This window comes from Squalius cephalus, assembly GCF_949319135.1.
Source record: "Squalius cephalus genome assembly, chromosome: 7".
Lineage (NCBI taxonomy): Eukaryota > Metazoa > Chordata > Actinopteri > Cypriniformes > Leuciscidae > Squalius > Squalius cephalus.
The window spans coordinates 18,289,620-18,361,708 of NC_137128.1; the positions used below are offsets into that span (position 1 = coordinate 18,289,620).

General features: G+C 38.8%; 1 protein-coding gene across 2 annotated transcripts; it reads left to right on the plus strand.

Moving 5' to 3' along the window:
* Positions 1 to 5,279: 5,279 nt before the first annotated feature.
* On the plus strand, positions 5,280 to 33,337 carry LOC307160900 (phospholipid scramblase 1). Of its 2 annotated transcripts, none has more exons than XM_079875229.1 (10): positions 5,280 to 5,407; positions 12,337 to 12,375; positions 12,496 to 12,579; positions 12,673 to 12,743; positions 13,011 to 13,053; positions 15,932 to 16,152; positions 29,508 to 29,669; positions 29,785 to 29,946; positions 32,913 to 32,964; positions 33,065 to 33,337. In XM_079875229.1, exons 2-9 carry the CDS (start codon positions 12,360 to 12,362, stop codon positions 32,940 to 32,942), a joined length of 789 nt encoding a protein of 262 aa, XP_079731355.1. In that variant the 5' UTR covers positions 5,280 to 5,407; positions 12,337 to 12,359; the 3' UTR covers positions 32,943 to 32,964; positions 33,065 to 33,337. The 2 variants fall into 2 exon arrangements, with proteins under 2 accessions (XP_079731355.1, XP_079731354.1); XM_079875228.1 differs by lacking the exon at positions 5,280 to 5,407 and adding an exon at positions 11,524 to 11,621.
* The last annotated feature ends 38,752 nt before the right edge of the window (positions 33,338 to 72,089 follow it).

Sequence of the window (72,089 nt, forward strand, 5' to 3'; positions counted from 1 at the left end):
ATCAGAGACCATTCCTCCATACAGAATTTCTCCAGATCCTTCAGATTCACAAGTTCATGTTGGTGCTTCTTCTCTTCAGTTCACCCCACTCATTTTCTATAGGGTTCAGGTCAGGGGACTGGGATGGTCATGGCAGAATCTTCATTTTGTGCTCAGTGACACATTTGTGTGTTGATTTTGATGTTTGTTTTGGATCATTGTCCTAATGGAAGATCCAGCCACGGCCCATTATAAGATTTCTATTAGAGGCCGTCAGATTTTGTTTTTTATCTGTTGATATTTGCTAAAATCCAATGATACCATGTATCTGAACAAGATGTTCAGGACCTCCAGCAAAAAATAGTCCCACAGCATTAAAGATCATGCAGTTTATTTAACCGTGAGCATGGCATACTTTTTATCCCCGTGTCCACTAAACTCATCTAGTGGGTTTTTTCAAAAAGCTATTTTTTTATTCAGAGCAGACTCTGCCAAGGGAAAGACACGGGCTCACCATAGGGAGCTGGTCGTGGAAGAATACGCATATGGGATCGCCACAGGGATCACCAAAAATGGAACCCAGCCTAGCAAGTTAAACAAGCAGACGAGCACTAGGCCTGGAGTCGGACGCTCTGCCACGTCCAACTGCCGAAGGGGTGCGGAGGAGCTCTACAGGGTTTGCCTAAGTGGGGAACTCGACTGGAGAAAAAAGCGCACATATCCGCTCCATGTGGATGGGAGTGGCGCAGCAAGCCGACACTAGAGCGGGAACTTTGGTGTTACCGGCTGGTTGAAGCGAGCACACAGGAAGAAACCGGGTCAACACGTAGACTATAAAATCTAGCGAACGTGTTAGGTGTCACCCAGCCTGCAGCTCTACAGATATCTGTCAGCGAGGCGCCGTGTGCTAGTGCCCAGGAAGAAGCGACACTTCTTCGAAGGCAGCGCTTGCAGGTTCACCACCTGGTCCCGGAAGGGTGTGGTAGGAACCTTGGGCACGTATCCGGGCCGGGGTCTCAGGATCACGTGAGAGTAAGCCGGGCCTAATTCTAGGCACGATTCATTGACCGAAATGCATGCAGGTCCCCTACCCTCTTGATGGAGGCCAATGCAACCAGGAGTACTGTCTTACAGAACAGGATTTTTAACTCCGCTGACAGCAAAGGCTCAAAGAGTGGTCTCTGAAGTGCCGAAAGGACCAGAGACATATCCCAAGAGGGTATAGAGAGCGGACAAGGCGGATTTAGTCTCCTCACCCCCCTCAGGAACCTGATGACCAGGTTGTGCTTTCCCAGTGACTTACCATAAACAGCATTGTGATGTGCGGCATTAGTGGCAACATACACTTTAAGGGTGGAGGGCGACAGCCTTTGCTCCAACCCATCTTGCAGGAAGGAAAGCACGGCTCTGATCGAGCAAGTTCGGGGGTTCTCCTCGTGAGAGGAGCACCACTCAACGAACAGGTTCCACTTCAACGCATAGAGGTGCCTCATAGAGGGGGCTCTAGCGGAAGTGATGGTGTCAAATACTGCCTGGGGTAGGTCACCTAGAACCTCCGCGTCCCATCCAGGGACCAGACATGGAGTTTCCAGAGGTCTGGACGTGGGTGCCATAGGGTGCCCTCAGAGCAGCAGGTCCTCTCTCAGAGGAATGGGCCAGGGAGGGGCTGTCGCGAGGAGCACTAGTTCCGGGAACCAGGTCCGGTTGGGCCAATACGGCACAACGAGCAAGACCTGCTCCTCGTCCTCCCTGACTTTGCACAGGGTCTGTGCAAGAAGGCTCACTGGGAGAAATGCATACTTGCGTAGGCCCCGGGGCCAGTTGTGTGCCAGTCCATCCGAGCCGAGGGTGCACTTGGTCAGGGAGAAAAACAACTAGCAGTGAGACGTGTCCGGGGGAGCAAACAGATCTACCTGTGCGGTCCCGATGCGCCTCCATATCAGCTAGACCACCTGGGTATGGAGTGGTATCCGAGCGGCATTACTGAGGCTGCAAATGCCATATGCCTCAGGAGCCTCTGAAAAAGTTTCAGTGGTGCCGCTGTTCTGCTGTCTTTCCCAGTTGAAGCCCTAGGTGGCTGAGGTGACTGAGCACCATGTCCCTGTGTTTGGACAACTGCTCTCTCGACTGAGCCAGAATGAGCCAGTCGTCAAGGTAGTTGAGAATGCGAACACCACGCTCGCACATGGGAGCAATAGCCGCCTCCGCGACTTTCGTGAAGACATGGGGCGACAGGGCCAGCCCGAAGGGTAAGACTTTGTACTGATATGCCCATCCCTTGAACGCAAAGCGAAGAAATGGTCTGTGTCAAGGGAGAATTGAGACATGAAAGTACGCGTTCTTCAGGTTGATCGCTTCAAACCAATCTTGGGGACGAATGCACTTGAAAAATGCATTTCTGCGTTAGCATCTTGAACGGCAGCCTGTGAAGGGACCGGTTCAAGACACGCAGGTCCAAGATTGGTCATAACCCACTGCCTTTCTTGGGTACAATGTAGTACGGGCTGTAGAAGCCAGTCTTCATATCGGCTGAAAGGACCGGCTCGATCACGTCCTTCGCCAGTAGGACTGCGATCTCTGCCCTGAGCACACCGTGGGGGCCGCCAGACGAACTGAATCGCATAGCCGAGTCTGATAGTAAGGATGAGCCAGCGAGATGGGCTGCGAAGTGCTAGCCAGGCTCCCAGACACTGTGCAAGCGGGACAAACGGCACCACAGACGTACCCGCGGTGGGGCAGCGTGGCAGAATGCAGGGACCCGACTCGGACGGCATAGCGGCCCGGAGTGAGGTCTGAATGTGAGGTGCAACACTTACCTGTTTCCGTTGAAGGGCAGAGTGAATGTGCGGAGGCCACTGCTGCTCACTGGCGATGAAAGAGGGGCCTGAGGGTGACAAGGCATAGCGTCATCGTCCGCCAAGCGCGCCCTCTTGGGACCCAGAGGTTTTAGAAACTGCTCTTTTATAGAAATTGTGGGTACAAACAGAACAAAAAGAAAAGGAAACCAAAGATTCTCCCACCAGGGGAAGGAGCGGCGCGTTCACCATCTCCTGAAGAGCAGTCTGATCCATCTCTGGGTCGCCCGCCTCTGGGTCGTTTGCACCTCCACTTGCCTCCTGATTTGGCAGCGGCCTGGACAGGCGGGGCCGACTTCCTGCGGCTTGCTCCACGCTGAGGCCTGGGTGATGGCTGCTGCGATGACTTAGCGGGAGTGGAGGACACCGCAGGAAGTTGACCTCGGCGACGAGCAGACGGACGGGTTGAGGCAGCACAAAGCATAGCCATTGTCTTCTGTGTGTCAGGTGCCATTTCGCTTAATGTTAAAAGCTCCTCTCTTTAATGCTCAATGATGAGGCAGAAATGCTTTTGTTTGTGAAAGATTTACCCCACACACACTTATTTGAAGGAAATCCTGATTAATTGTGAGCCGAACATGATGCTTTTCATATCCAGTTAATGTTAATATGAGTTAATATCATCAAAAATCAAAAACATTTAAATTATAAATTACCAGTTTGATGTTCCCCACACACTTATTTGAGGAAAATGCTTTGTGTTAGCAGAATATGATGCTTTATTATATGATGTTTTATTAACAAAATCGTGAAAAGCATGTTCAGATAATTAATCTAATTGTCATGGGAGGAGCTCATCCAGGCAACTCAATTAACATCAGGAGGTACCCAGCTAACAATTTTAGGTTATAAGTTATAAAGTTATATATTAAGTTATAAAAACATTATTTCTGAATGTTCTAGAAACGTTCAAAGCGTCCAGTTTTTTAGACGTTGTATTAACGTTATTTCTTAGTTATAAGAACGTTACAACAAGAACGTTTTTGATAACTTTTAGATAACTTTCAGAGAACGTTAGCCAATGTTCTGAGAACGTTCCCTGTTAGCTGGGTATATACAGCAGTAATATATAGCAGTATATTTTCCAGCATCCCTTCACCACTCCATCTCCTCACTTACTAGTCCTATCCCAAACCTGGGATGGGGGGAGTTATCTGGGTTCGGACAGCACGCCAAATTCGCATATCCTTTACTTTATCTAATTATATGTACTGTAAGTGTGAACTCGTGAAATCCTGTTAATGTTAATATGAGTTAATATCATCAAAAAAGTTTACATTATTATCAGTTTGATGTTCAATGCTTTTGTTTGTGGTGAGTGAATGTGAGTTTTTTTTTTTAATTCACTCAATGTTACTATGAATTAATAACATTCAATCTTAATTTAACTTCAGATTTTAGTTAGTGTTAATGTTAACTTGAGTAAAGTGTTTTCTGTTTATGAGACCAGTTACTGTGAAACAACTTGTTGAAATGGAGAGAATAAAGTTTTTATTTGAATTTCTTTCAGAATTGTGGAATTAATTACTATTAATTTAAAAGAAGGCATAAAAGGCAGAGTCACCAAACTATCAGTATCGGTATCGGCCGATATCACGGCTATCGGCTGAGAAATTTAGTATTGGTGCATCTCTACTAACTATTTTAAGATTTTCTTTGTTAACAAATTAAGATAAAAATTTCTTTAAAGGGATAGTTCAGCTCGAAATGAAATTTCTGTTGTCATTTACTCACTCTCAAGTTGTTCCAAACCTGTATGAGTTTCTTTCTTCTGTTGAACACAAAATAAGATATTTTAAAGAATGTTGGTAACCAGAAAGTTGACGGTGGCCGTTGATAACCTGTCTGGTTACCAACATTCTTCTCTCCATCATCTTTTGTGTTCAGCAGAAGAAAGAAATTCATACAGGTTTGAACAACTTGAGGGTGAATAAATAATGGCATAATTTTCATTTCAGGCTGAACTATCCCTTTGAAGCTGCATATTCACCTTACACTGTAAAAAATTTCTAACCCTCCCAAATCAAAAATTTCAATTGGCCCAAGTGAAATTATGTAAATTTCAATTGGCCCAAGTGAAAATCTGTAAATTTAATTTTATAATTTACAGAATTTCACTTGGGCCAATTGAAAAATTTAGATGTTATCGGTCACTTGAAATTTTTGATTTGGGAGGGTTAGAATTTTTTTACAGTGTATGTAGACCTTAATCTCTTTAAACATCACAAAATATCCATGTCAGTTACTTTCTTAATAAACACAACAACAACAACAACAAAACATTTAGTTCTTTCTTTTTACAATATACAATTTTGTGGACTGTGGACTGAGATTGCAAGTCACAAGGGAATGAAAAGTGAAGGAAACTGAGAGATTTGTCTAAAGGGGAATTTGACAGCATACACACCTTAAAACACCTGGAAAAAAAATGTAGTCTAGTATGTTTCGAAATCGTGTCGATAATTTCTATAAATAACTCTCTATATCCATGATCATACATCCACTTCCGTCAAAGCCAGACAAATAATTCGACGTAACATAAGAGGACCTGAGAAATGCAAAGAGTTGTCAAGGTAAAATGGTCAAGAAGAGTTTTTTTTTTTTTTTGTCAATCTGTTTCGTTTGTCTATAAGGGGTGTTCGCGATCAGAAACACTGTTTCCCGGAAAGGAAACTCATAGGAAGATTGCAAGATAAAGATCGGAGAGAAAAGAGTGGGATATTGTCGCTCATTAAAATACCATATATTCTACCTCTCTTAGAGTGGGTTTTCGGGGGGAAAAAAAATCAAGTTAAGGAACAAAACAAGAAATCTAAGGCATCAACATCCACAGTAGGAAGGCTACTTCTCTTTGAACAACAGGTGAGTTGGCATATGAAATTCACGCAGCATAGGCTACACTGTAAAAACGTATTTAAGACTGAATCAATCAGACTAGATTACTCAGTAGAATATAGTTTCCTTTCCTCTGGAAATATAGAATTGTCATGCCATTGTTATGTACGCAATTATGCCTTTTCTTCACTACAACTATATTCAGCCAGAATACTGAGGCTGCAGGCTATAGGCAGCACTGACTAGAAAAAAAGATAATAACATAAATGGTAATACTTTACAACCAAATTTTAATATTAGGCCTACAATTCATTGAGTAACATAAATGAACAATGAACAATTTATATTTTACAACATTTATTAACCTTTGTTAATGTTATTTAATAAAAATATTCATGTTGGTTCTCATTCATTAACTTGCTAACATACAATTTTGATCTTGAAAATTTATTTAACCCTCTATGGCATGGTGTTGCCCTCAGGCAACAAACCACATTTTTGGACCTCACACCGCCCCTTTAATTTTTTTATATATATTTTTTATATATATAATATCACCTGACATGTCTGTTCAATGAAATGAGGGGCTGAAGTGGGTGTGACCTTTTTTGGGGGGGGTGGAGCTGTGCTTTAATGAAGCAAAACCACATGCTACAGAGTGCCACCAATTAGTAAGATAAATATCACTTTTTAACATGTTTAAGTTAAAATATTGTTTTTTTAAAAAATATATGCATGTGCATCAGTATGTAAAGAAGTATGTTTGATTGTTTAAAGATTTATTTTGTTTTTATTTATATACTAAAACTGTGTTTTTTTGTTCGTTGCCTCAGGGCAACACTGTGCTACGAGGGTACTAAAACTCAAAGGTTTTCTACATAGGTGGAATAGGGAAAACAAGCAATATGTGCATTAGAAGGTTTATTTTATTTTGTTTATTTTGACAAACATCAATCACAAATGGTTTCAACCTATCACAGACATCAAATAATCAACAAAAATAACACCCCCCATAACACTTTATGTATAAATGTTCATATTCATATGAACATTTACACCAAACACTACACATACATATGGGGGGTGTTAGTTGTGATTGTATTTTTTTTCCTGTAATTTTAACTGTAAAAAACAAACAAAAAAAGCAACGGAAAAGACATTTTAATTGCTTAAGAGTCCCCCCCCCCCCCACCACCACCACCACCCCAAAGTATGCAGTGCGTCAGTCACGTTTGCCAGAAAAGGGAGTGAGAACACACAAACACAAAGTTTTATTAAATCATACGTCCACCAGACCACACTTTTTATTCAGACTGGGGTATGGTTCGGAAAGGGTGAGTTTTTCATCCAATCAAACCAAACTCTGATGTCAATCGAACCCAGGTGTGCACCAAAAATGCAAGTGTGAAAGCACCCTACATTACATAAACAGAAAAAACAATAAAAAAAAACAATCACAAACATCAAATAATCAACAAAAACAACTATTACTACTAATTACAACTAACACCCCCCATATGTATGTGTATGTGTAGTGTTTGGTGTAAATGTTCATATGAAAATGAAAATTTATACATAAAGTGTTATGGGGGGTGTTAGTTGTAATTAGTAGTAATAGTTGTTTTTGTTGATTATTTGATGTTTGTGATAGGTTAAAACCATTTGTGATTGATGTTTGTCAAAATAAATCATTTTCTAATGCACATATTGCTTGTTTTCCCTTATTCCACTTATGTAGAAAACCTTTGAGTTTTAGTACCCTCGTAGCACAGTGTTGCCCTGAGGCAACAAACCCATATCTGGTTCAGGGGTGGAGGGGGGGCACATTTTATGATGGATATGTTATCAAGGACCCCCAAGCTCCCAAAAAATGGGGTGAAAGATTTTTTTTCCCAAAAAACAAAAAGTCATGCCATAGAGGGTTAATTAATAATAATTTGTTACATTTATATAGCGCTTTTCAAGGTCCTCAAAGCACTTCACATATGGAAGGGGGAATCTCCTCAACCACCACCAATGCGCAACATCCACCTGGATGATGCGACGGCAGCCATATTGCGTCAGAACGCCCACAACACACCAGCTTACTGGTGGAGAGGAGACAGTCAATTTAAGTTGCGATTAACATTAACTAAGGTTAATAAATGCCTAAGATGAATTATTATTGTTCATTATTAGCTCATGTAGCCAACTAATGTCAAAAATGTAAAACGTATTATAAACCGCATAAATAATCATTACCTTTCTATTAATCACATAATGAAAATACTATTACATATGATTAAGATATTTTAAAACGGATTGTAGATGATTATTTAGATCATTTAGCAATCCAGTGATTAATTATGTAAATAACTGATTGATTATTTGGTAATATTTTGTGTCCTTAAATGTTAACTGTAATGAGGTTTGTTGATAAGGGAGGAGGGAACCACACTGTAAAAAATCCAACTTACGTTTTGTATGACAAATTCAGTTTTTAAAGTTTATTCAACTATTTAACATGAAAAAGTTGAGAAAAGTTGAGATAACTCAAACACGTAAGTTGAGAAAACTCAAAAATGTCCTGCAGCTGGTTGCCTTAAACTTTTAAGTTTTCACAACTTTTTTTTTTTTTTTTTACAGTGCAGCAAACGATCAACATACAGTCATTTAATATCAAAATTAACTCTGCTGATTTCCCACTGCAGCGAGGGCTCTTTGACAGCGCATTTCTCGTTCCTCTTGGATTTCAGTGTAACAAGAAGTTACAAGAAGTAACAAGTTTGTTGATAAGGGAAGAAGGCGGAAACTGGCGAACGATCAACATACTTTAGGGTTAGTTCACCCAAAAATGAAAATGACCTCATGATTTACTCACCCTCAAGCCATCTGTGGGATTACAAATTTAAGAATCTGTTTAAGATCTGCGGATCCTACATCTTTACATAAGTCAAGTCACCTTCATTTATATAGTGCTTTTAACAAAATTAATTGTTTCAAAGCAGCTTTACAGTGATAATAGGAAATTACAGTAACAGAGTTTGTTTTGGCATTACAGCAGCTCTAGGATAAAGTTATTGTCCAGCTAAAGTTAGTTTTGAATCACTGATTCACTTCCGTTGTGAAGATCATTAGTTATTAACTTAGGGGCCGCTAAAACAGCACAAAACAGTGCCTGGTGTCTTGAGAACGCACTCCCGGAAATTGGTTCCAAGGTGCAAACGATTATCAGTTATCTCTGCGCAAACCTACGCAACCTCTGCGCAAACACCGATGTCGCGCACATGCGCATCACGTGTTCAGTCCATAGGTATGCACGTTTAAATATGTATGTGTATGTGTAAATCAACCCTCAACAAACTACTCGTCTGGCCTTAAAAATGTATAATACATCATTATTTATCGCATCCGAGTAGCCACGTGGTGACTCTGTACAGATAAAACGACAATGTCTTATCTGTACAGAGGTAAAGGGAAGGTAAGGAGGCCTTCACAGGGGAGAGCCTTGTTGACACTTCAGGACTGTGTTGTCGCCGTGTCCAAGCGCAGGTCCTTCATCAGATCTGGAAACAGCCTGGATCCGGCGGACTGTGGTAAACCTCGGGATAAACAGAGAGACTGATATTAGCGTAGACGCCATCCTTCTAATGATGTAACAAGTACATCAGGATTTATGGGAAGTGTTCTCGGCTGACCTAAACTATGCAGCCTATCATTGAATTATAGAAGTCTATAATGTGCTATGTGTATACTAGGCCAAAGATATGTGTTTTTAGTCTAGATTTGAACTGAGTGTGTCTGCTTCCCGGACAATGTTAGTAAGACTGTTTAAAATTTTTGGTGCTAAATAGGAAATTTTGATATTCTAGGTATTATCAACTGGCCGGAATTTTGAGATCGCAATAGACGTGAAGGACTATTAAGAGTTAAGAGCTCGCTCAAGTACTGAGGAGCTAAACCATTTAGTTTTTTTTTTTGTAAGTAATCAGCAATATTTTAAAATTTATACAATGTTTAATAGGGAGCCAATGCAGTGTTGACAGAATCGGGCTAAAATGGTCATACTTCCTGGTTCTGGTAAGAACTCTAACTGCTGCATTTTGGACCAGCTGTAGTTTATTTATTAAGTGTGCAGGGCAACCACCCATAATAGCATTACAATAATCTAGCCTTGATGTCATGAACGCATGAACTAATTGTTCCGCATTTGTCCTTGAGTGCATACGTCATTTAGATATATATTTTAAGATGGAAAAATGTGGTTTTACAGATACTAGACACGTGACTTTCAAATGAAAGATTGGTATCAAAGAGCACACCCAGGTTCCTAACCGATGACAAAGACTTGACAGAGCAGCCATCAAGTGTTAGAAAGTATTGGTTAATTAGAACAATAATTAGAAGAGTTTTTCAGAATTAAGTAGTAGGAAATTACTAGTCATCCAGTTTTTTACATCAGCTATGCATTCTGTTAATTTTGTGAATTGGTAAGTTTCGTCAGGGCGTGAAGAAATTTAGAGCTGAGTATCATCAGTATAACAGTGAAAACTATGCCATGCTTCCTAATGATATCTCCTAAGGGTAGCGTGTACAGACGACGTACCACGGCGTTGGACTATTTCCTTTTATCTTCAAGCGCAAAGGAGCAACTATGTCTAAAGTGCTGGAAAAGAGAGAGTTAAAAGTTTCTGTCACAATATTGAGTTCTTCTAAGCTATCTGGGATGCTGAGATGATGAAACTGATCAGGAAGATTATTAATAAAGCAATCTTTAGTGGCAGAAGTGATATGTCTAACATATTTGGCTTTGCAACCTTGGCTGTATACACGAGACTAGATAATGATCTGAGATGTCATCGCTCTGCTGCTGAATTTCGCATGAAAAACTAAAGAGAAGTACATTGTATTTAGAATTTTAGGTAAAGATGATGACATCAGATGAATGATCCTATTAAGCAAAGATTTCAGAAAGAGGTTTCTGCCAGTCCTGTTCTCTTAATTGTAAGTAATGAGTCAGATGACTGATACTATCACCTTGGAGTGCCTCCTATTCTTTGAATAGTTATGTTGATTGGATTAGGAGTGGCAACACACTAGAGACTGGGGCTATGACCTGGATAGTTAATTTGAATGCTTTGTTTAAGTCACCCAGGTGCTTTGTCTCCATTTCTAAGGACTTCCCACTAACATCATAAAAGTTTGTGGAAGAAAAATATACATATATTTAAAACTTTTAAAAACTAAAATAACTAGCCGTGTCGATTACTTTTATGATGGATTTATGCACTTTTTTGGGCTTCAAAATCTCGCCCTCCGTTCACTGCCATTATAAAGCTTGGAAGAGCCAGGACATTTTTTAAATATGTGCACTGTGCACTGTTTTAATAAGGGGTTTCCTGTCAAATATTTTTCCCTATAGTGAAACGTGAAGGAAACTGAGAGATTTGTCTAAAAGGGAATTTGAAAAAAGCAGAAGCAGACACACCTTAAAACACCTGGAAAAAAAGGAAGTATGTTTCGAAATCGTGTATAGCCTAATGGTTGAAACGGTGTAATGCTGATCATTTCTATATCTCTCTATATCCATGGAGACGCTTCCGTCATTAAGCCAGACAAATAATTCGACGTAACATAAGAGGACCTGAGAAATGCCAAGAGTTGTCAAGGTAAAATGGTCATGAAGAGATTTTTTTTGTCAGTCTGTTTCGTTTGTTTATGAGGGGTGTTCGCTATCAGAAGCAATGTTTCACGGACAGGAAACTCATAGGAAGTGTGCAAGATAAAGATCGAAAAGAAAAGAGCGGGATTGTCGCTCATTAAAATACATATATTTAATATATATATATATATATATTTATTCTACCTCTCTTAGAGTGGGTCTTCGGGAAAAGAAATCAAGCTAAGGAACAAAACAAGAAATCGAAGGCATCAACATCCACAGTAGGAAGGCTACTTCTCTTTGAACAACAGGTGAGTTGGCATATGAAATTCACGCAGCATAGGCTACACTGTAAAAACGTATAAGACTGAATCAATCGGACTAGATTACACAGTAGCATATAGTTTCCTTTCCTCTGGAAATATAGAATTGTCATGCCATTGTTATGTACGCAATTATGCCTTTTCTTCACTACAACTATATTCAGCCAGAATACTGAAGGCTTAAAAGGTAGCACTGACTAGAAAAAAAGATAATAACATAAATGGTAATACTTTACAACAAGACTTTAACATTACAATTCATTTTTTAAGGCCTCATTTTATTTTATTTTGTTTTCCTCTTTTTTCATTTTTTTAAGGCACTTTTTTTGGGCTTCAAAATCTTTTCCTCCGTTCACTGCCATTATAAAGCTGGGAAGAGCCAGGACATTTTTTAAATATATCTCTGATTGTGTGAAATAATAAAGCCATATACACCTAGGATGGTTAGAGGGTGAGTGAATTATCACAAAATCTGACTACATGTAGTTTGGATTCTGCACCTGTCGTTCAACTTCTCGGGTAATTCCTGGTCAATTCCCAGGTTTCTCAGCCTAAATTATGCATATTAATGCCCTCCTGTTTTGCGGATTAATTGGCTATTAAAAACTCTGTTAGGCTTCCAAAATTCCATTCCTTACAATGCATGGAAAAAACATACAGGAAAATATTTGCTAAACTTGCTTTTCTGGTTTGTATGTTGCAGAGAGTAATTTGCAGCTGCCCGCCATGGCAACAAATAATGGTAAGTGTGTCAAAACCTAAACATAAGTAACCTGATCCTGACAGCATTGTGTTAAATTGCTGTTATACAGTACACAACTAAAAAAAAACCCACCCTGGTCTTTGATACTCTTTAAAATAGGTTACCCCATTGACCTCCAACCACAGAAAAATGCAACTGATTCCGCCCCTCCTTATAGCCAGGGACCAGCCATACCAGGCAATGGTAAGGGAATCTATGGAAAATGTGATTTTTCAAAATCGTATCTCACTTTTTCAGATCGTGATGTTTAAGAAGTCATGTTCTTTCTTTCGCAAGGTCAAGTGCCAATGATGCCAGTTCCACAGAGACCCGAAGGCTGTCCACCAGGACTGGAGTACCTGACCCAGGTAGAGCTTCACTGCTGCGAATGAACAGTATGACACTGAATACACTGATATTTTTTTGTTTTTTTTTCTTGCATGAGATGGTATCTTCTCTGGAAGTGGTGACTAAGCTTGCACTAGTTTTGTGGCTTTGAAATGATTATGTAAATGCTCCAATTCTTGGAAGAACTGTATATTACTAGAGAAACACTGGCATCCATGCCATCCAAAGTAAACCTAAAGATAATCCTGAAGATGGTTTTCAACATTTGTTCCCTTTTTACAACACAGATTGATCAACTTCTTGTAAAGCAGAAAGTTGAGCTAATTGAAGGTAATAATGTGATGTTTGTTGTAGTTTTTCCAGTGATATTACTTTAAAAAAAAAAAAAAAAAACTTTTTTAATTACTGAATATTTTGAATGTGTTTAAATGTAAGGCATATGACCTTTCTATAAGCCCCGCCCCCTTGGTTACTTCTGCTTGATCATATAAGCTTTACACAACATCCCATAGAAATGAACTGGAAATTTACATGAACAATATGATTTTCGGTTAAATGAATGTTTTCATAGAATATTGACTCGGCCTATCAAGCAGCCAAGAAGTAGTGACATGACAACTTTATAGCCATGCCCTAGCAACCAGTTACAGCACCCTAGCAACCACCTCATAGACTTCCACAAAAAAAAAAAAAAGATGAGAGGGATATCTTTGAATTAGAACATAATATAGATAACGGGGTGGGATGTTTGGAATCAGACTGGCAAGCATTTTTAAATATCCCAAGTAGTTTTTAAATATCTCAAGTAGTTTTTAAATGGTCCCATGGTCCCATGCAGGGGCGGTTCTAGAGGTGGGGCCACAGGGGCCCTGGCCCCTGCTGAAATCTGATTGGCCCCTGATTGGCCCCCGTTCCTATGGGGTGGGGGAAAAAAATCGATTCTTAGATGCATCGCGATGCGGACGTGGACGATGATTCTGAATCGATTCACAAATGTAAAAAAAATATATATTTTTTTTTTCCTAATAACGTAATATTGACGGAACGCAAAAGGCGGAACTCAAAGCGGACGTGCAGTCTGTGGCGCGCACATAACAGACGCATGATGGCTGAGCGCCAAATCCGAACGGCACCCTCTTCGTTAAAAGCTAACGTATGGAAAATTGGCAATTTCATTGTTACCTATTTAGTATTTTTTGTATGAGAGCTGATATTTATCAATATGCTGTAAACCGATCTGTTATAAGTACGTTATACTGCCCTGCAATATGCAATGCCAGTCACAAAAAGTTACATTTTGACTGTGCTCTCTGCAGATGTTCATTCACTTTTTTTGTATAAGCTGTTTTTGATTGTGGTATACAGCAAACATTTCAAGTCATAACTCTTTATTATTTAGTTGTGATTAAGAGTGGCTTTGTATGTTACTAATTATTCATTCAGAATATGCCTAAGTCCACAAGCATTAAATGAGAGCTGCTGGTACATAATTCTATATTTTTGAACGAAAACTGTTTGTGAATTTGCTCCAGCAAAATGTTTGTTTTTTTTTGTCTGAAGGATTATATTGCTCATTGGAAATAACAAGAGGATGTTGGTATTAAATGCTAGAGATTCAGAATATGCTGAAGTTTGTATTAATTTACTACAAGTACGCTGCTAGTACAGGCACACATTTATTTTCCTGTTGGTTCTTTGCAATGTTGGGACATATGCTGGCAAAACCTTACAGTTGACTTGCCAAATCACTTCCATTTGTTTTATTAATAAAATTAATATAGAAAGTATTGGAAGTAAGTTCGTTATGGGTCATCATAAATACTTTGCTTTAAAAGCACCAAGTAGTAAAAAAAAAAAATCGTTAATAATCGATAATTGTTACCCTCTGAATCGTAATCGAATCGAATCGTGAGGTGCCTAGAGATTCCCACCCATCAATCGTCGACGAGAAGAGCAACCGGAGAATTCTTCACAACGATCACAGATACAATTCCACCCCCAAACAATTAACAATAATTTACTGTTTATAAGCGACGACATGATTATGAAACTTAAAAGGTGGAATTCAGAAAGAAGTGCATTGTGTCCTTTATGCACAGTATAAATAAATGAAAAAAATCATTAAGAACTTTACTGGCTCATAATTTTTTATTAGAGCGTTTGAAAAAGGAATGACTGCCGAAATGTATTTGCACCGTACTGAATAAATTATTTTGTGTGCTTGAATGTACCCTGTATTTGGCCCCTGATTGTAACATGTGGCCCCTTAATGGCCCCTGTTACAGAAAAATCCTAGAACCGCCACTGGTCCCATGGTCATCAAGCTGCATGACTTAACTTTTTAGTTAACCCACTCAGAACTTTTCAGCACTTTTGGGTCGCGACCCATCAATTGAGAAACACTGATTTAGAGCACCCTTGCAACCATATAGTTAAATGAGCCAGCCATATCTCTGCACCAGAACATTGTAGAATCACAATGTTGGTTTGTTCATTTATTTGTTTGTTTTTAGATTCAGACTGGCAAATAGTCTTTAAAAATCTCCATGGAAACTATCCAGTCACACTCTAGCAACAATTTAAAGCACCCTAGCGACCGTATGGTTATATCTTTGCAACCACATTGCAGTTCCCTAGTAAATACTCAAAACACAACTACCAAGCAACACCCCGACAACAACCCGAACACCATAGCAATGCTTAGAAATGCCCTATCAACCACCTAGAACACCTTAGGAGCTGCCTAGCAACACCCTAGCTACGTCCTAGCAACCACAGTGCCGAGTATTGCCATATAAGCACCACTCTGATTTTTTTTTTTCAGAAAATGTACATATCTAGTTTGTATTTTATTTTATTTATTTATGATTTATATTTATTTATTCATTCTATTTTATAGAAAGTGAAAAAAGGCCCAGTCACAATGTTTTATATTATTTTTGCTTATAACACTTCTGTAATATGAATCTGTATTATTAATATTACAGCAATCTGTAATATTAAACTATCCAAACACACAGGACTTCCATAGAATTCTATTCGAAAAAAGCTTTTCTAATAATATGGCATATGGCAACAGTTGCCGAGGTAGTATTGGTAGTAACCTTTTTAAGGCAGGGCTTACATATAGGTCAGTTAATGCAGTGCACTCAACTTGATATACACAGGTATGTTTTGTTTTTTATTGTGTTATTGATTCATATCACAGTTATATTGGGCTGGGAGACCAATAACAAGTACATGGTGAAGAACAGCTTGGGGCAACAGGTGTTCTATGCGGCTGAGGAAAACGACTGCTGTAACAGACAGTTCTGTGGGCCATTGCGCTCATTCGTCATCCATGTTCAGGATAACTTGGGACAGGAAGTGATGACGCTCACACGCCCTTTGAAATGTGGATGCTGCTGCTGCCCCTGTTGCCTGCAAGAGGTAAAACACGTTTCTGTTCATTAAAGGGCCCCTATTATTGATTTTTGAAAATGACATTTCATTTAGTGTGTAAAATAGCTCTAAGTGAATGAAAACATTCGACTTCTTAAATCTCGGAGTTCAATGCAGGATTCACAAACCGCTTGCTCTTGAAAGATGGTGTCCAAAATATAGTTTTGAATTTTATATTGTGTCTCCTGCTAACTGGTTAACTTACATTATTACTGTCTTACTGAAATATTTCTGCTAATCAGTTGTGGGCCACTATTACCTAAAACTGTGTCTATTAATGCAGATTGTCTGTCGTTCTCACTACTTTGAGTAAAGATTTAAGCATGGAGCAAGATTTGTTTTACCAACGTTTATGTTACACCAGTCATTCACGCTAGAGCTTGGCTAATGTATGCACTGTTATTGAAACAGTTTCCACATGTTCACTGCAATAAATTAGAAAAATACTCGGTAAATAAATACGTATTTAGTATTTACACCTCATTCATTCTTTCAGTACATTTTTATTAATAAAATTAATCTTTTATTAATAAATAAAATATTGCTATTTTTACTGTTTTTTTTTTTTTAATAAGATGAAGTCTATATAACTCCTTAACTGGCAACTGAAAATACAGTAGTAGATTAGAGTTACATAATGTAGTTCTAAACAAATTCTACAGAATTAAATGTGGCATTTACTGAAAATCACTGAACTGTGTTCATCTGTGCAACAGAAGTTGATGGACCGACCTCTTGCTGTTCTTCCACACTCTGGGGGCGCAGGGAGAGATAAGAATACCAGTTTATACTTAGATTTAAACTTAGATACTATAGGCTACTCCACATAAAAATGTGAAAAAATCTGAATGTGTAGATTGTTTGATGTGTAGACACATAATGTTAACATTACCTCTGTAGGCCTCTCTGTGGCAGCAGAAACTCTTTATCCCCATCGTCCTGTGAAGATGAGCATTTGGTTGAGTACACTTTATAACACTATTTGTCATAATTTCTGGTGTATTGAGTATAGGCGACTTACAACTGCCTGGGGTTCTGTTGGGACAGGAGGCTCCAAAAGACAGATATTACCATCAGAATCTATTGGGACCAACACAAATCCTAACCCAAAGTAAAATAAATGGAAATATCAAAAATAGCCTATATAAAAAAATAACACATATGTAAACCTCTTACATTTTATGAAGGCCCTTGGATCTTCGGGAGTGACTGGCTCTGAAGTCCGTCCAGGAATTCCCTCAGCCAAAAATGCTGCTGCACTGCTAGACACTGGATGCTTTAGTTATTTAATATGTCACATGTTTGTAAAGTCAGCCTACACCCATGATATGCTCAAGCCTTACTTGACTGAATTATGTTTTTATATTTAATTTTCAGCAGCTGCCATGTTCTTCTAATCAGGGCCGTGCAGAGACCTCTGGAGGGGCAGGTGCTCAAAGTATAAAAGGGGGCACATGGAACAAGGCTTTAAATAGGGCTGTGATCAAAATACAGTAACAGGGTTTTTACAGCCTCAAAATGAGGCGGAGGTGGTAAAAATCCTAATAATGTATTTTAATAATAATTAAATGAGTATTTTTTTGTAGATCATCATATAGCCTAATGTGTTTCCCACATTATTTTTGTTGGTGGAGCTTGGTATCTGTAGGGGGGTCCGGGGGCATGCCCCCCCGTAAGAAAATTTTGTACGTTTTAAAGATAAATTCATTAATCTGGTGCACTTTGAGTCACCCGAATCCACTGTTAAAAATAAATAATCCACCCGCAAAACCGCCCATATTCTTTGATTTAGATATCTGCATCTGATCATCACATTACAATTATTCAAATTCTCAGTGTTAAGCATGAAAATATGGTAACATATCACACTGAAGTAGGCTGATTTAAAACGAACATTTATTTAAAATAAAAGTTCTTCTTTTGGCAAAATTACATTTCCTTAATAGCCTAAACAGAGGCTTTTCTCCCTTCAAACTTAAATTGTCAATGTTTCATTACATCACTTTGAAAACACTAATTTTTTGTACCTTTTAAAAAGGGCATTTTTCCACTAATTTTATTAAATGTATGCTCCATCTTTCATTTCAAATTCTCAAATTTGATCAATATATTCAATTAAAATAATAAGACACTCTCTGTTACCAATCAAATTAAATAATTAACATTGAAAAATTATAACTGTATTAATTTGGATTATTTTAAATATTTTTGAATATACAAATAAGGAATGTTGAAAAGAATGATACTTTATAAAACTAAACCGCCAGTAGGAGGCGGCAGGCGACCGTCTTAATGAGCGAGTCATTGAGTCATTCATTCAAACGATTCATTCAAACGGCTGATTTATTCAGAATGAGGCAGTTTATGAATGGGTAATTGAATCTTTGACTCAACCGATTCGTTCAAAATGCTGAATCATTCAGTAATGCAACAAGTGTTGCTCTGAGATGCGTTATGGTTCTGCAGTGATCTTTGTTTGGAACTATTTTCGCTGCTGAAACAGAACAAAAATAGTCATTGCGTCTAAAATGTAAGTGACTAAATTTTAACTATTTGTTTATTGACCTGCTATGAAATCAGTCTCGGTTTCAATCTTGATGGCATTCAGGAAAACAGTTACTTCTATAGCCTAACGTTACACACAGCAATATAAACAACATCTCTGCATGCTCTCTTCACGTCGTCCTTGTAAAATAATAATAAGTAAACGAACATCAAAATCACTTCGCTGAGAATGAAACGCCACTTACCAGCAGCCGCAGATTTGAAGACATCCTCTGGTAGTGCGCATAGCCGCGCGAAATAAAAAAAAAATGTGCGTGCAGCGTGAGGAATGAGGTGAAAGGTCATCATGTGGGTCATTTTATTTACGGCTAAATTATTATTAATTAATTCAATAAATATATTTGTTTGACAGGGAAGCTGTGCGCAAACAGGAATATATATTATTTTTCAAAAATAGAAAAAAAGCACCCCAGAAAAAAGGGCACTTTCTCTCCAGGAATAAAAAGGGCAGGTGCTCAAGCCCCCTTTGATGTCTATGTGTGCACGTGCCTGCTTCTAATACCTGCAGTATTGCACCTACATGAAAATTAAAATTAGGTTGAATAACATACTGTTCTTCCAGTTTCACCTTCAACAGTGTAATTAGATTCATGTAATAATGACTATCTATAGAATTTATTGGTCTACTTATTACTAATTACTAAATCCCATGTCAACCTTAAACACTTGAACAATACAAGGAGAGACCAGAAACAGCACTTTTAATGCTTTCAAATAAACAATACAATTGCATGAATTATTCTTGAATTGACCAAAGTGTGTAGAGGGAGAAGGTTACATTAAAAATATAACTTTTAAAAATGTATGTTAAATAGCCTATACAGAATTGTTCTATAGTCTAATACAATTACATCAGATTTAACTTTAAATTACAGAAGAATTAAGAGTAATCCCTTTAATTAAATTACAGTATTTAGATTACTTGGTAATTAATTACACCCATCACTGTATAACAGTAATTAAAATGTAAACTTATAAACGAAATAATGTTCGTACTCTCCATATGCTTGCAGAAGCTCATCCAGTTCTGCTGGTGAGAAATATGAAGACCTCTTTTTGTCTGGCGCTGTTGCCATAGTGACTCATAATATCTGTGCTCCATTGATAATGGCTTTTTATAGTTGTGGTGCACACGCTTAACTCAGAGTCAGTCAACTCAGAGTTGATTGAACTAACTAATTTCAGCTGTTCTGAAACCAAAAACTCAGAGTTTCCCATCTCAGGGTAAGTCAACTCAGAGTTCAAGTTTTAACTCAGAGTTGGTTGAACCTCCTTATTGAAACAGGCCCCAGGTGGCGAAACGATTTTAAGTTAATGTTTCTCTTTTTCTGCATTCTGTTCTGCAATATATAAAAGCATTTATCTAACTTGGTGACATTACACATTGAATGAAGTATCAGTAAAACTTAACTTTGTTTGTAGAGTACTCTAGTAGACGTCTACTTTGACTTTCCTTTATGTCGGAAGGGAGGGAAGGAGGGAGGAGGCGCCGGGATGAGGAGGAGGGAGCGTCTAGCTAGCCTCCGTTTTGTTTGACAACAATTCGAACGTCAACAAGAAGTTATGTCTCCCGGCATCGCTTAGAGCACCTTTAACAATACACAATACATCAATTCATACTTTGCACGTGACGTCACAAGTACTTGCTGGCGGGCAAGAACGTCGTTCTCCAGCAACGAAACCCAGTAAACTAATCAAGGATCTTGCCAGGACGTCGCCAGTTTTACTATACAAAAGTTGGTGTTTTGAGGTGTAAACGACATGCCAGATAGTTGTTGTGCGATTGGATGCACTAACCGCAGATGAGATGAGCAATCTTCACAGTAGGCTATAACGTACGTCTCTCGCCGGTGGCGGTGTGAACGCACAGTAACAGCTGTCGTCTTTTTCTAACAACAACAAAAGTGTGTGATAGGTTGTTTTGAGGTTTGTGATATCTATGGTTTTCAATGAGAACCAGAGATGACCCAACAGCAGAGCTAGATTATTTACGGAGGAATTATTACTGCTCGATTATCGTGAAAAAACTTGTCTGCTTTACACAATTTAGCTACCTTGGAGTTAATCCTAGTCCATAGTTATGCAGCTAGCTCGCTAACAGACTTGATAGCTACTAGAAAGACCTGGAACTACAGGACTCTACGTTGAAAATACCCGTTTGTTGCCCGCCAGGTATCCATGGTAGTCACGTGACTGCAAAGTATGAATATACAGAAAAACAGATTTCTAAAATAAGGGATAGGCCACAAATATGTGAGTATAGTTTGCAAAACTGAACTGGTGATGTTTTGTAATATTGAGTTACTATAAGAAACTGCTCCAGCAGGTGGAGTTTACTGGTAGGCTACTGAATATTTAACATTAGCAGTGTTCAATAACTGTCTTGTTATACATACAACTTAAAGAATTTACAAAACTTCAATATAAATCAAGATTTAGTTTAACCTTCTGTATGTAAAATTAACAATTGACTAGGTGTCACTGACCAATAAAACTGAATTGTATCATGAAATTAGAATTAGGATAACCCAAGAGAGAACTTCTTTAAGCAGTAAAAGTGCAAAAAAAAAAACACACCATCAAGTAGTGTCCTGTTGAAGTAATTTCAACACAAACAGCTTTGGGGTAATACACTGATTCTCAGACAATTTGTGATCCAGATCCAGCCTCCGACTTCACTGCCCTCGATGGCGTGGACATGCACGAGGGCAGTGCTGACCCGGGACTTCTGTCAGAGCAGGCCGCGGGAACTTGACCACGACCCCACGTCGGGACGCTATGCCTCCCAGCTCCAGGCTGGTTGTTCCGCTGCGGACTGTACCGACCTCACTCTACGGGTGACGTAAGTCACTGCATGATCCCTGGGCCAGGTGATGTCCACATGTGTGGTCCAGGATCACCATTAGGGCTCAACCAGGTTGATGTGATTCTCTCACCTCCCCCATGTCCCAGGCTGGGCTCTTCGGCGGTGTGGTTGAGGACTGTGCCCAACAGTTTTAAACCGCCCAGAAGCAGACTAACACCCTTCTGCTCCGGCGGTTATCCGTCCGTGCGATTTCCTTAGTCTGCTTCCGGGCGACATACTCTGACGTACTCCTCCCATCTCCGCCCCTAAGCCGGCCAAACGCCAGGCTAAGCAGCACTCCTGAGATGGGCAATTTGGAGTTAGGGCTCAGTTCTTTTCAGGAGCCAGTGGATGGCCAGTGGATGTTTTCAAAGAACTGATGCCCCTTCCTCCGAGCCCCAAGAGGCCGTGGATGGCAGTGTGCGATGCTCTGCCTCGCCAGTCGTCCCCCTCTGTCGCCAGACCCCTGTCAGAGCAGGCCCCCGTGGAACGCAGGTCCTTCCCGGGCCTATTCTGTCATGACGCAGCTTATGACCGTGCCCCCACACCGGGACGTTACGCCTCCCACGTCTAGGCTGGTCATTCTTCCTCGCTGCCCCATCGAGTGTACGTCTGTGGTTCCCATGACCCCGCTGGGTCGCGAGAACCATCAGGCCCGTCTATGTGATTCAGTTTGCACGGTCTCCTCCCCGCTTCTGTGGAGTCTGCTATACCATGATCGGTGGCCACCCTACTGGCTACTAATCAAGATTGTCCCTTCAGCCAAAATGTAGTCTGGCTTCTACAGCCCCTACTTCATTGTACCCAAGAAAACCGGTGGGTTCGGCCAATCCTGGACCTGCGCATCTTGAACTGATCCCTTCACAGGCTTCCGTTCAAGATGTTGACAGCGAAACGCATCTCCGAATGTGTTCGTCCGGTGGATTGGTTTGCAGCGATCGACCTGAAGGACGCCTACTTTCATGTCTCCATCCTTCCTCGACAGACTGTTTCTACGGTTTTCTACGGTCTGGACAGGACCCCAACGCCTTTGGCATGTCAATTGCCTCGAGTTGCTGGCGGTACGGTTGGCTCTGCATCGCATCCGTGCGTTGCTCAAGAACCAACACGTACTAGTCCACTCAAACAATACCGCGACAGTAGTGTACATCAACCGAAAAGGTGGTCTACGCTCCCGCCGTATGTCGCAATTCGCTCGCCACCTTCTCCTATGGAATCAGAAGCATCTGAGGTTGCTTCGAGCCATTTTTATCCCGAGAGACCTGAACCATGCAGCCGACGTGCTCTCACGGTTTCAGCCACTTCCTGGAGAATGGAGACTCCATCCCCAGACGGTTCAGCTGATTTGGGAACAGTTTGGCGATGCACAGGTAGATCTGTTTGCCTCCCACGACTCTTCCCATTGCAGCCTGTTTCACTCCCTGACGAGGGCACGCTCGGCATGGATCAGGGCTGGACTGGGACAAAAAATCGGCCCGGGCATTTTGGCCCAGACCGGCCCACTATATGATCATAAACACCACCCATCTTTGCACGGCCTTAATTATATGCATACCAACTCCTATTCCTTAAAACCACTAATGCCATGTAATGAGTGAGTATAGGAACGAGTGAAAATTTGACATTTATTAATACAGTTGAACTATACTCCACACAGTGATGAATCCAAAAACAAGCTATAAGCTGCAATGGCATAGTAATACCAGTGTTTCTCACAGGATTTTTGGTAAAACTGTGGTGGGTGGACCTTGGTTCTTCTCGGGGTCCCCCGTGAGAAAATTTTGTGCATTTTAATGTTAAATTCATCAATCTGGTGCACTTTAAGAGTTCAAAATTAAAAGCTCACCCATATTCAGTGTGCAAATTAAACGAAAAATTCAAACCTCTTTTAGTTACAGTGTCTATTTACATTACACCTACTACATAATAATAGTTAGAATATTAATCCAATGACAGTTGTAGGATTGAGTGCGAAACAAACACAAATGAATCTTCCAGGTGAATTGTTCAAACATAATTTCTCACAGAACTGAACATTCCAGACACCAAATCACCAACCCCAGAGCCATAAAAGAAGGCTCCAGCCAGCCAGTCTCCGTTGACCAACGAAAACCCCCAGCTAAGAACTTTATGGCCATGCAAGCTTCAAAGAAGATGAGCCCAACTAAAGAAAGAACTGGTCAATGTAAGATAGCTTGGAAAAGAATGATTGGCTCAGAGATAGCACAATTCAGCCCGATCAAGATAACAGCAGGAGCTGCTCGAGCCCACAACATTCCAGACCCCTCCTTAAGGACCTCTGATAGACCTCAGGGTGTAAAATAGTTTCAAACCACAGAGCTGAGATTTTACCTATAACATAAATAAAATCATTCAAGAACAATTTTCAATGGACTTATAGATCAAGCATCATGCAACGACATGATTCTATATTGTTCCTACAATAGATGGGTGTATCTGATATGCTTAGATGCCATACAATTCATGTAATTGTTATTATTGTTAGATGTTTGAATGAAAATGTGTTGTGTTTCATATCAATATTATCGTATGTTCTTAATTCAAAGGATGGCTTGATTGAAATCTGTGGAAAATGTTTCGGATTCTTATAATAGTAATAATGTCTTAGCTGTGGCCTCTGTACTCTTTGCTAGAGCTTAGAGAGTAAGGAGAGCACAGATAAGCTTGATTTATGATAAGAAGTGAAGAGAACGCCACCTCCTAAACAAAGACAGTGTCTAATTGGTTAGAACTGATCCAGGAGGCTGGGCGGACTTTTGAGTTTAAAATCTTAACACCAGAACAAAGTTGAGTTTTAGTGCAGAACCAAAAATGCAGCGGGAGATGAAGATCTAAGACCGACTAGGAACCATGTAAACGCGCAGACGAAACAACCCAAATCAAGATCTGGAGAACATGGGTTAAACAGCTTCATTCAAGCCATCATCTACTCCTCTCAATTTCCTTTCTTTTCTTAGTTTCCTTTCTTTTCCGTTGTGAGTCTCGGTTCTAAGTTAAGTTTTGCGACAAGATTTCGAGCCACGTTTCTTCTGCAAAGCCAGCTTCAAACAAAGACTTTCATTCCGCCAGCACGCCACGTGACTGACCACGTGACCCAGACATCAGGCACGCGGAGACCAGCCAACGAACGGACCGGGAAAACCCCTTTCACGCAACAAAAAGGGAATCCCCAAAAGCAAAGACAAGCAAGTACTGCCTCCAGACTCTTAAGCTGAACTGGTGTATTTGATACTGATTTAATAACCTAGGAAACGATAAAAGGGTTAAACTAATGATTGATGGTTCATTCAGGTTGTGTTTTATAAGTGCATAGAAACTTGGGATTACATCATCTCACTCTTAAACTCACTCTTAAAACTTAATCTTTCCTTACTCTCTTTCTTTCTGCAACGCGTATGAATGTGTGTGTGTCTGTGTTAGATATTAGTTATGTGTTAGAATAATCAATAAAGTCTTGTTTGTATTTTAAAGAGAAATATTACTTGTGTTATTGTGCTTACAAATTTAATGTCTTAAACTTCTGATCTAAGTTACCTTGCTAACTATATAGTGTTTCACTATAGTTCGGATATTTATATCCGTTGCAGAGTTGATAGTTACAGCCAGTTCAAATGAACCGCGAACGAGTCATTTGCTCGGTTGTAATAAGTGACTCTTTTGAATTCCCTATAAATTAATTAATAAATCCTTTGAGCTAAATTGTAATCACTACAAATTACAAATATCCTACACAGTAATAGCCATATTTTGTAAAACAAATGCACTAAAAAATAAAGGAAACTTTCATAATTAGTTTTGTACCAATTTCTATACTTGAAAGAGATAAGCACATGATCTTTTATTTTGACGCAAACTGCATCAAGCTTTTATTTTGGCGGAAAACATGGTTTACAAACGCCTCTCATTAAATTTCTAGTGAATTGCGGTAATCGTCAACTATGCAATGTGGAAATAATCTGTAACTGGGTAATGGGTTCCTACACTCGATCATGACATAGCTTAAGTGTTTTGAAAGTAGTTCTGCTTACCGCGGACTCTACACTTTCTCATCTCTCTCCTGATCCTCCTCACCAGAGCCATAGAGAGAGAAGAAGTTTTCAACGGCTCTGCTCCTCACTATCATCATCTGCCACAGGAGCTGATGAAGGTCAGAAAACATATATTTTGACACAGTTTACAGTGTCTGCTTTAAGGGCCTGGTTCTATTTTTTCACGCTATTTCTCTGCACATCCCTTGCGTTTCTTCTCCATCTCACAGACTATTTTGACAGATACACACTAGGCACTGCTGCACGCTCGCTCACTCGTTTAAATTTGTGATTGGGCCAGCCCAGTGTCAATCAAGAAAAGAACCAATGGGCCGCTGATCTACGTGTTTCATGGGCTGGTCTGTCAGAAAAAAAAAACTAACGCTGACTTTTTTTGACCACTGCATTACACCGGCACAAACCCAGCGCCGCCAATTAAGCAAAACAAAACGAATGGGCCGCCGATATACAAATTTTATGGGCCGTTAAAAAAAAAAAAAAAAAAAAAAAGATAAAAGTTATGTATGAGTATGAGATGTATCGGCCCAAAAAGCACGTCGGCCCACCGGGCAAATGCCCGTTATGCCCGATGGCCAGTCCAGCCCTGGCATGGATGCACTGGTGCATAGCTGGCCACGGGGCCTCCGCAGGTATGTTTTTCCCCCAGTGAGCCTTCTTGACTTTGTGCAAGATCAGGGAGGACGAGGAGCAGGTCATATTGGTTGCGCCTCATTGGCCCACCCGGACCTGGTTCTCTGAACTAGAACTCCTCACGACAGCACCTCCCTGGCCAATTCCTCTGAGGAAGGACCTCCTTTCTCAGAGATGGGGCACCCTCTGGCACCCTCGTCCCGATCTATGGAACCTACATGTGTGGCTTCTGGACGGAACGAGGCAGGTTTGAGTACCCTACCACCATAGGTGGTGGCTACCATCACTTCCACTAGGGCTGTGTCTACTCGACACGCCTATGCGTTGAAGTGGAACCTCTTCGTCACCTGGTGCTCTTCTTGCCGAGAAGACGCCAGAAAATGCCTGATCAGTGTCGTGCTTTCCTTCCTGCAAGATGGGTTGGAGCGAAGGCTGTCTCCCTTCACCCTCAAAGTGTATGTTGCCGCTATCGCCGCACATCACGACACATTTGAAGGTAAGTCTCTGGGGAAGCATGACCTGGTCATCAGGTTCCTTAGAGGAACAAGGAGACTAAATCCTCCTTGCTCTCCTCTCTTACCCTCTTGGGACCTCGCAGTGGTTCTATCTGCCCTGCAGAGAGCTCCCTTTGAGCCTTTACAATCATTTGAGCTTAAGTTCCTGTAAACACTTTTACAATCTACAGTTCAAATTTTTTAAAGTCTTTTATGCTCACCAAGGCTATATTAATTTAAAAAAGATATTGTAAACAGCAATAGTGTCAAATATTATTATAATTGAAAATAACTTTCTATTTTAATATATTGTAAAATGTAATTTATTCCTGTGATGTCAAAAGCATAATTTCAGCATCATTACTCCAGTCTTCAGTGTCACATGATCCTTCAGAAATCATTCTAATATGCTGATTTGCTGCTCAATAAACATTTATTATTAATTATTTATTATCAATGTCAAATTAAAAACTGCTTACTTTTTGTGGAAACTGTGATACAAAGACTATTTTTTCAGATATTTTTTTTCTGTAATATTATAAATGTATTTACTGTCACTATATATCAATTGAATGATTAAATGCATCCTTGCTGAATGAAATTAATTTCTTTCAAAATTGATTTGAAAAATAAAATAAAATAAAATCAGGGCAGAGCAGAGCAGAGCTAGCTCCAGTGGAGCACTGAAGAGGGGGCATCTGAAGTAACAAAAGGGGTTGATGTAATATGAAGTATCTCCAGCTAAAACAAAAACATATGTGGCCCATTCAAGTATTTGTTGGACCGTAAACAAACCTGTCGCTACTACAGCTATTAAACTAAAAGCTACTGAGCGAATATGGCAGAGCATTGAAAAATATTACATAAAACAAAAAGGAAAATTGCCTAGGCCAAAATATTCAAAATAAAAGTAATTAATTGCATCTAATACATCTATACTACAGTTACCACACCTCGAAACATTGTTCAGATTACGTATTTCAAGACGTTTGTAAAGTTGTTGTCATTAAAACGCTCTTGTATGTAGGACTAATTTCTTACGCATCTAAACCATTGCCTCCGTTGCTAATTCCAAAACGTCATTTTAGAGTTAGTAACGGAGGTTTGAGCCACTGATAGCAGACTAATGCTGGGGACACACGACTAGCTGACACATTCTCTGACTGTTTTCATCGACTGCAGCAGATTTTAAACACCGACTTTGAACACAGACTGAACGCGCTGAACACGCGTTTGGACATTGTCAGTCATACGTATCAAATTACATTCATAACCGGCCTTAAAGTGTGTCCCCATTTATTAATGCAGTTATTAGAGAGAGATGTTGCAATAATGAGACAGAAAATGTGCGTCAATATTATTATTTATTTATTAATTCAATTCCTTTTAATAAATTCAAATTCATTCTTTTTTTTCTATTATTGACAGATGACAGACTAGCCAAATAAATGAAACACAAAGCCCTTTTAACAAGGCCTATCAATAATTATTTATTTGTTATATTATCTGCAATAATAATCCGTGCTGCAGGACTATCCATTTATTTAGCCTATATTCAGTTTAATTTTCTATTGATTATAGATAGGACTATATACTTTATTTATTCAAATTAAACTGCATGTTTCCATTGATTGTGAAGCTAGACATTGAAAATTGCAGCTACAAAAATTACAGTTGACTACGCGAAGTGATATGGAACTGTAATGCGGTCAAGACCTGCCTGGAACTACTTTAGCTGTGCGTTTCCCTGAAAATAATGCACACCTTAGAACGTTCCTCAACCAATCAGATTCAAGCATTCAAAAGGCCCTGTAGTATAAAGTGAAATAATCAACTAACTATGACCAATTATCTGGCCCTCTTAATATATTATCATACCTAAAAATATTTTATCATACCTTTAGCCTACTCAGTAGAGCTGCATCCTTCGGGCACGGGAAGCTTGTGTGTCAAAATGTGCCAATCACAATGTGACTTTGTGTCTCAGACTGTCCTTACCTAAAATGTTGCTATAGTAGCTTAAGATTAAAGCAAGAAAACCTATGCACTTGGTAATTGTGATTTTTATTTATTTTTTATTCATTTTTAAATATTTTTTTTTAAATAGTCTATTGAATTTCATCATTAACATCTATTTTCCCTGTATAAATGTGATGCAACTGAAGAAGAAGAAAAAAAGCCTCATTAAAATAATTAAATGATTGAAATATTGAAAACAGTGTCCAACAAATCAAAGTTATGTGGTGAGACCAATGTGCAGAAAAAAAAGAAAAAAAAAGAAAAGAAAAAAAATCAGATAATTCAACCTTTTTATGAAAAGGCAAGGTTAGTTCAGGTTGAGTTGTAAAATATCATGTGGGACTTACCAAAAAAATTAATATCATGATTTTATGATATTAATGATTTATTATATGTGTAAAATATATTTCTCACTTAAGATTTTTGAACACTCATGGACACTTAAAATGTTATTACAACATTGCTGAATCAACAGCCAGCCTGTGCATGTCATGTTTAACTGTGAGGAAGTTAAATGTTTAAATCACCTTGACTATTGCAGGACTGATGTGTTGCATGATGGGTACACAGCAATGCCACCATCAATTGTCATGTCTGTGATTGAATTAACAGCTTAAACGCCACCTATTAGTTGTGAATAATAAGATCTACTATATTTTAAGTATAATTATGCCTAAACTGCTCCAATTGCTGCTGATGTGTCTTTTGTCTGCCTCATAGCTTGAAATCCAATCTCCACCAGGCAACCCGATTGGATACGTGATCCAGAATTGGCATCCTTTTATTCCCAAGTTTACCGTACAGAATGAGAAAAGAGAAGCAGTTCTGAAGATCGTGGGGCCATTCTGCGTCGTCAAATGCTGCTCTGATGTGAACTTTGAGGTATGAAGTGAACTATATAAGACTGAAATATTGATAATAGTTTGATCATTTGACTTAACATTCTCTTGCACCATTTTGCATGATTATAAATAGTTATTTATTTGCATCTAAACAGGTTTTGTCAATGGATGAGTCAGCAACGGTGGGCAGAATCTCTAAACAGTGGACCGGTATGGTGAGAGAAGCTTTCACTGACGCAGACAATTTTGGAATCTCCTTTCCTGTGGATCTGGATGTGAAGATTAAAGCTGTTCTTTTTGGAGCATGTTTTCTCATAGTAAGCAAAAATAAGGCATTATCGCATATCACCATGTTTCTTGTTAGACCAGTTCGCTTTTGAGGGAACTCGAACTGTGTCGACTACGACACTTTGGGGAACGCCCTTAGCGTAATGCATCTTAAGTATGAATGAAACTAATCTAATCCTGATTGGTGCTGCGTCATGATGTAACATGTGACGGCATACACGGAAACTACAAAGGGACACCGGCACACAACAGTTAGCTTTTTGTTCTTCAGCAAGCACTCTGTGTCAAACTGTCTGTCCTATTTGGTGTTGTTTGTCCCATAAGGTCTGCATTGCAATATAGAATCTAGTGGCTCGGATCTCGCGTTTGCCGAGGCAGCGTGTAGATGATGGGTCTGCATTGCAATACAGAATCTTGTGGCCCGGATCTTGCGTTTGCAGAGGCAGCGCGTAGATTATGGGTCTACTCTGCAATAAAGATTCTGTGGCTCGGATCTCGCGTTTACCGAGGCAGTGCGTAGTTTACGAGTATACTCTGCAATAAAGATTATCTGTGGGTGTGAGGCATGCACAGTCAGCTCCTGAGTGTGCTGGCTGTGTTCATTGAGAAATATCTCGACGCACACACCCGTGCGTTGTCGGGTGTTTCAGCCTTGCGCCCATTGACTTTCTTCTCGAGAGATGAAAGCCAAATATATTGTTAATGACTAGAAACTCGTGTTTGCCGAGGCAGTGCGTAGATTACGGGTCTGCAATAAAAGGGACACACACGATCTGTGAAATAAAACTGTTTGGGTGCGATTATTCCCTGCCGGTCCTCTGCTTCAGGGTGTCGAGAATGAAACCGAAAGAAGAAATCGATGTCTGTATCCCGCCGTTAAGTGCGCTTCGGGACACATCGGTTTCCAGCAAACGTACGCTGCTCTGTCTGCCACACAGGCTTGCGGCCAGGCAGCGCTCGCATCCGCACATCGAGAATCGTTTCGACCAAACCCTGTCAGAGAGCCGCTTCAGGGGATCGAGAATGAATCTCGAATAATGCCCGAAATCAGTCTCGAGAGGCTGGTTCCCTTAGTAGAATATTTCAAAGCATGACAAGTTCGATTCCGCCCACCGAAATTCAACGGGTTGGTGTGGACTGCAGTCGACCCAGTGCAGGGTTGGGTATTGGAGCAGGAAGTAAACTCCCTGCTGGTAAATAGAGTGTGTTCCTCCGCCAGACAGGGAGTCCGGGTTCTACAGCCGCTACTTCATAGTTCCCTGGAAGGATGGAGGGTTGCGTCACTCTGAGGAGATTCAGGTTCAAGATGCTCACTATTCCCATCATTGGTTTGTCACGATAGACCTAAAGGACGCATACTTCCACATATCCATCCTTCCATCTCACAAGAAGTTCCTGAGGTTCGCTTTCGGGGGCGAAGCGTTCCAATATTGCGCTCTTCCGTTTGGCCTAGCTCTCTCCCCTCTCACGTTTACCAAATGCATGGATGCATCTCTAGCTCCGCTGAGGCTTCAGGGTATCAGGGTGCTAAATTATATTGACGACTGGCTTATTTGGCCCAGTCACAAGAGCTGGCAGTTTGGCATCGAGATGTCGTCCTTGCCCACATCCAGAGCCTGGGGTTGAGACTCAACACGAAAAAAAGCGTGTTGGCACCAGCCCAGAGAACCACGTTCCTGGAAGTGGTGTAGGACTCGGTCACAATGCGGGCACAATTCTCTCCTGCACGGATCGAGTCCATCCTGGCCATGGTGACCAGTATAAAGCTAGGCCAAGGCATCACTGTAAAATATTTTCAGAGATTGTTAGGGCTCATGGCAGCGTCCAATGTCATTCCATTCGGCATGCTGCACATGAGGGCCCTGCAATGGTGGTTGAAAACCAAGGGGTTTTCCCCGAGGGGGATCCCATTCCGCATGATCAGGGTTGCACCAATCTCCTACTTGATTCATCGGGGGTTCTGAGATTGCACCCTCTATCCAGATTGGCGCATCAGATCCTCCCGTGGTCCCAGGGGAAATTGTTATCTCTCAGAGCAAATCACGTCCCAGGGGACCAAAATCAGAGAGCAGACATCCTGTCGAGGCAGGGGCTGAGGCCCTGGGAATGGAGACTTCACACTGAGGTGGTGAAGTCGATATGCGAGAGGTTCGGCCCAGTGGAAGTGGATTTGTTTGTGTCTTGAGGGACGTCCCACTGTCCACTGTGGTTTTCTCTCATCCATCCAGCTCCATTGGGTTTGGATGCCATGGTACAGACGTGGTCGAGGCTACGCCTGTATGCTTTTTCCCCAATTGCTCTGCTCCCGGGAGTTCTGGAGAGGGTCAGTAGAGACGGGATCAGCCTACTTCTAGTTGCCCCGTACTGGCCGGCCCAGGTATGGTTTTCAGACATCATAGCACTCCTGGCAGGTCAGCCTGGGCAGATCCCTCTGAGGAGGGACCTGTTTCCACTGGCCGGGGGCTCAATATTCACCCTCGACCACAGATCACAGAGTGAAGTTAAAAGATTTTTCTTTGGTACATATACCAAATAATTGTGTCTGATTTGTCTCAGTCGTTACAAGCCATTACTTCTCTGAGGAGAGTAGGAGACCTTCAGGTGCTCTCTATATCTCATGGGTGCCTGGAGTTTGCTCCAGGCGACATTAAGACTATCTTGCATCCTAGGCCAGGCTGTGTGCCTAAAGTGCCATCTAATGTGGCACGGCCTATGGTTCTGCAGGCTTTTCATCCTCCACTTCACGTGACGGCGGATGAAGAAAGACTTCATTTGCTCTGCTCTGTCAGAGCTCTCAAGATTTATGTCCAATCAGGATTGGATTAGTTTCATTCACACATCAGATGCGTTACACTAAGGGTGTTCCCCAAAGTGTCATAGTCGACGCAGTGTCTCGTTCCCTTCTCAGGGAACAAGGGTTACAGTCGTAAACTTCCTCTATCGGCTCTGTGTGTTTTAGCATAGTGAATAATCTGATATTGTTCTTCTCTTGTAGGACTTCATGTTCTTTGAACACAGTAAATAAATGATAGTTTTCTGGATGTCATGTAAGTACACTTATATTGCATATGGGAGTATTTTAAAAATGTCCAAAGCATGATTTGTCAACACGTGATTCTAACTATTGTCTTTCAATTAATATTTCAGGTTGAAATTTGAACTCCTTATTCTGAACATGGATGCAAATGTGGATCACTTAGCTTACAATTATATTTTACACATTACTATGCACATTAAATTATATAGTATTTTATTAATGTTCTTGAGTCACCACTAGGTGACAGCAATTCCCTGTTCTATAATGTTAAGATGTTTTCAGCATCAAGTACCTGCTCTATGGAAGGTTTTGCTCAACAGTTAACTTCCTTTAAAACTTTAAGGCATGAACTTTAAGCAATAAAAATGAATGATAATTTTTGCTCTCGGTATTTGTTTTTTAATCAGTTCTTTGGCCATTACTCTTTTTTTTTTTTAAGACAAAATGTAATCTATTCTACAGTGGAAAAGGGGTAATATCTAAATTAACTAATCATGTCAAAATAATATTTAACATCACTTAATCAGGTAGAAATAGCTATTTAAGGTAATTGCAGACCACCACTTTTTACAGTCTATGCATAACTGATCACTGGTAGTGCATTTTATATTCAAACATTTTATATTGTATAAAGCAGTTGAAATAAGCATATAATAAATATAACTGTAATTATTCTCATTATTCTAAATAACATCCACAGTTTCGTTTTGCACCTACTGCCTTTTCCCCAAAGTGCTCTTCAATTCCTCATTATGCCTTCTTGGAAGTAAAGGAGGCATTAGATAATGAATACCACTTTCACTTTTTTACCTTTGCTTTCCTGTTTTTCAAGTTTTAACATTGCTCAGCAACAACACCTCATTTACACTCCACGAGGAAGCAAATGATCCTTACAAAAGTATTATCCTGGAAAATAGAGTTTTAAATAGACTTTTCACTAAAATAAATAATTTTCAGAATTGCAACTAAGGACAGCTTTAGAAATAAAAAATGAGAAGGACCCCTCGAAATTCACCTTTTAGTTTTAGAAAAAGTACTATGTTCATAATAGTATGGTACCTTTTAATTGTACTGTTTGTGCAGTGTATATGCTGTTCACGGTATGCAAATTTGCTGCATGCATAGAATACCCAAAATGTGCCAAAATGTGAGTATACAACCAGAGTACACTGTGTGGGAAACCGTATCCCATAATGCAATGTACGTGACTTTCTATTTACAGTGAGGCGAATGAACCTGAAACCTGTTTTTTACTCATATTTATTTCTGAAATAATAATTGGATACCACAACATAGCATTTTGCTGTGTGTAATGTATGTCATTGCATAATGTGTTCTATATCACATATTATTATAAGATCCAAAACAGACACACTGAGAGGACTGAAATTCGTTGACAATAAAATAAGTTAAATGCATTATTCCTGTCTGCCTGCATTACTCTAAACATTTTGAAGACCGGAGCATGTCATCCTAAACTTTCCCCTCTACACTATTGCAAATATCATCACTGACAGTGCATACTGTGCTGTATGCAGTAAACAGTAAAATATTATTCTGTTCTTTAGACGTGTAAATAGCCAAGATAAAAAGTGACTATTTCTTGTATTTGCAACTTTATATCTCAGAATGCGTGATTTCATTTCTAAAAATGTGATTGTATCTTGTATTTGCAATTACAGTTGTGGTCAGAATTATTGGCACCCCTGGTAAATATGATGAAAGATGGCTGTAAAAATAAATCTGTGTTGTTTATCTCTTTGATCTTTCAAAAAAAAAAAAAAAAAAAAAAAAAAAGAAGCAAAAATAGAACCTTTCTTTGAAGTAAAGGAATTGAAAGTGGGGGAAAATCACATTATGAAATAAAAGCTTTTCTCCAAAACACATGGGCAATAATTATTGGCATCCTTTTATTAAATACTTTTTGCAACCTCCTTTTGCCAAGATAACAGCTCTGAGTTTTCTCCTTTAATGCCTGATGAGTTTGGAGAACACCTGACAAGAGATCAGAGACCATTCCTCCATACAGAATCTCTCCAGATCCTTTAGATTCACAAGTTCATGTTGGTGCTTCTTCTCTTCAGTTCACCCCACTCATTTTCTATAGGGTTCAGGTCAGGGGACTGGGATGGCCATGGCAGAATCTTCATTTTGCGCTCAGTGACACATATTTGTGTTGATTTTGATGTTTGTTTTGGATCGTTGTCCTAATGGAGGATCCAACCACGGCCCATTATAAGATTTCTAGCAGAAGCCGTCAAATTTTTTTTTTTTTTTTTTTTTTTATCTGTTGGTATTTGCCAGAATCCATGATACCATGTATCTGAACAAGATGTCCAGGACCTCCAGCAAAAAAAAAAAACAAGGTCCACAACATTAAAGATCCAGCAGTATATTTAACGGTGGGCATGGCTTACTTTCTATCCACTAAACTCATCTAGTGGGTTTTCTGCCAAAAAGCTCTTTTTTTTTTTTTTTTTTCTTTTTTTTTTTTCATCTGACCAAAGAATCTAGTTCCTTTTGAAGTTCCACTCTGAACTGAACTGAACTCTAACTTAATATGCTGGAGTTTGTTTTTGGATGAGCAAGGAGGATTTTTCTTGAAACCCTCCCAAACAACATGTGGTGATGATGAGGCTTTCTGACCCCAAGACTCAACTAATCTCTGCAATTCTCCATCTGTGATCCTTGGAGAGTCTTTGGCCACTCAAACTTTTCTACTCATTCATTAAGACAATATAGACTTGTATCCTCTTCCAGGCAGATTTGTAACATCTTTAGTTGATTGGAACTTCTGAATTATTGCCCTGATGTTGGAAATGGGAATTTCCAATGCTTTAGCTATTTTCTTACAGCCACTTTCTATTTTGTGAAGCTCAACAATCTCATGCTGCACATCAGAACTATATTCTTTGGTTTTACTCATTGTGATGGATGATTAAGGGAATTTGGCCTTTGTGTTTCCTCATATTTATACTCAACATAGTCATAGCTGTCATAGCTGGACAATTTCATGTTCCTAGTCACCCTGGTGTGCTAAAAAATTTATATATTAATTGGAATATACTTCAGAGATATTTCCCTATATATTTTGCCAATAATTAATGTGCCAATAAATGTGTTTTGGAGAATAACATTTATTTAATTATGTGATTTTCCCCCCAATTTCAAGTCTTTTACTTTAATGAAAGGTTTGATTTTTCGGATTTTTAAAAAAGAAAGATCAAAAGGATAAACAATGCAGATTTTACAGCCATCTCTGATCATATTTTCCATGGGTGTCAATAATTCTGTCCACAGCTGCATATCTTACAGTGCTACTTTATTTCTTGTATTTGTGAATTTATATCACAATGTGACTATATCTAGCGATGTGACGGTTTCTTGTATATTGAACATTATTTCTCACAATGTGACTATTTCTCACAGTGTGACTTTGTTGTATTTGCGACTGTCTTTATATCAAATTACAAAATCGTACAGTGTGACTTTATTTCTTGATGATATTTTTGTGAACGATATTTAATTTCTGATGTCTCTGAAATTCTATCAGTTAACACATTCAATAATTATGACTCATCCCTCAGTTTGTAAAAACAAATGAAATATTCATTTGCACCGATGCACTTGAAATGCAAGTCAGTTTCAACAGTATATTCAAAGGTATTTTCAACCCTATATATATATATATATATATATTTATTTTATTTTATTTTGCCTATTTTAGCTGATTCTTTTGTAAATAATTCATCTATTTTTAGTCCAGTGTACACCAATGTAAGTCAATTCTGCGTCTTTGAGGAAGAAAACCAAACCTCTTGCTCTGGAGAAGGCTTGTAAACTTCCAAGCTGGGAGAAATAGTGGTAGCTGGGCTGTTGGATGTATTTGGTTTGATCAATAATGGAGGACTCATCTGCTGATGGAGGCGCAGAGAGACCTAGACAGCCTCTAATGAAAGGGCTTGATTGATGTTGTGCTCTGATGTGTCTGTGACAGCAGCCAAAGGCCTCACCTCATGCAGCTCCACCCACAACTCACCACCGTTCACGTACAGCCACAATCCACTGTTGTTCAGTCGCGTTAAACACTTACTCAACCTCTGTACACTGAGAGCATTTAGTCCCTTGAAGCTAATTAATAAAGCACTGAGTTGGTGCAATCATTTAATATGCTGGGTCTCATCATTAGGATCTTCAATTTGTATCCTTTAGTGCTCACAGACCGAGGTGGGCGAATCAGTTGCATCTTCTAGGCATATTACTGACAGTGGTGTAACCAAAAAGTTTTCATCCCTGAACTATGCTTTCTTGATTCTAAGTAAACTTAAGAAATATTCTAGGTTTAATACAAGTTATGCTCAATCAACAGCTCTTGCAGCACGTTGATTACCACAAAAATGAGTTTCGAGTAGTCTCTTATTTCAAAAACAGTAAGGCACTTACAGTGGAAGTGAATGAGGCCAATCCATAAACATTAATGGTGCTCTAAGTGATGTTGGGTGACGTCACTTCTTGTTGACGTTCTAAGTATTGTCAAACAAAAGTCCCCGTCCCCTCCCCCTCCCTCCCGTGCTTCTTGAGACAGTCATGAACCATTTAGAAAAAACAAACTGGATTTACCCACCTGTCCAGAAAAAACAGAGTCACCTGAATGTCGGATCGGAAGCCCTTCTGTCGGCGGAGTTCTCGCCACCTTTTGAACACTTTTCCGATGTAAATTCGGGACTTCGTGCATTCCTTCTCCTTTTCCGTATTCTTTGTTATTTGTTCATCGGACGTCGTTTCGTCCGATGAACAAATCATCGAAACGTTGTTTCTTTGGTCGTGTGTCGGCCATATCAAAATTCTCAAGAATATTTTTTTTTTTACTTTAGTCGTTGTCGTTGTCTAGGACATCTCTCCTCTAGCTAACTTCCCTCTTCATGCTTCTCTCTCCTCCACTCCCCACACCCCCCTTCATGTGCACAACCCCCACCCCCAAATCATCCTTGTCGGTTATTGGCTGGAACACTGTTTGTTATGTTTCATGGTCCAGGCTGGGCTGTCTACAGAGACTGCGTTTTTTTACAGTGTGTTCAGGGGACAGGCAGCTAGCGGATGGTGAGGAGATGTTTGCTGTATGTGACAAAAAATGCTTCGGCCTAAAAAACATGTGACATCGCTTAGAGCACCTTTAAATAGTATAGCCATCAGATATAAACAATATGTGTTTTAAAAAAATGAAAACCAAAAATACAGTTTTATCTAAGGTTTGAGCCTTTATTAATTATTATTGCAGAGATGGGGTTTGGGGCTGGGTCCATGAGACTGTTTCTGGGGGACGAGTCTGAGGGAAGAACAGGAGACAATGGTATGGAGAATGCAGAAGACAAAAGGTAAGTCAAATAAAAAGTGAACCCCCAGAAATAGTCCCATGGACCCAGCTCCAAACCCCATCTCTGCAATAATTAATAAAGGCTGGTTTAAAGTACTTCTTCCTGCCTCTATGTATTAATGCTCCTGGGTAGCCGAAATGGGTTCCATTCAGACCTTAATATGAAGTATTTTACTGTTATATGTCAACAAGATTCAACAAGACATTTTCACCTGGCTATACCCAATGTTTAGATCTGTTGTGGTATGTATGCTAATTAGCATGTAATTAGATTATGCACCATTTGTCCATGTTATCAAACAATTTCAAAAACCCTGTAATACATTTTTTGTTTGTCTTGATGCAAGTAATCAACTCAGTAATTTTCATGGTTACATTTAAAGGTTAAAGTTTTTACCGTATTCACGTGAGAAAAAGAATGAATAGGCGTATGAATAGGCTATATTTGGGTCTTTTTCGAAACTTTCCCCATATGGGATTCTTCGGGGCGTTTTTTTCCTTACTCAGGACATATTGAGGATACAAAATTAGTTGAGTTTGCTTCTGTTGCAATTTGCCCAAGGTTGACCCCCATTTTGGCTTAAAATGACTGGACTATAAGTCTACTATTAGACTATTTACATGGCTACTTTAATTCCACACGCTATATATATATATATATTTTTTTTTTTTTTTTACAAACATATTGTCAGTTTGTGGCACATCTGTATTTCAGTGGCATTTGAATGCTTTGTAATTCCAGAGGTTATTTATTCATGTCAGTAAAGCTGCTCAACTCATCTGTCAGTCACTACTGGAGGTGTCACAACATACGGTGACATGTTCCGCAACTCAATGTCAGTGTCAGTGTTTCACGACAATGTCAGTGACACTATTCCCTGGCACATGCCAATGAAGACCGGCTGTGCCACAAAGCATAGCGACGTGTGCCACTGGCTTCTGTGCGTCAGGTGCCATGTCACTTAATGTTAAAAGCGCATATCCAGTTAATGTTAATATGAGTTAATATCATCAAAAACATTTATATTAAAAATGACCAGTTTGATGTTCAAAGATAAAGCAGAAATGCTTGTTTGTGAAGAAAGATTTTCCCCACACACTTATTTGAGGAAAAGGCTTTGTGTTAGCAGAACATGATGCTTTTTTATATTATGTTTTATTAACAAAGTTCGGGAAAAGCATGTTCAGATAATTAATCTAATTGTCATGGGAGGAGCTCATCCGGGCAACTCAATTAACATCAGGAGGTATATATACAGCAGTTTTTACTGCTGTTCTATGACAGTTTTCCAGCATCCCTTCACCACTCCATCTCCACTTACTAGTCCTATCCCAAACCTGGGATGGGGGGAGTTATCTGGGTTCGGACAGCACGCCAAATACGCATATCCTTTGCTTTATCTAATTATATGTAAGTGTAAACTCGTGAAATCCTGTTAATGTTATTATGAGTTAATATCATCAAAAAAGTTTACATTATTATCAGTTTGATGTTCAATGCTTTTGTTTGTGGTGAGTGAATGTGAGCCTAACAGGTGGTTGTTGTTTTTTTTAATTCACTCAATGTTAATATGAATTAATAACATTCAATCTTAATTTAACTTCAGATTTTAGTGTTAATGTTAATTTGAGTAAAGTGTTTTCTCTTTATGAGACCAGTAACTGTGAAACAACTTGTTGAAATGGAGAGATTACGTAAATGTACGAATTAAAAAAAAAAAAAAAAAAAAAACGAAGCGGTCGGGCGTAAACAGATTGTCCAAAAACTTACAAATTAGATTGTACAAACTTGTACGAATTAGCCATCAATTCACCAAAACTTTAAATAGTTAAGAACTGCCATAAGAATGTGTTGAGTTACTTTTTTCATTCCTGAATGAATTGCCATTTTGAATAAATTGTTTGAATAAATGATTCAATAACTTACTCATAAATATAGCCACTTATCACCACCTACTGGCAAAACGATGTAACCTCCAGAAAGAGTCCCTGAAAAATCCCTACTATGGAGTCTGTCTGAAATGGTCAAATACAGACAAGCGGAGTGATACTCAGACACACACCTATTACTAGTCACAGGTGAGTGACATACATGTCATCCTAACACAACAGCATTTTATAGAGAGTGGGTGTGCAGCTTCCACCTGGATGACGCAATGGCAGTGATAATGCAGCACACACCAACTGCCAGTAGAGAGGGACATAATGATGCAGCCAGTTCATAGAAGGGGGCTTGTTAAGAGGCCATGAGTGATAGAGGCCTACTCGTTTAATGACCACAGAGTGAGCAGCAACCTTATAGTTTTCCCAATAACCAGGTACTGGATATGTTCAGCTCTGCTAAGCTTCATTGGGTAAACACAGAAGAGAGCTGCAGGCTAATGGCTGCTAGCCAAACATTGCATATAATATACTGCCTTTGGTCAATGAGTGAAAACAGAAGCTTATGGAAACCCATACCAATTTTTGACTTCCCATGCAAGTTAATGAATTATAGCTACATCTGTACATGTTTTTCATCAGTTCTGGCTAACTCTAGCATTTCACTTTTCAGACAGTCTGCTGATTTGACATGTATTCGTCCAAATTGTCCTTGTGAAAAAAAAAGTGCTCTTAATTGTATTAAATGTGCACTTACAGTGTAGCCTACTTCAAATCTTAAAATTATAGTTTATAAAAAAATGTAAGCTAAAGCCTATCTGCAGTATACTGCAGATAATATAATTTGCAATTTAAAAAAAAAGCAACTCAAGTCCCAAAGTATACTTTGGCGGCATTTTTCGTCAGGAGGGTCCACAGACATCCGCACTTGTGCATCCCAATTTTTTGTGTCCATGCGGATGGTATGCGTACAACAGCGCACCTATGAGTGACTTGATCGCTTGAAAACAAAGTCCACTAGATAGTTTGCACACGCCAAACACGTCTTGTCAGGTTCACGTCTTTGAAAGGCTCACGCACACTGTGTGTGAGAAGGAATGAAACACACAGAGCCTTAATTGCACTTGAAGAGAGGATACGTCCATGACAAGTTTTAAGTACACTTTTAAAAAGAGCACTTTGCAATACAGAACCATGTCAGAGTATTCTTATATTTTCATACAAATAAAATCGTACAAACTGTCAGATTAATCATATATATATATATATATATATATATACACAACCCCAAATCAGAAAAAGTTGGGACATTGTACAAATTGTGAATAAAAAGAATGCAATGATGTGGAAGTTTCAAATTTCAATATTTTATTCAAAATACAACATAGATGACATATCAAATGTTTAAACTGAGAAAATGTATCATTTTAAGGGAAAAATAAGTTGATTTTAAATTTCATGGCATCAACACATCTCAAAAAAGTTGGGACAAGGCCATGTTTACCACTGTGTGGCATCCCCTCTTCTTTTTATAACAGTCTGCAAACGCCTGGGGACTGAGGAGACAAGTTGCTCAAGTTTAGGAATAGGAATGTTGTCCCATTCTTGTCTAATACATGCTTCTAGTTGCTCCACTGTCTTAGGTCTTCTTTGTTGCATCTTCCTCTTTATGATGCACCAAATGTTTTCTATGGGTGAAAGATCTGGACTGCAGGCTGGCCATTTCAGTACCCGGATCCTTCTTCTACGCAGCCATGATATTGTAATTGATGCAGTATATGGTCTGGCATTGTCATGTTGGAAAATGCAAGGTCTTCCCTGAAAGAGACGACATCTGGATGGGAGCATATGTTGTTCTAGAACTTGGATATAACTTTCAGCATTGATGGTGCCTTTCCAGATGTGTAAGCTGCCCATGCCACACGCACTCATGCAACCCCATACCATCAGAGATGCAGGCTTCTGAACTGAGCGCTGATAACAACTTGGGTTGTCCTTGTCCTCTTTAGTCTGGATGACATGGCGTTCCAGTTTTCCAAAAAGAACTTCAAATTTTGATTCGTCTGACCACAGAACAGTTTTCCACTTTGTGCACAGTCCATTTTTAATGAGCCTTGGCCCAGAGAAAACGCCTGCACTTCTGGATCCTGTTTAGATATGGCTTCTTTTTTGACCTATAGAGTTTTAGCTGGCAACGGCAAATGGCACGGTGGATTGTGTTCACCGACAATGTTTTCTGGAAGTATTCCTGAGCCCATGTTGTGATTTCCATTTCAGTAGCATTCCTGTATGTGATGCAGTGCCGTCTAAGGGCCCGAAGATCACGGGCATCCAGTATGGTTTTCCGGCCTTGACCCTTACGCACAAAGATTGTTCCAGATTCTCTGAATCTTTGGATGATATTATGCACTGTAGATGATAACTTCAAACTCTTTGCGATTTTTCTCTGAGAAACTCCTTTCTGATATTGCTCCACTATTTTTCGCCGCAGCATTGGGGGAATTGGTGATCCTCTGCCCATCTTGACTTCTGAGAGACACTGCCACTCCGAGAGGCTCTTTTTATACCCAATCATGTTGCCAATTGACCTAATAAGTTGAAAATTGGTCCTCCAGCTGTTCCTTATATGTACATTTAACTTTTCCGGCCTCTTATTGCTACCTGTCCCAACTTTTTTTGGAATGTGTAGCTCTCATGAAATCCAAAATGAGCCAATAATTTGGCATGACATTTCAAAATGTCTCACTTTCAATATTTGATATGTTATCTATATTCTATTGTGAATAAAATATAAGTTTATGAGATTTGTAAATTATTCCATTCCTTTTTTACTCACAATTTGTACAGTGTCCCAACTTTTTCTGATTTGGGGTTGTATATATATATATATATATATATTTTTTTTTTTTTTTTTACAAATCAAATTGTATCAGCTCATATGAAACCACCAACTTTTCAAAGTAGTTACTGCACGGTTTCTCATGAGACCGGTTTGGAACCATGTCAGATTAATAGTACATTTTCATAGAAATCAAATTGTACAAATTCATAGGAAATCGCTAACCGTTAATAGTAGTTGTGTTGTCTCATTATATAGGGCTGGAACCATGTCAGATTAATACTTACATAAAAACTTTGTTAAGAACTATCCACTAAAGAGGATTCCAAATGATTCACTTTAAGTGCTCTTCTCAGCACTGGGTTAGCATTTTGGGTTTGTGCTAAAGAGTGTTTCATTAATGCACGATGAGTGACATTTTATTTAAAATTCATACAGTTTGAGCATAAATATTTGAGAGTGAGAGTGTGTTTGAGCACACTATGTCAGGATAACTGCACTCAGGACGTGCAGAATTCCGTTTGAGCTGGTCGTTCCACAGTCTGTACCCAAGACCCCTTTAGGTTCTGCAGGACACATTCAGTAACCAGTGTTGAATGATACGTGTATTAGTTTCTTTTTAAAGGTTTTTTTCAGTGTCTTGAAATTTTGCTCTAAAACATTACAGCATACTAGACAAAAACACCAACGCAATCGGGTCAGTTGCGGCTGTGTGTCGGCGCACTCGGTCGTGTTCTAGCAGAAAGTGCTAAAATTGAGTCAGCTCTGGCCCAGAAATGGTTGCCAGATTTGGCTAGGCTTTGGATGTGCGGATTTGGCCTGATTTGTGCTGAGACACGGCACATTTAGCCACATTACGGATCAAAAGGGCAGATCTGATTTTGAGTGAGATATGGCTATACAGACCCGGGTCAGTTTAGGTTGAGTGCTGTGGGTGGGTCTCCTTTTAAAATGTGGTAAATTGAATGTAGCAGTTACCCTCAAACTTAAACGTAATATCCTTTCCCTGTCAATGTTGTTATTTATGTGAGCCTTTTTTTTTAAATTCCAATTAAAATTGTTCCTTTTTCCCCCCCCCCATTCTCTTTTTTCTTAACTAACTAAATTTGTTAATTAATGATATAATGAAATAAGCTGCGACATCTGGTGACAACACCTGGCGGGCTTTTTGGTGGTGAGTAAACCTTTGATAATCTAACATATAATATAATTTGAATAAACCATTCTACACATTGAAGTAATGTTTATATATAATCAAGCTAGCATCAGTTGGCTGACATAGTGCTAGAATTTAGTCCAACCCTAATTAAACACCTGAATCAGCTAATCAAAGTCTCCAGGATTTCTAAAAACGTCCAGGCAGGTGGTTTGGAGCTGGTTGGAGCTACACTCTGCAGGACACCAGCTACTAAACTAACCAATGTGAAGTCTTAATTTTATAAACGGTTCTTATTGCTTCGTCTGTAGCCAGAATATGACATGATGTTTTTTCCACCACTGAAGCAATCTATTAATCGACAGTAATGATGTGTATGGGAAGGAGCACATATGGATGTTATGGGGTAATTCATGGGGTAGTAGGTGGGGATACCATGAAAAAAAAAAAAAAAAAAAAAAAAAACGGGTGTAAGGGTCAAACCCTTAATCTACGTAAAGTTGACATATTTAGGTGACATGCATTAAGTACATGTAGGCTTAACAAGGACACTATTCTTTTTTTTTTTTGGAAGTAGATGCCTTCTTAAAGGAGTCATCGGATGCAAAATTCACTTTTATATGGTGTTTGCATATAAATGTGTCTTTGCAGTGTGTGGACACAACCACCATACAATGAAAATGGAAAAAGCCTCAACACTCAAAAAGCCTAAACACTCTCAATAATCAAGCCGTTTGGATTTTCTGAGCAATATGAAAAATACGAATTTTCCGGAAACACAAATGATTTAAAGCTCTGTTTTATATATGAAAACTGGGAGAAATCTTTAATACACATTTTAGAAGTTGTACTGAGTTCAGTACCCAGTCTCGGACAAGTGTACCATTTTTGTTGGTGTGATTGTGGCCCATTGCCAGCACTGTCGGCACAGTTTTAGTACCCATACTCGGGCCATTACCAAGTAAGTGTTCAATTCTTGTCTGCGTGATTGTGGCCCAATGATGGCAGTTTTGGCAGCCAGACACGGGCCAGTGTATTTGGGCCGATTCTAGGGCGTCATTCATCGAGTCCATCCCGAGTCTGGCAACCGGGCCAAGTTATTTCTTCCGGCCTTCTGGATCTGGGCCTTTATTGTGCTGAACTGTTTTGGTTACCTGGGCAATTGATCTCCTTTAGAAACAGACACATACTTTCATCAGACTGTGTTCAGCTGATGTGACAATGAGGAGCAAATGTGACTTCAAGGACATGCGCATATTAGAGGCACAGACTGGGCCATCCAGGACATGTGTCTGGTGTGAAAGAAATGTTGTTTTATTAACAAAGTTTGAGAGGAGTGCTCTGGTTTCGGGCTAAATTCTGAGCTCGGAGCCCTTTTCTTTGGACAGCAATTTAAATATTCATATTTTATACTATATCTGATTAAATGTGTGAACTTGTGAAAATCGCCTATGTAAATGAGATGTTCTGTCTTCAGGGTTTGAAATGTATCAATGTATCTTGGTTCATCAAGCTTGAGATCCTTGAGAAATTTTTACATATCGTAAAAAAAAATGCACTGACAAGTATTTTTTCCACACAAAAAGTTCCTTCAACCATAGACACTTTTTTGTGTGTTTTTCTCGTTTCTTTTTTTATATGAAGTATATTTTGTGTTCTGGACATCCACGGCATATCAGTGGATTATTTAACAAGGAAAGCTCACAGAAAAGTAAAAAAGGCTATCAAATAGTACTTTTAAAATAAACTTTTAAAAATTAAGTGTAAGTATTATGACGTAGCCCTGGGCCCGCAATTACATAATGAATTAAAGTATAAAAGTGTACGTGTGTAGCTGAGAATGGCTGAGGACTGTAAGGTGCTTTTTGTCACAGAGGGGGTTGAGTTGATCTAGGTGTGTCGGTTAGAACCGCAAGGCCGGAGAAGGAATCAATTTAAACAGATAATATCAGATAATATCAGTCTTTAAATGCAAGATATTTAAAGTGTACCTAAAGTATACTTGCAATAGTTCTACTTTAGCACAATCAAATATACTTAAGTATGTTTAGTTGGACCTCAGCACTATTTCCGGATAACTACAGTGCATTAATTAGAAAATAATTTGTTCCAATTTAGCAGACTTAATTTAGCATATTAATCACTATATTATTGTAGCATACCAACAGTACAATTGTAGGGTATTTATATTAAGTACACACATATGTAAATGTATTTGTAGGATACTTAGCATAAAATAAATGTATTTCAAATACATTTCAGTATTTATTTATTTTTTTTACTAGGGTAACACTGGTTCCTAGTGAGGAAACGAGACGGTGCGTCATAACGTTGATGCTTTGGGAACGCCCCCAGGCGTCACACATGTGACCGGTGTCTGAAGCATGTGTGGGAAAATGCCAAATGGTTGGCAGTGAGTATAAAAGGGTGCCTGCCTTAGACGTCATCAGCTTATTGTCTTAAGGAGATGCGCAGGTATGCCTGAAGCATGGCAATGAGACGCAGCATCTCATTCCCTCTCAGGGAACCAGGGTTACATTCATAACCCAGATGTTCCCTTTCGAGGGGACTCAGCGCTGTGCCATCATAACTTTGACGCTTTGGGAACGTCAATATCCACTTTGCAATGCTGAGCAATTGCCTGATACACTAAGTTGTGAAGATATGCACAATCATTGTGAGTTAGCACTTATCACTCAAGGGACTTACACCGGAATTAAATGTCAAAGTCTATTCAGGTGCACCACAGCTTTAGTGAAGATGACAGAGAGTGAGGTGCCGCAGCGCAACCTTTATACTCTGTCTTCATACTCCTCACAACCCTTTAGGAAACGTGTTACATAGATCCACTATGACCCCATCACCTCCAAGCCAAACTGGAGGGGAGACATATGAGGAGTGGGGGTATTTTCCCAGTCTTCCTAGTCTTTACAAGCCTAAGGTATATAAATGCTTCCCTTTTTATCACCCTGCAGGCCCAAACTGGAGGGGCGACAGATGAGGCAGTGGGACACCAGTGGTGGTATTGCCCAGTCAGCCCTAAAGACAGCTTACCAAGGAGGCTCAGAGAAAGCCATACAACTCTGTATCTCTGTAGACCAAGATCTGGGGAGCGGAGGCCTCAGCATGATGACCCCTAGAGCGAGAGGAGGCCTGTCTACACTCTACTCTAAATACAGCTTATCAAGGAGGCTAACAGAGAGCCACTTACACTTGATTTCACTGTCTAGACAGAGCTCTGGGGAGCGGAGGCCTCAGCATGATGGCCCAGTGTGAGGAGACATATCTATGCTCTATCCCAAAGCCACATTGGGGAGACAACAACTGATGAAGTGGGATTCTAGAAGAGGAATTGCCCATCTTCTTTTAGATATGTCTGGCAACCCTTCTTATGCAAATATTAGAGGAGCATACACTTCTATCTCAGAATTATCAAGGAGAAGCGGCATTTGAGAAAGTGGGAAGCGGAACTGCCCATTTTTCCTCGTCGATTCCAGCCAATGCACAACTATAAACACAGAAAGAGCATTTTGCTACTACTTTCAAATTCACAACCCTGGGGAGACAATAGCTGATGAAGTGGGACGCGATAATCTAAATAGCCCATCTTCCTTCGGCTATGTCTAAAAACCCTCCATATGCGAATATGAAATGAGCATACACTTCTATATACGCATCTATTAAGGAGAAGCGACATGTAAGGACATGAGATGTGCAAAGTCCTCACCTATGCAAGCCAGCGCACAACTATAAACACAGAAAGAGTATAGCTACTTCCAAATTCGCCTGCAGGGGAGACAACAGCTGATGAAGTAGGGATGGCGAGAAGCTAAATTTCAGCTGGCAACCTTTCCTATGCAAATATGAATGGAGCATCCAATTTTATCTCCATATTTATAAAGGAGAAATGGCAAGTGAGAAAGTGGGACGTGAGAAGCGGAATAGCCCATCTTTCTTCAACAATGCCAACCAGTGCACACTATAAACATGGAAAGAGCATGTTACCTTTGGGGCGTTCGCACCGGGTAGTTCTAGGAACTTAGTTCTAGGAACTAGCCACCAGGGTGGTTCCCCGAGAACTAACTGTTCATTTTCCTGTTTGCATTTGCACGGCCAGTAAGAACTTTAAAGTGGCGTAAGTTGCACTTGTTGTTGTGACTTTAATTTTGACGGTGCGGCAGACCTTTATTTTGACGGCGCTGAGAAGATCCATTCTCCTTGTTCAGTAGTTTATGATCTGTCTAACAGTCCTGTCTAAAGTCCTGGCTTGGTCCCCTCAAAGTTGCGTTGGATTTTCTCCTTAGTGTAAAGGTTAAGAGGTCCATCTATCACTGTTTTCCATGTTCTTAGAGTTAGTTTCTGGAGTAAATATATAGGCTATAATCTGTGTGTTTACATAGCTTTTTTTTTTTTTAAATGGCGGGTGATGGTGTTTCGCATGCGTTCAGCCAATCAACGTACTCTAACATCACTGGTAGTTCCTATAGTGCTGGTTTAGACCCTACTCTGAAGTAGGAGCTAATTTAGTTCCTCCAAAAGAAGTTCCTAGAACTAAAATCGTTCCTAATTCCGGCATTGTAATCACGCCAAAATCCGGGTACTTCCGCCAATAGTTCTAGGAACTATGAAAAGGTTCCTCTGATGCAAAAAACCCATATTTCTTCCGAATTCGCAACACTGGGGAGACAATAGCTGATGAAGTGGGACGAGAGAAGCGGAATAACCCATCTTTCTTCAGCTATGTCTAACCAACCCTTCACATGCGAATATTAAAGGAACATACACTCATATCTCCATATATATATTAATCCAGAAAACAGCATATAAGTGTTAATCAAGGTTCTCCTAGAGAAACGAGTGAACAGAACCTTGCTCTAATGAGAAGACTGAAAAGGTCAACAGAGCTGAGAAAAGCTTTATCTGCTCCTAAACAGAGGTACAGAGGTAAGTCTGCTGTAAATATACCTCTTGTCTCGTTAATTTAGTTGATTAACTGGATGTGCTCCTCCTGTTTTGATTAGGTTAATTATCTGAACGTGCTCCTCCCACTTAGAAAGAGCTCCCAAAAGAGCTGATGAGGTCAATTCACACTGCTCCGACAGTCACCAGATTAAAGCACGTCACTTTTCAGACATTCTAAATACGATTCAACGTGTTCAATCTGCGAAAACAAGCTCCGTCAGATGCCAACAGACTCTAACAGGGGTAACACACTGATCTGACAAAACCAGATGAAGTGTCTGTTGCCGTCTGTCGATGCAGTGTGAATTAGCCTTTATACTCAAGGGTGCTCCATGTGATGCCATAGGGATGCCCATCTGCCAATCAATTGGCATGTTTCCACACATGCTTCAGACACAGGTCATGCCTGGGGGCGTTCCCAAAGCATCAGCGCAGCATTGAGTTCCCTCAAAAGGCAAACACACGTAGCGGCTAAAAGCATTTACACAACGCTGTGGAGCGCTCTGGATAAATGCTCTGCATTCCACCAAAATAAAGTCCCAGAGATCGGGAGGAAATCGCTAGTGTGCATCCGCGTCATACATTTTTTATTGTCTATTATTAATGGGTCTTTCGTGAATGTGTGTTAAGAGAGTCAGTTTAAATTGTAAACAGTCAAAAGTACACAGATCTCTTTATATTAACTAACAGACTCTAAATATGTAGAGATATCTCATGATAAATGTAAATGGGTCACCATTTAAAAATAGGCCTAAATAATGAAAGGATTTCAGACTTTGCAAAAAAAAATTTCTTCAGTACACAAGGATAAATTAGCTTCTATTATGCTTTTTCGAAAAGAACATTTCATGAGTAGCTGTTTGTGAATGTAAAAGGTCTGTGTATCAAGTGCTGAGTCTCCAGAGTAGAAATTCAGATATGATAATAGGCTTTTTGTATCCGACACGTTCTGTAAGCGGTAGACCAACAATAACAGACTTGGCCGTCTGACCAATCAGAGTAGAGCAGGCTCTCTGAAAGGATGGGTTTAGAGAGACTGAATCTTCGAACAAACCATTTTTAGACTCTCTAAGAAATTTAAAAATGAAAGTGTTTTTTACCTTGGATGCATGTAAACCTAGGAAACCCCCAAAACAAAACAGGAACCTTTAAAATAGCATAATAAGGGTCCTTTAATAGTCATTCATTGCCAAAGCAAAGGGACTGAAGAGCCATGAGAGCAGTAAAACTATTTTTAGCAAGGTCTGACTGAGGAAACATCAATATTTAAAGGATTACACCGTGGCAAAAAAATAACACAACAGGAATTGCCATGTCTTTGAACTGAAGAATTCTAAACATATGAAAATAAACATATGTACTCTGTTCCAGAGGTGTACAAAGGTGCTCTGAGTGGTTTGACTGCAAAAATAAATAAAAGGATTTCATTATTTAGTATTTTTGTCTTGTTTTCCAGAAAAAAAAAAAAAAAAATTCTTAAATTAAGATACATGTACATTTACTTGAGAACCAAAATAACAATTTATTAAGTCTTGATTTGTGTCAAAATAGTTTATGCATAAAAAACAAAAAAAAATATTATCTTCCAATGGGGTTGAAAAAAATATATACTTATAGAAGAAATAGAAATCGCACAGGTGCAATCATACAAGTACTTAGAAGTACATATCTATACAAATCTCTTACGTGGGATAAGCATGTTAATTGGGTGTGTGAAAGACTTCGCAGAGATTGTACTTTTTACGAAGATTGTGGTTTTATGGAGTTGATAGGAAAATGATGTTCCTTTTTTATCAGTGTGAGCTAGAAAGTGTGATTAGATATGGTCTGTCCACTTGGTACAGTGATCTTTCTCTAAAATCAAAATCAAAGTTACTGTATATTGTTCGAACTTCAATGAAAATGATTGGACTGAAAGACTATCCTAGTATTCAGACTCTGTATGAGCAATGCACACTAAATGAGGAAAAAAATGATTTTAAGCGACCCATCTCACGTACTCTACCGCTCTTATGAACTTTTACCATTTGGAAGAAGGTACAGAACTCTCCGCTATAACCGGAACCGGTTCAAAAACTGTTTTGTACCGGCTTCAATTAGACTGCTGAACATGAATTAGTGAAATGTATTTATTTTTTATGTGTATGATGTGTATATTTTGTGTAAGGTTTTAATGTAGGCTATCAGGTTTTGTCGAAATGCTGGTTATGGAGTCCATCACAAATTTCCCTACCAGGGACAATAAATTATATTTCAATTCAAGATTTTTTTCTGACCCCATTTGCAGATATTTCTTTCTTATTTTAAGCAAAACCTCAATATGATATATATACAGACCCTTTCCAAAAAATTAGAATATCATGGAAAAGTTTATTTATTTCCATAATTCCATTCAAAACGTTAAACTTCCATAGATTATAGATTCAGGGCCCACAACTTAAACGATTTCAAGTATTTAGTTGTTTATTTGTACATAATTTAGGCTTCCAGCTCATAAAACCCACGAAAACAGGATTTCAAAAAATTAATGTGCACTGTAAAAAAATTCTAACCCTCCCAAATCAAAAATTTCAAGAGACTGATAACATCTAAATTTTTCAATTGGCCCAAGTGAAATTCTGTAAATTATACAATTAAATTTACAGATTTTCACTTGGGCCAATTGAAATTTACAGAATTTCACTTGGGCCAATTGAAAAATTTAGATGTTATCGGTCACTTGAAATTTTTGATTTGGGAGGGTTAGAAATTTTTTACAGTGTGGGCAGGTGCAAATCCTGCTGGAAAATGAAGGAAGCATGAAGTGCTCTGAAAATGTCCTGGTAGACGGCTGCGTTGACTCTGGATTTAATAAAGCACAGTGGACCAAAGTCCTCTTTTCTGATGAGAGCAAATTTTGCATCTCATTTGGAAACCAAGGTCCCAGAGTCTGGAGGAAGAATGGAGAGGCACACAATCCAAGATGCTTGAAGTCCAGTGTGAAGTTTCCACAGTCTGTGTTGGTTTAGGGAGCCATGTCATCGGCTGGTGTTGGTCCACTGTGCTGTCCACTCAACGCAGCCGTCTACCAGGACATTTCCAGAGCACTTCATGCTTCCTTCATTTTCCAGCAGGATTTGCACCTGCCCACACTGCCAAAAGAACCAAAACCTGGTTCAATGACCATTGTATCGCGTAATTACTGTGTGATTTCATGTAATATTCTAATTTTTTGAAATCCTGTTTTCGTGGGTTTTATGAGCTGGAAACCCAAATTATGTACAAATAAACAACTAAATACTTGAAATCGTTTAAGTTGTGGGCCCTGAATCTATAATCTATGGAAGTTTAACGTTTTGAATGGAATTATGGAAATAAATAAACTTTTCCATGATATTCTAATTTTTGGGAAAGGGTCTGTATATATATATATATGTAGGATGTGTGGTAGGATGTTCTGGGCTGCGTTTCCCAAAAGCATTGTAAGCCTAAATTGATCATATACAATTGCCACCAATGGTCTCAACGATCAACTTAGGCTTACAGTGCTTGCTTTTGGGAAACCCTGGATTGTTGCTTACAGGCCCTAGTCAAAAGAGCCCAACCTCAAGTCTCTATGATTTTCTGGTGCCAAGATCTGATTAAAAAAATCATGGAAAATACTACATTTATACACCTAGGATAAATATCTTATTTTTTTCTTCAGCCTGCGCTAAAATGCCTAAAGTGTTTGTAATACCTTCTCTCTAGCTCTTGCTGTAATTTCCAATCAGTCAAGATAACTTTTGTTCTTTTGCTCTCAGTACTCAAAAACTCTCATCCTATGCTGTCCACGTAACCACGGAGTAAATGTGAAGTGCGAGAGAGGGGAAAGTTGCTTGCCGTTTATTTATTAATCGCACTGTGCAAATACAAAGCAGCCAGGCATCCGTTCACTGTCCAATGTAGACATGCCAATGGTTGGATCTGAGCAATATAAAATATGCATAAGCAGTGAAAGTGCCAGTCTACCAACAAGCTCTGGGTCTATCTCCACAAACCAACCACCCACACGCAGATGTCCGTCAAAACAGCCGAGCGGGTCAGTAGCTCTGTGGACTCATAATCCCCATCAATATGCAGAGCGAGGGATGACCAATAAGAACGAAGGATGTGTGAATTTATTTAGCGGCCTGTCTAATGGAGAGGTAAATAAGAGGACGTTACCCATGGCTCACACTATCCTCTGAACTTGAAGAAATGCTGGGGGGCATATGGACAGGGTCACAGCTTCAGCTTATGTAAACTGCAGAAGAGCCAATTAAAACAGCTTTTTTGCTGTTGCTTTTATTTATGCATTCATGGATTTGCGTGTTCATGTATGAATATTATTCAGCTCCATTATTCCTTGACAAGCTCATAACATCTGCGGGAAATGTTGAACACAGCGAATGCATTTTCAACAGAGCTCATTACTGCAACACAGTAGGTATATGTTTACATCCAAGTGTGACGTCAGAAGACACGCCCATGTGCAAATACATCACATTCTCATGGGCGTGATTTTTTTTTTACCCAAACCAGTTCAGCGGAAACTCCGCCCTGCAGCCAATTCTTAAGATTTTATTGGGTCATGTCAATCACAGTACTGATTGCCTGCACCAAACACTGATCCCTAAAACAGTCACTGTAACCTTAAAGGCCCACTGAAGTGCCTTAGAACGTGCAGCTTTGTATGATGCGTTGACGTAATTTCCACTGAAACAGGAAGCTATTGGCTACTTGACAGCACCATGGAAGCGAATCTGAGCTCTGATGATACATTGGATTTTATAGTAGAGATGTAAATAAATTCTAGCCATTTCATTCTTGACCAATGTACAGTTGGAAAACACATTTGCTCCGTGACGTGTCAGCGCATGTCGCTTTGGCCAGGTGGTATTAATAGCATAGGGGGCGGGAGTCGTGGGACGCTTTAGATTCTAGAGAGCATTTGATTGGACAGAAGATGTGATGAGAAGCTGAAGTCCGCGGTGATTTCATAAAAATCCGTGATCCATTTTAGCGGAAGTGAGAGACTACATTTTGAAAGTTTATATCTTCTAAATGCAAATTTTGTCATTGTTTTCGAACACACCAGCTTACTCATAACCATAAGGCTAACATTTTCATACTAAAAGCTAAAAAACTAACATTTTGATTTCAGGGGGCCTTTAACAAATGGAATTAGCTGTAGGGTTGGATTTCTGGTGAAGTGGTTTGGGAAAAAATAGTGCTTCCTCATTAACTTTGAAACTGGAAGAAGCATTGAGAAGACTTAACCCTCACACCTAATTCTTTTTCATTTACATCTTATATTTCTCTTTTTATGACGGACTGCACTGAAACCCACTCAAAACCTACCCTTACGCCTAAAAAAAAAAACAGGGTTTTTTTTTAATTTTTTTAAACAGGTTATGTTGTGGGTAAGAGATATCAAACCTAATTTGGACCAATCAGCTGTGAGCAAAGTGACACGTGTCTGACAGAGTCACTCCCCCAGTTTCTCTTCCTCCAAATTAAGCATCACTATAGTAACAGTTTTTTAAAGACAAAAAAATCATATGGCTTTTGGTGATGATTATTTATTATAATTATTTTATATGACTTATATTTGATTTATAATTATTATACCATTAATCCATTACTCAAGAGCAATTTAAATGTAAAAAAAAAAAAATATATATTTGTTGTGTATATTTTAAATGTATATAAATATAGATAATATGTAGCCTAATGTAAATACACTTTAGAATCAATAGACAAAGTTTTAATTAGACTTGAGCTTATATGTTTGAGTCTCTGTATACATATATTATCAACTATACAAACAAATTTCACAATTTTCACTTGCACTAATATAGCAAGATATTTCCTTATTGCATTTATTTACTTCATATTTTTCAATCTCTTGATCTTCGGCAGAAAAGAGAATTAAATCTTGCTGATTCTCCCGTGAGAAGTGAATTGCAGTTTATCTACAGTATGTTTCAAGGCATGTGATTGGCTGTTCGCTTCTGATGTCACACTTTCATGTGTACACATGAACTCAGGATCAAAGTCTGAGTTGACAGAGAAAGTTGATGGGACCAACAAAGCTTGATTGAATTGTTTGGTTTTGTCAACTTGAAACTAATCCTGTAACCCTGAGTTTGTTCAACTACCATCATGGTATAGGCCCCTGGCTGTACTTGCTTGTTTGTTTTTTAACAAGAGCAAGTTCCTTTTTTGGCCAATTAAATTAATAAACCTCTGGCTGAAGGAAATGTATATTCACACCTGGAGGGTGCAGCTCAAACCTTTAACTTCAAACCATTCTGGATCACAGAAGAATAGGACACAGGAGTTCAACACACTTTAGCAATAAAAACAAAAATTAAACATAAATGTGATGTTTAACTTAAGTCATTTTTGCTTATTAGTGTGATTGAATTGGATCATCAAAGATCTGCAGCAAAGACATTGGTTAATAAAGTGAGATTAAATACATAAAGACTAAATGTTAAAATACTCAGTGTATAGACAAATTATGTACAAACCAACGCTATCTCACGACCAATTTGTATGTATTTTACGAGGTGGCTAATTCATAGACAAATCGTACTAATTAGTATGTGTTACAAATGGTTGCAGCAATGGAAGAAGCAGGATCTAATTGCAGCAGTCTTTTATTAAACGAAATCAAAATCTTACAAAGAACTCCGGATTCCCAAGAGCAGGAACGGGGACAGAACAGCCAGCCAATAGAAACGATAAGAACTGACAAAGAACAAGAGAGAACACAGGGTTAGACAGAACTGAAGAGCAAATTAACAAGACACATCTGAACTGAACTTACAATCAATCAAAATCTATAGAAACAAAAAGGCAGGGGGCGGAATAAGATAGAACTCAACTAATAAACAGATTAACCAAACAGATACAGAAATCAAAACAAACTGATATGACTCCAGTGATGACCCCAGTGATGGGTAGGTTTAGGGGCGGGGTCAGGGGCAGGTCATTCGTACGAATGCATACGAATCGGGCAATTCGTAAAATATGTGCGATTTGGCAAAAATCGTGCAAATTAGCCACCTCGTAAAATACATATGAATTGCTTTGAGATCGGCTTGTACAGACCGTATGCGTTAACATGACTTTAGTGTAAAATATTCACTATATGCTTTTCTGTGTAAAGTTTTACTTAACTGAACAACTTCATAACCATGACAACAGAATGAAAGCAAGTGCTTTCATACAATTATAAGCTTTACATTTCTACTTTTAAATCGTTCCAAAAAACTGGCCCCATTCAAGTGCCTCATCATAAGAAAATGAGGGATAATAAACAACATTATTTCACAAATGCTGCTTATTTAACTTGTGTTGAACCTAGAATATTCCTTCAGAGTAATAAATGCTCATCACTACTGGTGCCTATTGACAGTTTCATATCTCTGCTGAGGTTGATGTAAGGGTGAAATACAGGGTGCAGTTGATGCTAATGAAAACTTCTATATTTCTGCCTCATAAACAGCTATTATGTTTTCAAACAGTCCAATGCCCCATGAAGGTCCCTGCAGTCTGACTAAGTCCATTTATCAATGTCATCTTTCGTAGGCCTTTTTTTTTTCTTTTGTGGTGTTGGACATGATGTCTCGTTACGTAAAATAACTTGACTATCAGAGGGGCTCGTGTCCTTTGTGCACGTTGGGGAAAAAGGCCAGACTTTCCTGGAAACTCTTCCGACTCTGCGCTCACCAGATGTTCTCTTCCACACTAGATATTTCAGCCTGTTTGATCCCTGTGAGTGTGAGAATCCAAGAGGGAGAATATGAAAGGCGCAGATGCTATGTTTGAAATATCAAAGTGTAAATATCATTAATGATCTGCTTTTAATGCCATTGCACATTCAGTTAAAGCTCTGCTACCTGAACTTGCAAAAAGGGATTAATTCCATGCTCTTCCAAAAGCACAAATGAGTGTGATATTGAAATCTCTTGATTACTATGGAAGTAATTTTGAGTGCTTATTAATTCTTCCGTAAATCAATGTGCTAATTTTGAACTGTACATTTTGAATGAACTTCTGCTTCGTGTGTTACAGATGTTCATTTCTGTGGGTTTACTTTGTGTAATCACTCAACAATCCCTTTCTGGGATCTTTGTGGAGTTTGCATGTAATCGTGTATAGTGCAAAAGTTATGTTCAGTTTCCTAGCTTTAAACGGTCTAAAAAGGTTAGGATAAGGAAAGATTGGAAATGAATGTACACATGGGTTTTAAGGTTTATAATCATGTAAGTGTAAAGGAGGTGAGCTAGTAAGAGCTATGCATGTAAACTGTCCCCTGTCCTCAAGAGGCACGCTGGCGACTGACATTAGAGACTGTGATCTTTAGCGTCCTTGTGCACCTCTCATGCCGGAGACGTTGGTTTGAATTCCACTCAGAGCGGGTCGAGTCAGACCAGTTACATAATAAGTCTGCACATAGAGGTAGGGATTTTTTAATCACTCTTTCTGCAGGTTACATCATTACGCCAGAAGTTGCCGATGAGTGGCTGTCTTTACGAGTGAGCCATTGACTCAACTTATTTGTTCATAAATGCGGATTCACTTAGGAATGACACATCACAGTCCTCTTCTCTGAATATACATACTTTCCTCATTACATATGTGAAAAACAGTATGCCAAAAAAAAAAAGTAGTACATCCAAATACACAGTATTCGAACAACAGTATTCGAAATGTACCTTGATGACCTAGTAGTTTCCCGGAGACTATGAAGTCATCTGACAACTTCACTTTCCCATGAGGGGAGAAGTTGTAAATGACAGGGCAGAATTGCATTCATACTTTTTTAACAGTTGTGAAGTAGGTCCTTTATCAAATGTAGAACCTACTTTGTCAGTGTGAATTCAGACGCTAATGTGTTTTTCTCCAATACTCAAAACCATTGATTCTGTCTGGCAGGCCTACGGAGCCCTGTGCCATAAGTAGAAAGAATAAATAGATATTGTGGCCACAAATAAAAAAACTGTTCCTATAACATATTAATTCATGGCTACAATTTATTAATTTGTTCCCTTGTTTTATTAAATTGTGACCATGTTGTAATAGGGCCCTATCTTACACCCGGCGCAATGCAGCGGCAAGCGCGACTCAAGTGTTTTTTGTTAGTTTCAGTCCGACGCAGTTTTCATTTTCACTTCCTGCGCCACGTTGTTTAGATAGCAAATGCATTTGCGCCCATTTGTGCGCCCATGGGCATACTGGTCTGAAAATGAGGTGTGTTCAGGTGCATTGTTGGCGCGTTGCTATTTCGAGGCAACAGAAATAGACTGCGTCATTGACCAACTGAAACCTGGTCTAAAGTCAATGGTGCAATATATATATTTTTTTGTTATTTAATGAGCGCTGTTAGTAGGCTAATGTGCGCCTATAGGCGGGTCCACAACGTGCGTACACTCTGCTTATTAAACACACAGGGATGCATGGCAGCACGCAAACATGCCAAATATTTAAAATAAAAGGATTAATGTAAAAGATTATTATTGTGTACATAAAGATGGTGGAATCCGGCTTGTCCTGTAGATGGTCTGCTTGTGCGCTTTAACCTCGCACACGAGCAGTTCCGTTTGCACTCTGGAGATGCGTTTGGTCTTTCCACTATCAAATTCCTTCATGTAAATAGCGAATCTGGCATGGCGCGAGCGCAACTGGCATTTAAAGGGAATGGGAGATGAGACTCTGATTGGTTTAACGCAGGTAAATCCCAAAACACACCCATTACTCATTATGAGAATAGGGACAACCCTTTCAGACCATGCGCCTGGCACGCCGACCATTTTTCCCGTCGTTAAACTAGCAAAAGTGGATTGGGACACGCCCTAAGTGAACTTGCGCCGTGCGCTTTAGACAATGCGCTTAGATCGGTAAAATAGGGCCCATAGTTTATTTCTTTTTTTTTTTTATTTGGTTAAATCATGGCCACGGTGTAACAAAAACGACGGAACAATTGTTCATGGGAACAATTTGTGTGTGTGTGTGTTTGCTCCATGTTCTGGGGTTACTTTGGAATTATTTTTATTGGCAACATTTGTGAAAAGGAAGTGTGCTTGAATGTTATTGAATGTGCATTTATAGTGTACTTCAAATGTGAAAGTATTTAAAAACTGTACTTGGAGATAATAAAATAATATTAATGAAATAAAAAAGCAACTTAAGAGCACTTAAAGACAGTAGGCTACACTTTCATGACACACTTCAGTATACTTTGTAATAATGTTAAATTAAAAGTGTTACATTTTTAAATCATATAGGCATGGTTTCACAGACAGGGCTTAGATTAAGCTATGATTAATGATTGACAAAACAATGCTACGGACATATTTTAAGATATGTCAGTGCAAGTTGCTTTCAATTAAAAATAGCACAAACATGCATTTTAGCAGTCTGTAAAACCAGGGAATAATGTTTCAATAAACGTTTTTTATGCTTTACAGAAGTATTACAGAACTAGCATAGCACATGTAAAGTACTTGACTGTAATTTTAACTATATGCTATTATTCTGTATTACATTTGAAGTTAAATGTACTAAATTGCAACTTACACATTACACAAGTTCTAAAGTTCAGCTAATTGCATTTAATATAAATTTTAACTAGAATAAATTTTCATTTAATTGCGAAAGTGTCCGAAAACGTTACATTCAGTTTACACTGTATGCTGAAGTGTGCTTTTTCACAATGGGAAGCAAAAATATCTGCCCATATTGTGTCTAAGTTTTAAGTTACTCAATTAACTCTTAGTTTACTGAATTGCTGTAAAAGGAAAATTATACTCACAATCATGCTGCTGTTATAACAATATAGCACATCAATTATTCAGCCATACAATTTAGCTATGCTAATATTTTGAACAGCACTCTTGCTTGTGTGATATTTTTAATTCAATGCTCAACATTTATTTCAAAACTTTTGAAATTTTATGTGCATCTCAGATCTTGTTCTTCCATTTAGTAGACTTTCTTGAAATAGATGAATACTGTACATGACACAGCTTTATAATTGGTTATGATGAGATATCAAACAACCTGTCAACACAATACCTCACACCTCATTTCCATATCCAGACAAGATGTTTAATTTACAAAGCAAGACAATGTATATTTTTACACATTTTTTAGACTTCGAAATGGTTCTACACACGCTCCTATGAGCAGGGCTATTAATAATGTAGATGAGCAGGATATATCTCACTCTTTTGTTAAAACACACTGACAGCCTCTACTGACAGCAGGACAATCCAGTTCACAATTATGCAGAGCTGTATTACATACCATCACCATTTCTTACATCAATACAGATGCTGTTTTTCTGAAAACAATGAAGACATTGATGATAGTTTGCATTCGAAATCAACAAACATGTTTATGTCCTAAAGAGAAGCTGTGACCCCACCACAATGGTGATTTGCATTGCATTGCAACAGTAACATATGTGGTCTGTCTCATTAAAATGGATGTGGGAGAGGCTATATTGGTGGCCATTCCAATTCTTCATACATATAGATTATGTTTTCTTATTTTTCCTATGTTTATATATTTTAAGCTTTTAAAGTAGGAATACCCAAGTCTTGCTATCAAGTAATAAATCATTTACTAGTGTAATAAATCACCCATTGAGATAATAAATGCTCATCACCGCGGGCACATATGGACAGTTTCTTACCTGCGCTGATGTGATGTGATGTGTGTGTGCAATAAAGCCGTTTCAGTTTATAGTTGATGAAGTTGGTGCTAATGAAAACCTCCTCCATATTTCAGCCCAATAAAAGCTGGCAAAACAGCTCTTCTTGTTGTTAAACAGGCTGATGTACCATGAAGGTCCCTGAAGGACATAGTCTGACTCCATTTTCCATTTATCAATGTAATCTTTTTTTTTTTTTTTTTTTTTTTCTCAGGCTTAATACCCGAGTCTTGCTATCTACTTGCAAGTACTTGTAAACTGAAGGAGTGCAGTGGATTTATACATTTAGAAGTGTACTGAATAATGAAGGATGTAGGCTATCCACCTTTAAAAAAATAAAAATAAACCTTTGGATAGTTACACAAATTTGCTTTAGATTTTTTTTTTTTTTTTTACAGTTCTTTTTTTCTCATATTTGAAAGGCTTTCCATCTTAAGATCAGTGTTACAGAAGGTAACATTTGAAGTTCTCTTTTAGTTATATTACTAAGAGAGAGAAAGAGAGAGAAAGGACAATACAAATTTGATCTTTACTATCTTGTGACACTGTTGTAAACTTTTTCTTCGTCGAAGCAGAGGCCAGGAGACGTTGGGATATATTTCAAGCAGAAGTTACTCTTTATTGAGAACTCGCTGTGCGTTGCTGTAGTCATCCAAATCTGACTATACTGTAGCTCAGCACAGTAGAGTTTATACCTTTCAAGGGGGAGAGATTACATAGAGGTGGAGACAATCTGAACAAAGCATGCAAGAGAGCATGTACAGGAGTCAGTCCGTTACCGCAATTTCCCCAGCTCTGATCTCATCAGCATAACAGTGTCATTCAAATGCATAGATGTTAATCCAATCAGCCTGACAGTATCGCCCTTACCTTCACATTATCATAGAGACAAAGGCACAGCTGTGCCTTGAGCTTAACTTGGGACACTGACACTGGTCAGGAGGTGCATAAAGACAAAAGGTTATTGTCAGACACCTGGGTTGCTTGACTTAATCTTCTTTGAATCTCATCATCTATACCTCAAAATGTAAAACACAATGTACAGAACTTTCTCAGTTTATATACTATTGTATTGGAACCTATTTTTTAACATTTTTTATAAATTTGTAGTCCAACAACACCCACTGGCTCTTTAGGAAAAAGGTGGACAAGCAGCACATATGTAAAGGACAGTGTGCAGCCAACCAGTCATTATCACAAATTATTACTCCTCTTTAATATTTTATTCTGATTGGTCAACTGTGACATTCATCAGTTCATCACTGAAAAAAAAAATGGCTTTGAAACATTTTTCACTCAGAAATTTATAGTATATTTTGCAAATAATTACAAAGACACAGCAAGATTGATTTAAAGGGGCTATATGTAAGATTTTCATGTATTAATCAAATTTTTATTGCCAATGTGTGTACAGCTTGTAACAAAACAAACAAAACCAGACATTCCCCGACTTCCTAGACTGTCTATGGAATGGACAATCAATGGAAAATTAATGGAAAATCAAACAAATGTGGTTATGCGCTCTCGAGAGCCTCTTTTCTGTTCTAAGACTCATGAAATGAATGCTTATGCAATGTTCAGGATAATTTCGAAAAGAGCCATTCTGTACTGTAATGTCAATGTGTCATGCAAAAAATAAATAAATACAAATGTATTCATTCAAACTATCCACCTTTTTCTCGACGAGCCTACTGCGTTTTAGATTATGGGAGGCACTTCCGGTTTGGGGAACTTCCATTAAAAAAATTAACCCCTTTGTATTCCACTGTAACAATATTGCACATTTGTGGTCTACTCTCCTGATTTAAAGGGGTCTTATTAAGCCCTTTTACAAAGTCTTAATTTTGTTTTTGGGGTCTATTGAATATGGTTTCATGCTTGATTGTTAAAAAAAGTATTATTTTTCACATATTTTACATTATAACAGCACCTCTCTTCCCAGCCTGGCTCGAACACGCCGATTTCAATGAAGCCCCTACTTCCAAAATACTAAATGTAATGTGATTGGTTAGCTGGCCCAGTGTGTTGTGATTGGCAGCACCTAGAGCGGGTTTCGGGAAATGTCACGCCCCTCCATAACTGCGAGTTCTTTTCTAGTGTAAATATGAATAAGGATGGTGTCAATTTCAAACCAATTTGAGTCCAATTCAGACCCTGACAATCAGTGAGTTTACACTCACCCTCGTAATGTGATTGTAAAGGGATTTTGACAATATTGCGATTAAACTTTACCTGCAATACTTCGATCAAACTAATGCGATTAAGCTCATAATCGAAGTAACCATATTCTCATTACACTATGTGGCTTACGCCGATTTTAATCGCAATAAACAGGCATGTAAACTCCTTAATCACATTATTACGGCTCTGACCAAAGTGCGCATGTGTTCGGACGTACATGGATGCCGTGTGTTGTTCGCACAACTTCATGAATAAACTCCGTGACTTTTTTCTAAAGTTTTCTCTTTTCCAAATCGCTGAACTCTGTCAGCACAACTCGCTGTGCAGTCTCTGCTCCGTATCTTCATCCTGACGGCGCAAAAACGCGATGCAGCGTAGGCAAACCCAGCATTGCAATGTTCATCACGGTACCGAATAATATACAGTACGTCCATACATGTGAAGGGGCCTGTGACTCGGACCCACATAAGATCTGGCAGTGGTTCTCGAAAGGCTGGCTTCAAATCTCTTCCCTTCAAATCTCTTCCCTCGCTCCCTTCAAATCTCTGGATTTGGCTGCGACCAAGAACCTCACACACAAGGTAGCTTTTCTCCTAGCCATCACTTATCTTAAAAGAGTGGGAGATCTCCAGGCCCTTTCCATATCTCCTGAGTGCCTGGAGTTTGCTCCTGGTAGAGATAAGGCTATCTTGCATACCATACTAGGGTATGTGCCTAAGGTGCCTTCTAATATGGCACGGTCTACAGTTCTGCAGGCTTTTCATCTTCCACCTGACGGCGGAAGATGAGAGATTTCTTCAGCTCTGCCCTGTCAGAGCTCTTAATATCTACATTCAGAGGTCTTCTCAGTGGACGAAGTCAGATCAGTTGTTGGTATGTTTAGGGCCACCTAGGAAGGGGTTCCCCGCTTCTAAGCATACCATCAGCAATTGGATAGTTCAAGCTATTTCCCTTGCCTATCAAGTGCACAGTCTTCCTTCATACTTGGCTTTAAGGGTCCTCTAGATCCCTCCTTTCAGGGGCCCCTATCCAAGAGGTATGTAATGCAGCTGGCTGGGCCACACCCCACACATATACACAAGATTTTACAGTCTGGACCTCCCTTCTATGCCGGGTGCACGAGTGCTCTCGTCCTAAGTTGTGCCTGAGACAGCTTCACAATAGGACAGGTAGGGTTCATTGTGGCATAGTGGGTATTAGTTCCCCAAAGTGTCATCATCGACGCAGTGCGAGTTCCCTCGAAAGGGAACGTCTTGGGTCACAACTGTATCCCTTGTTCCCTGAGAAGGGACTGAGACACTGCATCCCCTTGCCACGCCTCCCGCTGCCTGGGAGCAACTTGCTTCATCACAGAAGCTAACTCTGTTGTGTGCTGGTGTCCCTTTATAGCTTCCGTGTGTGCCGTCACATGTTACGTCATGACGAATCAGGATTGGATTCGTTTTATACGTACTTCAGACGTGTTACGCTGGGGGCATTACCCAAAGTGTCGTCATCGACAGAGTGTCTCGTTCCCTTCTCATGGAACAAGGGTTACAGTTGTAACCCGAGACGTTTATTTCTATGGCATCACTGTTGAAGTGTTATTAGCTAGTGAAGTGGATTTACTTATTGTAGAGTTAACGAAAGCTATCATGGGTTATTGTTAGCCTATACAGCAAATGTCAGTAGACCGGGACGATTTTAAAATGAGCGGCTCGTTCATAAATCCTTAAGATCTTACCTTCATATGGAACTGGAAGACAGAACACAACAAGCGGGGGCTATATAAGGTCTATATCGCTGCAAATGTATTTCCAACTTACAGACTCCATCTTTGTTTAATTTACAGTGTAATAATCTTAATTTACAACTTTTTTTACTGTAATATTGTTTGTTTTGTTGCTAGGCAGATTGTTTTGTACATTAGAGTGAGCTATTTTTTAGCAGAAGCTTTAAGATAATTTACAAATTATGAATTACTTCAAATCGATATTTGATGCTGACATTTTTATTGATTGATTCGGTATTATAAGCAAGATAAAAGTGTCATTGCAACAACAACAACAGCAAAAAAAAAAAAAATCCTTTCAGGTTAAAAGACTCTTAATTGTCTCTTAAATGGGGGAAATGTCAATTTAAAAGTCAAATGATTGCTATTCATTTGAAATGGATTTTATAGCAAGCACACCACCAAACACCTGCTTACACATCCATCCGAAATCCATTTCAGCATGCTCTCACACGTCATTTTCTCCCCGAAACACTCACAGTTATCATTTTGTGAGGGATCAACTGTTTTGAACCTGCTATATTGCATGGCCCGCATGAAAGTCAATGAGAGTCCGATAGCTGAGGAATAGGAATAGAAACAGTGTGTTCAGGAAAACGCTCATGAATTACAATGGACACCATGTCTCACGATGCATCAATAGCTCTTAGAATGCTGTTTATATGCAAATTAACAATAAAGCCCAGAACAACAGAGCTGCACTGTCACTGAGCCCTTCAACATAATGCTGTATGACAAATAAACAGCCACTGGAGATCTGAATGTTTGAAATGACCAGAAGCCGCGAGCCTTAAATTGGTCATGGGAAGTCATGAGATTAATGTAACTATTTTTAACAAATGAAAAAGAAAAAGAACAGAAATATGCAATGGGTTTTTTAATGTTCAGCATGCTGCGGGAATATGGAGAAGCGAACAGAAAATGAATCCTCATTCACGGAGCATCCAGGTGTAAGAGTCCCAGCAGGTGATGAGATGGATTCTGAGACCATAAAGCGACAGAAAAAAATGAGGCAATTCTGTGTGTGATTGTGCTTTTTCACCTTTAGTTTACCGTTCCTCCATCTCCATCGATTTGTGTTCAATCTTGCTGTAAAAAGCAAATATTTTGGATGTTTGCGCTGTCATATTATGTCAAATTACACTCTTAACCCTCCTGGCCTGAGGCATAATCTGATATGTAATCCGTGCTACTGTCTGGACTCAGGAATAATCTGCATTGATTTACATTATTAAGCAGCCTTATGGGAATGTTTTGGCAGAAAATCCACCAGTCATCTAGGGGGATCGAGATTTACTCAGTCTGGCCTGCTCAGCCGTGCTTTGCATATGTGAACATTCATCTGCTTTAACCCTCAGAGACCTGGCAAAATTGTGAAACTTGTTAAAAGCAATTCAGTCGAACACATATTTTTCACTTAATATGGGTTAAAACGACATATAAAAAGCAGCTCATTCTCTGAACTGTATCATAGCAACAAGTCTGGCAAGAAGAATATTAACAGTATGAATGTCCCAGCATGCCAAAGACACAACACGGTCACTGCCTACTCTTTGCTGGCTGTTTTGGATCACATTTAGTCAGGTTGATCATATTTCTAATAAAACTAGTTAATTTAAGTGTAAGTAAAGTTTCCCTGCAAAACATTTTTACAATGTGTTGTATATTTAATTAAACTAACGGGAAACTATTGCAACCTACATTTATTCATTCAAAATAAATAAATTACATATAAACATCATGACTATAATAGCCAAATGTTTACAGTGTGTTGTATTTAATTATAATAGTGGGGAAATTTTGCAACCTACATTTTATTAATTACAAATAAATACATACATTTATATATATATATAAACATCATGACTATAATAACACATAAAAGTGGTGGGAAATAATACATTATCAGTATCAATGCTCCATTCTCCATCTGAATATTCCTCCATCAATATAAATATAAATAAAAAAGAAACCACTTTGAAATGTCTTCAAACCACTTTAAATAATTCTATCTGAAACGATATGATTTTACATGACGGTCTGCAGAGGAAGAGAAACATCTTAAGGCTCGTGAAGTAATGGTGAGGAAAATTAGTCCCTCTCTACACCATCAAACTAGATGAACTGCAAATACAGCCTGACTCAATATACTTTATGAGAGCAAGGATGTAAACATCGCCACATTAATGCAATTACACATTTAATTCATTAAATCTCGTAACCAAAGCAACAAGCCTCGCCAAGGTAAAGTCATGGCCACATGCCTTGTTACTGTAATTTTCCAGAAACAGATTCTTGTTTAGCATATTGTGTGCTCAAAGACATAGCAGAAATATTTTTTCATGTTTAAACTTTAAATATGTCAATAATATCTATAATATTCAACACAGCTGAAACTTAATGTTATGTATCTCAAGATTGAATATATTTCCCCCCATGTGTATCTGCTACGTGTTTTTTTTTTTTTTTACAACTTATTCCAATAACACAGGGGTTTTCATAGTTGTTGATTCCTGTGACCTCCCAAATATGATGATTCTCTTGCAAGGGACCCTTTTCCTAAGACAGCTATATATTTTAATATTATGTAGAATGTATAGGCTCTATATGTGACCCTGAATCACAAAACCAGTCACAAGTCGCACAGGTATATTTGTGGCAATAGCCAACAATACATTGTATGGGTCAAAATTATCGATTTTTCTTTTATGCCAAAAATCATCAGGATATTAAGTAAACATCATGTTCCATGAAGATATTTTGTAAATTTCCTACCGTAAATATATAAAACATTTATTTTTGTGAGTGAATACAGCACAATCGAGAACATAAATGGACAACTTTAAAGGCGATTTTCTCAATGTTTCGATTTTTTTTGCACCCTCAGATTCCAGATTGTCAAATGACAATTGCAACAATTGTATCTCGGCCAAATATTTTCCTATCCTAACAAACCATACATCATTGGAAAGCTTATTTATTCATCTTTCAGATGGTGTATAAATCTCAATTTCAAAAAATTTACCCATATGACTGGTTTTGTGGTCAAGGATCACATATTTCAGCAGTTTTATAGAGAACGCGAATACAAGCTGCTCTCGAACGTAATAATTTCTTTACACAAATAACGCAGAATCATACAGAATCAACCTTTACGCATCTTAGAGCAACTCACAGTAGTAGATCAGAAAGTGAATCAGTACTGAAAGAATCAGTTGAGCAAATCATTCACTGTTACGCATAACGACAGACTCTTGTTTCGTTCCTCAATAAATCAGTTTATACAAAAATGGTTGAATTAATGATTCAATGACTCAATGATTCAATGACTTACAGTCATTTGTCGCCACCTTCTGGTGTAACAATGTAACCAGCAGAAAGGGTCAGTTAAAGCAGGGCGGGATTTCTTCGCTGTATTCTCACTTTTTGCTCGCAGGTTTCTCTCTAGAGCTCCCCCCACAGTTTCAGAATAGATATTTGACAACACTGTTGTAAAAACTCGTTGGCGATTCTCAGACACCAGAGGCTAGTAGATCAACGACATCAAAGCAGATGGGACATTCTTTAAAACGTCTTCTTCATTCGGGTTCGAACAGCGTGAGGGAGCGCAATAATGACAGCATTTTAGCAGATTTCTTTTGGCCGTAAAGCAATTGAAACATCGCGAGACCTGATATCACGCGATACTTCCTGACGCGGCGGCCGGCGGCCGGCGGCCCGGCGGCTCAAAGTTGCAAGTGCGAATGTTCCGCTCACGGGCACCAGGGGGGTGCGAAACGACCACCATTCAACCCGAAATAAGTAATATAACCATTCCAATGACTCCGAAGCTGTTCAGTTAAGGTTAAAAAGTTACTTAGTTCACCTTTAAAAATCCACTACAAATGTACAGACTGACTACACTGGGACACACTAGTTGTGTGTCATCTCACTGCAATATTTAAATAAAATATCACCAATGAATTTGTTAGTTTAATCTAAGAACTTGCATTTTTCATGTCTTATACACTTTCCACTTATTTCCTCTCTGTGACCCAAAGTCTTGTGTCTGTCCTTATTTTGTACATTTCAAATAATTAAAAGAAAATACATATTAATATAAACTGGTGGTAAAGTGGTGTATTACTCTGAGCTTTTTAGTTTTAGTTTGGTGTTTGAGAATGTCAGCAGTAATGTCCTCAGTGCTGAAATCAATAGTTTTCCTTAATCCATTCATTTGATTTAAATCAGTTAAACCAGTCAACTGGATAAAGCTAAGGCTGATGCTGAACACTAATTGTCACTATAATTTAACTAAGGCTAATTTCACACTTGGTTATCTTAAGTAAGCAGCACACCTCAAGAGTTTATTTACTTAAATAGTAAATAATTAAAATATGCTCTGACAAAGAGTTTTAAAGAGGACATATGCTTTTTTACATTTTCAACTTTGTTTAGTGTTTATTTGCTGTATGAGAATGAAAAAGGTCTTCAAAGCTCCAAAGCACAAATCCACTCCAAAGGCAGCTATTCTCTATATCTGCACTGTTTCTGAAACACTTAGATATATGCTGCATTCCAGACTTTGGAATTTGGATTTTTCCCACCTCCTACTTGGAAATTATGTCTGGAATTCTGCTCCAGACTTGAGACAAGGTTGGAAGTGGGAATATGCAAGTTTAAATATCCTACTTTTGACCTTAGTGAGTTGGGTGATCATATTCAGTCATGTTCACATGTTGACCACATAATGTCGCCATGAAACAATTCAAGCTTTTTTGTCAGTTATTGAACAGAAAACAGAAAAAACATCAACTTTACATAAACACTTTGAAAACAGTTGACGAAAAACAAAATGTATCATTATATGTCTGGCATTAAATAACGAAATGTCTAATGTTAAAGTTTGTTTTTATGTTTAACATAAGGTTGCTCCATGCTGTGCTCATTAGAAGCAGGACTTGCTGCCATCTTGGAAGTGGCATCAAATGACGTGTCCTGCTGAGGTCGTGGCTAATCGATCTGCCCTGAGTTCACAGGTCAGACATCCGACTTCGAGCAGCGTTCCAGATGTAATTTCCAAGTAAGAGTTGGGGAAATTCTGATTATTTCGGATAATTCCTGTCCAAGGCATATGCAAAAAAAAAAAGAAAAAAAAGGGGGGGGATGACACCTGGTTGAGTTGTGTTAGTGTTGAAACTCGCGATTATGGTAATGGGATGGGACATTTCCGAAACATGCTTGAAGCAATTGACCAATCACAACACACTGGTCCAGCTGACCAATTCGGAAGGAGGGGCTTCATAGAGAAATAAAATAAAATAAACAGAGCCTTATAAACAGACTTGGAAGAATAAATCATGTGAACATTCAAACATGAAAACCTATTCTATTACACCCCAAAAACAAAACTTTGTAAAAGTTCCATAATAGGCCACCTTTAACTTGGTATTGATATTTTCTAATTATGCAGTACCTTAGAAAAGTATTCAGATCCTTAACCAGATTTGTCAAAAACTCAAATTGAATACACTGTGCCATTGAGGACTTGATTTGTGGCTCCTCTCTTGTGGCTCTGTGATATGCAGAACTCTTCATGGTTCATATGGTGCACCTTTACTTTCTAAGCTCTCTGAAGTCTGCAGTTGCTTTAAAGGCTCCTCTTTTTGGCTTCCTTCAGAAGTCTCCTTCAAAGAATTTTTTTAGCCAGTGTCAAGGTGGTTTGATGCTAGTTTTACTTCTAATTTCACCCAGTTGCCACTAGCACAACCCATTTGTTTTGTATTCTTTCCTAATGTATTTGCTAAAATTGATCTTTAACATCTCTGAAACATCTCTTCATACATTAAAAAGCTTCAGATACACAATTTAAATAATTAAAGTAATTTGAATGATTCTCTAGTAGAGGCCAATATTGTTAGGCAATTGTGTCCTCATTATTTTTTTCTCCCATCTGTTTAAACTTGTGTGCTTCTGCACCACAAGGACTGAAATATTTATGAAATTATGTGGTTAGTTAATGTCATGTTTTCAGTTAAGCAGACACAACTAACATGTTAGGCAATACTATTTGACAGTTTTGTATGTTTGTCCAAAGTTGGCACCATCTGGAATCTTCATTGTGGTCGTCTGAAATTTTGGCATCTGCTGGATCCAAACTGGAGCTGACGCAAGTCTGACGCAAGTCTGTTTAATACATAAATAATAATTAATGTAATAAAATATGTGAAAGATAGACAAAGTTCCTTTAAGCTTAATGACTACTACAACAATGTGGATTTCTCACGTGTGTTGCTTGCTATAGTATTGGATAACGAGGATGAACTCAAAGATGACGAAGAGAAGATTAAAGTGCAGATAATTTAATAAAAATTAATAACAAAGATAACAAGACACAAGAATCAGGAAACACGGGAACAGAACAGCGTAATCCTCAACAAAATATAAAAGACAATAAAACAGTAACTGTAAACTCAAACAAAAGTCAAAATGCGAAACAAGTGACGTCATGAATAGGCCTTATTTGGATCAATGGGTATGGAACTGATATGAACTTTAATTAATTTGTAATATGGTTGAACACAGTAAGTATAGCCAAAAACTGTTGGCTATTTGACAGACAACATTAAACCACTGAGGCTGAAAATGCTGATGGTAAAACTTTCCATTTGTGTTATTTTATTCCACTCAACTGCTCAGGAAAGTCATGATGTAGTTTTACGTGCAATATACTTTACAACAAAACATAAAGGACCCTCATGAGCCGGCAGGGCATGAAATAGAGTATGCTTGGCTAACAGTTTATTCAAGGTTGAATAGGAATTCAATTAGACTGTTAGGGTGGGTTTGTCGATTTTGTGCCTGTTTGCCTTTTACTTTAGGATTTGACTGCATATTAAAGGAAAAATTTGATGTAATTGGGTTGTTGATTAGTAATCTAACTCGCCTCAAGGGAAAAAATACTGTTCATTTATTCCTCTAATAAATATACATATAAGCATCTGTTTCAGTCACCTGACACATGTCTACTTAATAGTATTCCACATAAATATGTCTGTCTGTCCATGTCTGGTTATAGGTAAACCAAATCATTACTTATCACTCCACTAAACATACGCATCTCACACAACCTTTATTTCTCTCTCACCTGACACTCAGTTATATTTTTCCATGCTTTATTTTGGCTCAGCTTGCATTTTTTTCTTTATCCCCATGTGATAAGCCTATTATCACCCAAGTCTCTCCCAAGTGATTCACATAGCTT

Coding starts and splice junctions, on each gene's coding strand:
- LOC307160900 (XM_079875229.1), top strand. Junction 13,054..15,931: donor GAAAGTTGAGCTAATTGAAG/GTAATAATGTGA, acceptor TTCATATCACAG/TTATATTGGGCTGGGAGACC. Junction 16,153..29,507: donor GCCCCTGTTGCCTGCAAGAG/GTAAAACACGTT, acceptor TCTGCCTCATAG/CTTGAAATCCAATCTCCACC.